The sequence below is a fragment of the Bombyx mandarina genome, chromosome 22 (assembly GCF_030267445.1).
Source record: "Bombyx mandarina strain Sakado chromosome 22, ASM3026744v2".
NCBI classification, from domain to species: Eukaryota; Metazoa; Arthropoda; class Insecta; order Lepidoptera; family Bombycidae; genus Bombyx; species Bombyx mandarina.
In genome coordinates, this window is record NC_143228.1 from 4,865,975 (window position 1) to 4,920,949 (window position 54,975).

A 54,975-nucleotide genomic window follows, 5' to 3' on the forward strand; every position below is an offset into this window, starting at 1 on the left:
ACAGTAATTAGATTTTAATAGTTTAATTTGCAGTAGTACGTGTTGCGCGTACACAAGCGGGAATTCGAATGGATCTAATATGAGTTCCAATTTTAAAATTTCTGTTCTTTAATTATATTATGTACAATTTTGAAAATTCTACGTCTTCAAGGAGGATTCATTCAAACCCAAAGAGGCTTCAAATGCGTGAAAACTCCGAATTAAAAACTTTGTTTAATGAAAACTCATTAAAATTGTGCGTTGCAAAAAAAAAAAATATGGTCATTTAAATATTTTTGAACTTTTTGAAAGTTTAGACTGTTCAACCTCAAAAAAATATTTATTAAAAGCAAGGTAAATGATGTACATATGTGTTATGTCTTCACGCCCAAACCACTTACTCTTACTTTGGCGAAATTCCGTATGAAAGTAAGTTGAAATCTCGGCGACCATATGAGCAGTTTTTCATGCGACTAATGAGCACAGGTCAACGCCCTCGTGACAGAAAGAGTAAAGCTAACCAAACAATAAATCTAAAAAGCATCAGTAGAAGTATTGTATATGTATATAATGGTTACTGTTTTGATTCTATTTTATAATATACGACCGCATTTTCTATCAATTAATTTTCGAGGCGATACGGCGCAGTGCACGGGGTCGCATTAAAATTCTATTTACAACTCTAAAAGAGGCACCATCAAATAACGCGACGAGACTGCGTGACGTTTTAATTAAACTTCCTTGGTAATTCAATTGTAATTTAACCCCTAACCGCTGAGCTTATTTTTACATATTTTCCAGAAATTGCTAAAGGATTTTTGAAAAAAGTACATGATAAAAAAAACTAACTTTAAAAAAAACGATGCTAAATTCACAGCAACATAATAATAAATTAGCGCGCACTAAGATACGTAGAGATACAATACTTAATACCTGTAATCTCAAACTGCGCAATAATCGGTATTCCGACGCCCCGCACTTTATACGCATCAATAGAGAGTCGATATATCGACGGTTCGCGTTCAAAGGGTTAACTTATAAATTTTGAGCATACGAAATAGAATAGTTGTAGGTATCACGAGCGTTCGTGCGGTGCATTTAAAGCCTGAAGTTAAGAGCACTTAATTTTTGGGAGGTAGCAATATAGGGAAGATCTTCCACCGAGCGGGTGTAATTGGTAGACCGACCCCGCTGCAGTCCGAATGTTATTTTTGATATAACGATTCGATATCCGATTGAACGATATAAATTTCTTTAATTACAGAAAATAGAAAAATCGATTATTATTAACAACTGGTGGTAGGACCTCTTGTGAGTCCGCACGGGTAGGTACCACCACCCCGCCTATTTCTGCCATGAAGCAGTAATGCGTTTCGATTTGAAGGATGGGGCATCCGTTGTAAGCATACTATTTAGGCGTCACCCTCGACAGAGGGATGACATTCCACCCCCACATAAAGACGGTACGCAACCGTGCCGCCTTCATACTAGGACGACTCTACCCGATGATATGCAGGCGAAGTAAATTGTCCCTTAGAAATAAGGTGACATTCTACAAAACTTGCATACGCCCCGTCATGACTTATGCAAGCGTAGTGTTCGCTCACGCGGTCCGCACTAACTTAAAATCATTCCAAGTTATTCAATCCCGTTTTTGCAGGATAGCCGTCGGAGCTCCGTGATTCGTCAGGAACGTCGATCTCCATGACGAATTGGACTTAGAGTCCATCAGTAGGTATCTTCAGTCGGCGTCGAAAGCGGCGCGACACGAGAACGCTCTCATCGTGGCCGCCGGTAACTACATTCCCGATCCTGCGGACAGAATGGAAAGCAGTCGACGTCGCGCCAAACACTTCATTTCGGATCCTCCCGATCCACCAACGGTGCTTTTAGGTACCTCAAGCACCGGTCATCGTTGTCGTCGAACCCGTCGCTCGAGGAGTAAGTTAACCCTCAGACACAGCCCACTGAGTTTCTCGCCGGATCTTCCTCAGCCAAACTGTCTGGCTGTACCTAATCTAGTACGCTGTCGGACACATTAATCTAATTCGAATCTCAGTATCGGAGCAAATGTACGGTGTAGTGAAATGGAATTCAAATACACGACTGAACGGCTCTTTATACTATCAGGATAATAGAATGAATTATGTTTTAAGCGCTTACGCTTACAAACTTAGCATACGTTGCAAAATTGAATTCTGGAAACGCATTACTTTTCAACGGGTAGGGAGCAACTAAACCAACTAACCAGCCGAGTGGTGCGTCGGAAAAAAGAAATGACGAGATAATTTGAAACATTTATTCAGGAGACATCCAATGGAATGTACGCTTTAAGTCACAAATATCACAAATAAAAACGAAATCACTTCACAAACAGATGGAACGCCGATTCTATTCTCTTACATTCTATTAAGACTAAAATATAATTTTGTTGTGTTAGGAGATATGGACATAGATAAGGGCATGTTCTACGTTGACATTTAATATTCGTATAGCTTGTTCTTTGTTTTTTACTGTACCTACATAGAAAAAAGCAAGTATTAGAAAAGGAATAATTTAAATGGTATTTAAAGAAGATCTCAACTCATCAGAGCAAATTGACTTTTCGATATCGAGTCGAGGGAACGCGCTCCTCCCCACGACCTCTCACAGCTGGAGTCCCGCAAGGCTCTGTTCTCTCACCCCTCCTATTTAGCTTATTCGTTAACGATATTCCCCGGTCGCCGCCGACCCATTTAGCTTTATTCGCCGACGACACGACTGTTTACTATTCCAGTAGAAACAAGTCCCTAATCGCGAAGAAGCTTCAGAGCGCAGCCCTAGCCCTAGGACAGTGGTTCCGAAAATGGCGCATAGACATCAACCCAGCGAAAAGTACTGCGGTGCTATTTCAGAGGGGAAGCTCCACACGGATTTCCTCCTGGATTAGGAGGAGGAATCTCACACCCCCGATTACTCTCTTTAGACAACCCATACCCTGGGCCAGGAAGGTCAAGTACCTGGGCGTTACCCTGGATGCATCGATGACATTCCGCCCGCATATAAAATCAGTCCGTGACCGTGCCGCGTTTATTATCGGTAGACTCTACCCTATGATCTGTAAGCGGAGTAAAATGTCCCTTCGGAACAAGGTGACACTTTACAAAACTTGCATAAGGCCCGTCATGACTTACGCGAGTGTGGTGTTCGCTCACGCGGCCCGCACACACATAGACACCCTCCAATCTCTACAATCCCGCTTTTGCAGGTTAGCCGTCGGAGCTCCGTGGTTCGTGAGGAACGTTGACCTACACGACGACCTGGGCCTCGAATCTATCCAGAAATACATGAAGTCAGCGTCGGAACGGTACTTCGATAAGGCTATGCGTCATGATAATCGCCTTATCGTTGCCGCCGCTGACTACTCCCCGAATCCTGATCACGCAGGAGCCAGTCACCGTCGACGCCCTAGACACGTCCTTACGGATCCATTAGATCCAATAACCTTTGCATTAGACCCCTTCAGCTCTAACACTAGGAGCAGGCTTAGGGACCTCGGTAGCCGTACTCGTCGAACTCGACAAAGAGTTCGCCGTGCAACCTAACCCATGAATCAGCTCGCTGAGTTTCTCGCCGGATCTTCTCAGCGGGTCGCAATTCCGATCCGGTAGTAGATTCATTCGCGAAGCAGCTACTCTTGAGCTGTTAGGTCTCCTTCGGAGGCGCTCGGGTAGCTGTTAGCAAATCCCACCCCTCCTGGCTGAGCCTTTGCTCGCCCACCTGTCTTGGTGTAACTGGAAAGGCCTCCGGGCCACCAGTAATCTTTCAATCATAAAAAAGAGCAAATCGCATTAAAGATATAGAAGGCAGAAAAGTGCACAACAAAATAAAATAAAAATAACATAGTACAATTAGTATACCTAGTATATAAGACCCATGAAATGTTAAAATGAATATACTACTAGTACAGGGTGGGCCAGAAAGGCGTGCGAATTTCAAAATCACATTACTCGCGACAGGAAAGCGGGAGCGGGGTGCGTGAATGTGGGGATAGGTTCCTTGGTTCTCGGAAATTCAGTTGCCATGGAGCGTTTTACCGGTGAGCAGCGTGCTTTTTGTGTGAAAGCGTATTACAAAAATGGCGATTCGGGCACTATTGCGCGGCGTTTATTTCGTTCTAAGTTTAATTTACATGATTTAAACCAATGTCCGAGTGAAAGTGTGATCAGATCGTGGGTCAGAAAGTTTGAGTCTTCGGGTTCGACATTAAATGAAAAACCTGCGGGGCGTCCAAGGTCTATAAGAACGGAGGAGAATGTAAGCGAAGTCGCGGTGTCTGTACGGCGCGATCCCCAGCAGTCGTCCCGAAAGAGATCAGCTGAGCTCGCCATATCAAGATCATCATTAAGGCGTATCATTAAGGCATCATTAAGGCGTAATTGACCAAAGATCTTAAATTACACCCATATAAACGCCAATTAGTACAGGAATTGAAACCAAAAGACCACCATTTACGTCGTGCATTTGCCGAAACAATGTTAGAGCGTTTTCAAAGTTTGAACAATATCCTCTTCTCGGATGAAGCTCATTTTCATTTAAGTGGATTTGTCAATAAGCAAAATTGTCGGTATTGGGCCGAAGAAAATCCCCAATTGAAACATCAAAGACCTTTGGATTCGCTTAAAGTTACGGTTTGGGCGGCCATGTCGGCTCATGGAATCATCGGACCCCATTTCTTCGAAAATGAGCGAGGTCAGGCAATAACAGTAAATTCTGATCGCTACACAGCAATGTTACGTAACTTTTTCTTTCCATAACTGCATAATTTTGAAGCCTATAACAGCAGGACCTGGTTTCAACAAGATGGCGTGACATCCCGTACATCCAATGAGTCTTTGGCAGTTGTTAACGAAATGTTTAATGGAAAACTGATATCGCATCGATGGGACATTCCATGGCCTCCCCGGAGCCCAGATCTCACGCCACTGGATTTTTTTCTGTTGGGGTACCTCAAGAGTCGCGTTTACGCCAATAAACCGACGACAATTGCCCAGCTCAAAGACAATATTCGCAAGGAAATGTCCGATATCCCACGAGCGATGTGCCAGCGAGTTTTCACGAATTTGAGGGCTAGATTGGAAGAGTGTGTACGTGTAGATGGCACACTTCTCAGCGATGTTATTTTAAAAAAATTAAATTCCCATTTGTAATCTTTATTATAATTATATTTTTTCTTTCCTGAGCTTTGTAGTTTTTTTGTATGACTTTTTATAATCCGCTCAACTTTATGGCCCACCCTGTATATACTTGCAGTAAATTTCATTAAACATACGCACGTATATAATGTGTAGACATACATTTCATTAAAGATTAAGTCTTAAGAATTAAATCTGTTAGCTGAGTGATAGGAAATCGGGATATTAAGCGTATAAAGTGTGAAGTGGGAAAAAGAGTTCTATAGTCGTACAATCTGAATGGTAGAAGACTCGTAATAATGTCTAGAAATATCAAAGTCTCTCATGGATGAAAAGAAGAGTAATTGGAAGGTGTATATTTTTGCTGATCACGATCAAATACTCAAAGCACCCCTGAAAGTCGATCTTTCCGATGAAATATTTAAAACGAAGTAAAAAAAACCAATCCCATTTTTTTTTATAAAGAGAAAGTAGTATCATGTAGCCAACTGATTCAATAATAAGTATTCATGGCTCTTATAAATTAAGCGTGCGAAAAATTAAATAAGTATTTCCAGCAATTGTTTAAGCAGTATATTGCATTATGATCACCAAGCAATGACTTCAAGATGTTACGAATTTTTTGGCAAACATCTGACCACTTCCTTTTTGACAATGTATTAGTCACACTTTTTTTTAATTGCTGTCGTAGGGAGACAAGCGTACATCACAGCTGGTAGTGAATGTTCACCGCTGTTTATGGGCATCATCAACACCAGGGGCACAGCTAAGAGGCTGAAAAAGGATATGTTATAGAGCTCATGAAACACCGTGGAGGGAAGTTCATCAAAGCCGGATACTAGAGGCCTGGTTCGGCCGGTCATCAGTTGTGTTAAATACCACTGTGGAGAACTTTAGACGCTCGACGAAGAGCTTCGGTTGTTGTGGGCTCCAACAGGCCCTGTTGTCTCACGGGCCTCGGAGAGTACCATTCGCCGATGTCTACACCGTGGTCGGAGGCGTTCGCATTGATGTCCTCAATCACAGTCTCATTTACTTAGTAGCACTTTAGACGGTCATTTAATTTTTCGCGCTCACCTCGCTGACCTGGTTTCCCAGCTGTGGGAAACATCGGCATAATAGACCTGCTTCTCCCTAGCATCGGGGGGATGGCCCAAGCGTCCATGGCTACATGGAGGTGGTACGGTAATATCAATACGGAAACACGGGATTCTCGTATGGTACTAGTCCCTAACAGTGAGAGTGGTTAAGCCATTGCGCCTGCCGCAGCGTGTCAGGGCTCTTCGACGCTACCAAGGCATTTTGTGACATGGGTGTTGTCGAAGTCGTCGCCTTGGATCCTAAATACTTAAGAACAATTGAAAGTAAAATCGCAGAATTTAGGGCATGATAATTATGAGTCTCCTACTAGGACACTGCAAGGTGACAGGACGTATTATAAGCCTGCGTGTAGGTATTACCATTCTGCCTATATTTGCCGCAATGTATTCATCCGATCCTGTTTGAAGGGTGGGATATTTGTTATACATATAATACAAATGACACTTCGACCTTATGTCACAAGATGGGTGGGGGAATTCACATTATGGTGTTTACGGACTGCGGTAACCGCACTAGACGGGTCCTAGCCTTACATACGCCATAAGATTCTGATCGTTATGTCCTTCTCTGAAGAATTATACGATGGAAGTCGGTATCGGCATGCACGTGTTTAATTTAAATAAGAAATTATGAAGTCCTAATTAAAAATTATATTTGCACAAGTGATAACTCTCCGGAGCGAATTTCAGTTCCTACCGGCTGGACAAACATACGATTTTTTTACTTTCATTATGATACATTTCCTCCTCCTCCTCGAATCGTGTTCCTCATTTCTGAGGGTCGTGACCACCATCACCCATGAGCTTCAATCTTAAGATGTTTTTCCACTTTCCCCTGTCCACGGCGTCATGCAGCGCGCTGTACACTGTACTGTCCAAAGCGGTGCGGATTTGATCGGACCAACGAGTCGGGCTGCGGCCTCTAGATCTGTTGCCTTCAACTTTCCCTGTGATCATAAGTTTTTCCAGGTTATCGCCGTCTTTCCTCGCAATGTGACCAAAATATTCGAGGATCCGCTTCAGACATACAGTAGACAGTCTGATTTTGATGCCCAGTTGCTTCAATATCGATACGTTAGTCCGGAAGGCTGTCCACGGAATTATTATTATATTATTATTGTCATCTTAGCATGCGTCTCCAACACCACATTTCGAAAGCATCGATGCGCATTCGGTCTGCTGCTTTCAACGTCCATGTTTCAGTTCCATACAAGAAGATAGAGAAAACAAGAGTCCGCACCAGTCTGGTTTTAGTTTTCAGACTTATCCCTCTATTCCTCCAGATCTTCTGTAGCTGAGACATCGCACTTTTAGCCATTCCGATACGTCGGTGCACGTCAGTTTCACATGAGCCTTTGTTGCTGATGCAGGACCCGAGATACACGAATTCGTCTACAACCTCTAATCCAAGCGCCCCCCTCAATCTTAGAACATTTGCACGATCCACCACCATTAATTTCGATTTTGATCTATTTATGTAGAGGCCTAGGCTGTTGCTGATACGTTCCATTTTGCTGAAGAAAAGAGACATTTCAGATTCGTCTGCAGCTAGCAGGGTCGTGTCATCGGCATATCGGAGATTTGTAATATGAGCTCCACCAATGCGCACACCTCCCGACCAATCTTCACAAGTCTGCCGCATGATGTACTCTCCATATGCATTAAAAAGTATAGGTGACAGTATGCAACCTTGCCGGACACCTTTTCCAAAACAGAACGGTTGGGACACAGCTTCATCGATTCTGACAACTCCCTGACTGTAGATATACAGGCTCTGTACCAGCACTATCAGATGATTGGGTACACCAAGAACATTCAATACCTTCCACAAGGAACTCCAGTTGATACATTTACGTGTAATAAAATGAATAAATCGAATGAAATCTGCGAAAATTGAACGTGAGGGCAACATTCTGTAGTATTTTTAACACGTTTTTATTAGCTTTATTTGTATCTGTTACATTTATGTACCTAATATATTACGGTATGTTTCTTTCAACATTATTTTCACGAAAATTTTGTTTGTTGGCTAAGCTGTTCAGTTTTTTGTATCATTTTTTAATGCAGTCTTGAATTGTTACTTATACTCTCGATTTTGAAGGATTTATTTTAACATTAACAGTAATCGTCACCCCCTCTAGATGTAGCTCTTTATATATACGTACTGGTATCGTATACAATATAAATTATGATAATACAAACAGTAGTTTCCCAATTGAAATTCGAACGGATCTTTTCTAGAGAAACGAGCACACATTTGGTCCCGCCTTCTCGCAGGTTATACTCGTAGTAGGTAATTGTAATAATAGTCTTTGAGAACTCCCGTGTTTTGCACTCCTCCCAATATTGTTTTGAGCTGAACTTTCAAATATCGACTAAATACTGTTAAATATACAAAGAAAACGTTTATTAATTTAAGCATTTTTAATAATATATTTTCAAGGTGCAAATATGTCACCCAGTTAATATTATGCTTATTTGTCTAAATCGTTATATTCGAATATCCAAAATGTAAAGTCATCCATCGTAGAAAAAAACAGAATGACACCTTAAATTTAATTATAAACAATCATTTTTATATTCTTTTGTTTCACGTACAAAAGGATTAAAAAATGATGCAATGTTTACTCAATTAAAATATATAAATTGAGAATATTATAGAGAAACCATTGTATTGCTTGTACAGGCCATTACGATGTCGTTCCTGCCAATAAGCATTCTCATTATATTAGTTGTTAATCTAGCAAAAGCAGTCTATTATGACTCATGGGAAGGTACGCCTCTAACAGACGAGCAAAGACAGGCCTATGAAAATGCTAATATTTTAAGGTGAGAATATCGATTATACCTTAGGTACACTAACTTAAACTAAATGAAATTTGAATAAAGTTAAATTTTGTGTTATATAACACTTTTTTGTTTTAATTCTAAAGCGAAATTAACTTTCCTTATCAACTTCTTTTTTTTTTTTTTTTCATTTCATCCTTAATTTTGTTTATATTCTTGAAGTATTAATTTCAAAACTACCTGTTTTCTAGCTTATAAGTAGCCTTTTGTCGCTATGTACCGTACATTTAATTTTAAATTTAAATATTTGAGTGACAGTGCATGATATTGAACGTTTTCTTAACTGTCAACTTTTAAGTGGCAAAATTGCCACTTAAAATTAAAGTTGACGAACGTTGACAAGTTGACGAAGATCCTTTGATCTTCGTCTATACAGCAAAATTACATGTATTAAGTTTAAAGCCACGTTTAATAAAGAAAACATCGCGATGAATTTAAGTATACTGTAAATCTTTTCACTGTTACTCATGCTTCTGATTTGTATTTCTTTCATTTTAGTTTTTTTTTTTTTTTTGCTTTGTATTTACTATTTAATGTTTTCATTTTCAAATAACATTATACTACCTAACTGCTACGTTCGATTTTATATAGGTATTCTATTTTGCTACTTTGATTTCCTTTTATTTTGTTATCTTTTTGCTTGTTTTGTCTCTATTATAGTTAAATTAATATTTCATAGACACCTTCCCAGTTGGTGGGTATTATTGATTTGTATAATTATATATTCATAATCGTATTGATATTTTGATTATATATATCTAATATATAAAATTCTCGTGTCACGGGATGCATGATTGAACTCCTCCGAAACGGCTCGACCGATTTTCGTGAATCTGAGCGTGCATATCGGTCAGGGTTGAGAATCAAACAACATCTATTTTTCATCCCTCTAAATGGTAAGGGTGGTCCACCCCTAACTTGATTTTTTTATTTTTTAGACAACATTTTTTGTTTTTATTTTTTTATGATACAGCATACAAAAATACATACAACCCTAAATTTTCACCCCTCTACGATCAACCCCAATTTTTTCATCCCGATTTTTTTTTTTTTTTAACTTTAATTTTTTTGGCAAGTTTTTATTTTTTATTTTGTCATGACTTAAAATAAAAAAAATGTATATATATATATTACTCTCAATTTTCACTCGTATACGATCAACCCCTATTTTTCCATCCCGATATATATTTTTTTATTCTATGCACAGATCCGCAATAAGGTTGCAAGATGGCAATCAAATATTATAATAATAATTGTAGTACGATAAATTCTTATTCTGAGTTTATAATTTCAAGTTCCTTTAATTATGATTTTTTTTAAAATTCGATTTGATCTCCCGCCCTCGCCGGTCGACTACTGATCAACTATCAATCGATCAGTTATCCCCGCCAGGTGTCACCACTCATCCAGCAAACATCACGTAGTAGGGATGAGGACGAAGCCGGTCTCCTGTCTTACTCACTATACATTTTTCAGCCATGTTTCTTTGGTTTTATTTGTGTATCAATAGTATGTTCAGTAGGTCTGAGAATCGGCTACTATCTATTTTTCATACCCCTAAGTGATAAGGGTTGTCCAACCTAAAAATTTTTTTTTTATACATTTTTTTGGTTATAATGAGGTATTATGTGGTTGAATGAGGTTTTTGAGAATTTTATATATTAGACTAGAATTTCCCTAGAAATCTTATTTAAGGCAGCACAATGTTTGCCGGGTCAGCTAGTATATATATATATATATACTTATATGCTTAACTCAACAGATACAAGTGAATCTGAAACTTTTTATTCAACAAACAGCGACGACAGCGATATTAGTGTGCCTTCTTTAGTAGAAACATTGTCTTCACGGTTCTCTGGCGTTCCTAGGAATTTTAATGTCGTTCATATCAATGCCCAGAGTATTCCGGCTCATTTCCTTGACATGCTTGCAAGTTTTGATTCTAAGAATATCCATGCTATACTTATGTCAGAATCTGGCTTAAGCCATGTCTTCCTTCAACATCTTATACCATTCCTGGTTTTCAACTTTTTAGGAAAGACCGTATTACTGGCAGCGGTGATGGCGTTGCCATTTATATCCGTTCATATTTTAATTGTGCAGTCGTTAATGGATCGGCAAAGCCTACACCGCCATGTGCGGGCGAGCATTTATTTCTTGAAATAGAACTTCAACACACGAAGATCTTACTTGGTGTTTATTATTGTCGTTCGTCAAGTATAGATTTTTTTACTTCTTTTGTAACTTTGCTAGAAAACATAATGCGTTCATATACTCATAGCATTATCATGGGTGACTTTAAGACATGCCTCCTTAAAAACAATTCTCGAACTACTTTATTTCGCTCGATGATCGAATCAGTAAATTTAACTATTCTATCGTTGAACACGACACATCATTTTACAAACTGTACTCCATCACTTCTTGATCTTATTTTCGTTTCTTCTCGTTACTACGTGGCTGACTATGGACAATGTTCAGCTGATGCTTTCTCATATCATGAGGGATCATGATATGAGAAAGCATCAGCTGAACGTCTTCATCGTCTAAGGAGGTCATACTTTGTATGAGACGAAGATTCCCATCTTCGTCTCATACAAAGTATGACCTCCTAAGACTAAGTCAAAAATTCTTCTGCTGTGCAGTTTTAACGGTATGAATCTTGAAAGACTTCGAGAAGATGCAGGCAGCATTGACTAGACTGCTTTGACGTGTTCTACCTCAATCAATGAGAAAGTTGATCAGTTCAATCCAAAATTAACTGATCTATATAACAAGCATGCACCATGTCGACCAGTGAGAATTAAAACATTTGCCAGCGCCGTGGCTTACTAATGAAATTAAAAGTCTCTTAACCAAGAAGGCGGCTGCTAAATTAAAATATCAGAAAAAACCTACCCTCGAACATAGCACAAATTATCATCGAATCCGCAATCAATGCAACAGGGTGTGTAGGGATGCACAACGCCAACATATCCATAGTGCTGCCGAAAATTTAATTTTTATTCAGCTAAAGTCTGGAAATTTCTTAGATCACTGGGGATTGGAAAATCACAACATAACACTCATTTATCACAGTCGAGTATTGATTTAATTAATCAACATTTCTGTGCGTCGTCGCATTTTGATGGGGCAAATAAATCAAAATCCTTAAATCATATTTCATCTCTTCCAGTCCCAAATTGCTCTCCATTTGTTTTTAATCACCTAACGGCTTGTGATGTTAAGCGGAGAATATTATCTATAACAATTATCCAATACAGTCGGAAGTGACTGTGTCGCCCGTAATATGATCCTTCCTGTCCTGGACCAAATCCTTCCCGTTATCTGTCATATCCTCAATCACTCATTATCTAGCGGCAACTTTCCAAAGGCTTGGAAAGAAGCACAAATTACAACACTGCCAAAAAAGCCGAATCCCATATCCTTTTCAGAATACCGTCCAATTTCCATTCTACCGTTTCTTTCAAAGGTTTTAGAGCGCTTGATTCACAACTAGCTCAGTGAGCTTCTTACAAGGAACCAGCTGTTAAGCCCTTACCAATCCGGCTTTCGTCCTGGTCATAGCACGGTCACAGCCCTGGTGACTATTACGGATGCCATCAGACTTGGCATGGAGAGTAGGAAACTGACGGTGTTGGCATTGCTGGATTTCAGTAATGCATTTGGTACCGTTGATTTCGACATACTTCTAGCCATCCTTAGCTCCATTAACATATCTCCGACCGTGGTTGGTTGGTTTCGAAGTTACCTGTCTGGTCGCCGACAGCGTATTCACTGTGAGAGCGTCTATTCTTCATGGTGTGAAACGCACGTAGGTGTACTGCAGGGTGGCGTTTTATCTCCTTTACTCTTTTCAATTTTTATAAATGCTATAATATTTCTATGCAACTTACTTCTTCTTACCACCTGTGCGCAGATGATCTACAGATCTATACTCAAACTTCTTTATCAGAACTGACCAACGCGATGAAGACGCTGAATAATGATTTATCAATATTATCCCGTTGGAGTAATTCGCATGGATTGAGGGTGAACGTGTCGAAGACACAGGTCATTGTTGTCGGTAGTTCAAGAATGTGCTCGAAAGTGAAATGGTCGCAGCTTCCTGCTATTTTATTCGATGGCGTACAAATTCCTATCAGTGATACTGTGTTACATTTAGGAACCTTAATTGATAAAAACCTTTCATGGAACGCACAGATAAAAGAGGTTAGCCGGAAGGTGTTTGCATCAGCTGGATCTTTGAGACGGTTACGAAATGTTCTTCCAACTGCCACTAAAACTGCGCTAGCACAATCTCTCCTTCTTCCAATTCTTGACTACGCCGATGCCAGTTGTACTGATTTAACTGAAACACAGCTTGATAAACTTGAGCGGCTACAAAATTTCTACATAAGATTCATATTTGGTTTACGGAAATATGATGATGTATCTGATTTTCGCACTAAACTCAAGTGGTTACCTATTCGCCTTCTCCGCAATATTCATGTCCTTTCATTAATATTGCACTCTCTTTAACCCCCATACCCATATCTCAAAGAACGTTTCGAGTTCCTAGGTGATACGCATAATTTTTCCCTGAGATCATCGGATAGCCTGAGACTAAAAATGCCGGCGCATTCATCATCATTCTTTGATAATTCATTCACCGTCCAGGCGGTTCGATTGTGGAATGCTCTGCCGGATGCAGTGAGAAGTGCTCCAACTTTAAACTGCTTTAAAAGAATGCTGAAGGAACACTACTTATCTGCTTAAGTTTATTTGTTTCCCGAGAGGGCTGGTGGTCGTGGCGCCGACGACCGCCGGTCCGGTGTCCCGAGGGGAAGGGTGATGGAAGAGATGTGCTCCGCACTAAACGCTTCACTTTCCCTCCTTTGCCTTTTCATGAGTTCTGTCTCATGCGAGGTTTGGATGCTGGTTGTTGAGCGACAGGAGGTTTTAGTCGGTTCAACTCCGACATGCCCCGCCCTCCATACCCAGTGGGGGCGGAAGTCCGGTGATTTCCTCCTGACAAAAAAAGGGCTGTTTGTTTTATTTCCATACTGTTGATTTATTATGTGTATGTAAGTATACTAGAGGTCCCGCAGTACTCGAAATTCGACTATAATTAATTGTAATTGTAAGTTTGTACACTATTGTATTTTATACGTATTGTATTTTATATGTATGATTGTATTTTATACTTCTATAATCACAAATTTCGCCAAGACTACACTATAACATTGTGCACTTCTTCTCAATATTCTCTATAAATGTGGAAAATTTCATACTCCTCCGTCCGCGCAATTTTCGTAAAAAGGGATACAAAGTTTTTGCTTCATATATTAATATATAGATTATTAGTATGTATTTTATGTAAGTATGTATATTGGTGATAATTCAGTTAGCTATATATTTCATATTATATGTAAACGGTATATCTGTTCTTGTATGTATATATTTTCTATAATAATGTATTGTCTTTAGTACGCCGCAACATACCTGCTATATTTTTATATTTTCCAGAATTTCTGTAAATTAAACGGTTGTCTGGAAGAGATCGTTTTTAGCGATAAGACCGCCTATTGTACAAATGTGTCTGCTTTTTGACTGTTTTTTGAATGTAAATCGTGTTTTGGTGTGCCATAAAGTGTCTTCTCTCTTTCTCTCTCTCTCTAAAAACTGTTTTTTTTTAAATAATTTCTAATTTTAAGAAAGCGACTGTCACAGCAAATCTCTGTGTATATAGCAACTCGCCCTAGATTCGTTTGGTTATCACGTTCAGGCAAACGTTCAGTTGTGTCCTTAGACTTTTTTTTAATTACAAAATATGCTTACAAAATATACCTTCAAATCGCGACAGAACAGCTGTTGGGCTAAAAGAGAGAGAGAGAAGGAGAGCGTATGCTTTATTATATTAAAAAAAATTAAATTGCGACATTAAATAAAAAAAAAGGACAATCGGCGGTTTTATCGCTAATAGGCTTATTACACTTGGCTGAATTCAGACGACTGAATTCAGTCGCTGCTGAATTCAGTCAAGTGTAATAGCATTAAGTAAGTTAGTCTACTGAATTCAGTAGCAAGGATGTTTTCTGACTGACTGAATCATTTAGAAGCCTAATTAGAAACGCATTTAGGAAGGTGTAATCGCATTTAGTTACTGAATAGTTTCATTCAGTCGTCCCATAGCTCTCCGTGTGTAAGAACGTTTTACTTTGTTTTTTGCTTCCGAATAAAAAGTATTAATTTCGGTCGCCTTTATTTAATGTGCCAGATATTTATAAATAGCCCGACATGTTTCAGGGATAGTTTTTGTCATCAGGGGTTGGGATATTGAAGAACTAAATTTTAAATCTTGATAAGAATTTCCTATTGCAAGTAATCTTAATGTTACAACCAATCTTTCTTTTGGACTTATACTATCGTAGGATTAGATATGTAATAGTTATATAATAGATATATAATGGACTGTCGTAGGATAGTATCCTGCTTTTGAATAAACAGTGTAACAAGGTTTAATATTAGGTCAAACGAGATCGAATCCATTTATAGATAACTTTTGAAGTCTACTGGTTCTAAATCACTCATAATGTTCATACAGTCAAAACCGTTTACTGCGACATCGTTTAGAACAACATGCCGGTTATAATAACCTAGAACCAAGGTCCCGGCTGAATGCTATATGACCGCCTTATTAAAAACATTGCTTTATACGACATTGCTACTAACGACATAGCTCATAAAACGACCACATTTAACTAATATTTCGGAGAATTAGATCTGTTGGAACGACCGGCTAAGCTGTATTGTAATCAATTTGAATAGGTATCCACATTTGTCTTCAATGGCTATTAAAATCAGGAAAGAAAACAATAGGATTTAGTTTAGTGTAGGGTCTTTTCTAATTCTTAGAAACAAAACACTTGCATGCAGTAGAGTCAAAGCCCGCTTCTTTATATCTCTTCAGTAAGTTTGTTACTTATCTATACACAAGACGCACCAAAATTTTGTGGAGTTATTCGTGAAACTTTCAAAATGTCGCAAAGAAAAAGAAAACAAATTAATATTGAAGAAAAATCGCGTATTGTATCTAAGCTAGAGAGCGAAATTTCAAACAAAGACTTAGCAAAGGAATATGGTGTATCACACTCGACAATTTCAACCATTTGGAAAGAGCGATGACGATACGTTAATTAAAATCCAACGTGAATTACAAAATACATATCTATGCACAACAGAAGTGTCCCAAACAGACCAAAATTACAGATTTTATGCTCACAGAAAAATAATATGCCTCGTACTTATGTGTAACTAGCGACCCGCCCTCGCTTCGCTTCGGAAACATTAAAACACACATGAAACCAAAAAAATTAAAAAAAGTAGCCTATGTTCATCAGGGACAATGTCGGCTTCTAATGGAAAAAGAATTTTTCAAATCGGTCCAGTACTTTCGGAGCCTATTCGAAACAAACAAACAAACAAATCTTTCCTCTTTATAATATTAGTATAGATAAACAAAATATACATAGTTGAATAAATATATTTTTCCAATCCTATCGATTTGTTTGTACTTGCACGATACACATTAAACATCACCGGTTGTTACGACTATCGGTTTTTACGACTGAATATGAGCAGTCCCTTCGATGTCGTTATAACAGATTTTGACTGTATTTGCTAACATTCCGCACAGCAATAAATATTTCTTCACCGATATTCTTGTTTTTTTTTTGAGAAATTTAAACAAAAAACAACGAAATAACAAAAATTTTGTTGTTGTCTAGACAATACTGGGGCCATCTTCTTACGTACACGACACGTCTTACTTCGTCGCGTTTAACCTGACAATTGATTCAGTAACTGAATTTAGAACAGTGTAATCAGAAGTTTCTAAAGGACAATGCCCAAAAGTGGGCCAACTTTATGTCAAAACTATTTGTACTTGAAAAACTATGCCCTGAATTCAGTCGACTAAATTCAGGCAAATGTAATAAGCCTTTAAGAGCAATCTCTAAGACCATCAAACACAAAACATTATTGTTTTCAAAATATGTTAAAAACTGAATTGTTAGAGGTTAAGTTTGTTTTTCAGTACATGTGCGAATAATATTCAGCCTTGTGACGAGACCGAATGGAGGCGTACAGACGGTAGCTGCAATAACCTTTATTATCCTACCCGGGGAGCATACCATACACCAACTTTCAGAATCCTGCCCGCCGATTTTCGTGAAGGTATAAATTTCGTATTCAATTCAATATTAAAAATTTTCAGGACTACTGATGTATTAAGAATGTAAACAACACTGAAAATTTTTCTTCCAGATTTTGAGCCCAGGCTGACCAGTTCAGGGAAGGAGTATCCTCTAGCCAGACATATCAAGAACAATCTATTGACAGTAGGATTGGCTACAGATGCAAAATTAACGCAGTTGTCTGCGTATTACATTGAGTTTATGGCCATTGATGTTGTCTCCGCACATGACATCTGTAAGATCCACATATCACTAAATTAAGAGTGGTGCAGCGATGGCGATTTATTGGTTGTATTGTGTAGAATAGTACCATACTGTCTCTTCTCGTAAATGTTATAAAAGGCGACTAATCATAACAACGGAGAATAAATAGGCTGCAGTCTATACTGCCACAGACTGGCATATCTGGATTTCGAATAGGTACCATCATCCTGCCTAGGTCTGCCACAAACTACCACTTGGGTGGACTCAGAGAGACCTTACACCAATACAAAAATTCATAAGTTATGATTTTAAGATTTTAGTAAACTCAAAATAAGTAATTGAAGTATTATCATGATAGATGTAATTTTTTTAACGTAAAAGTTTTTCTGTGAATACAATATTGAGTACGTATTTACCTCCTAGATGTAGTAGTGTCGAACATTGGCACAGTTGAATATTCGTCATAAGATTACGAAAACTTCGTAAATTATGTTTTCTACCTAGTTACACCCAGAATTAAAGTTTGATCAAATCTAATTGGTACAATATCTTTCTTACTCTTCAAGCCGGAATGCATTGAATCCAATTGCAGGTATTGCATGAATGCACCATTATGTTTCACACCGGAAGTGGTCAGGTTGATGGTACCTAAATGAGAGCTCTTACTTCAAGAACAATCATTCTAAATTTAACACGATAAAGAAATTTATTCCAAAATCGTAATAGCAGTAATTATCGTAAAGCCAATTTCAGTGAATTACATCGTGGATAGGCCTTACTGCTGTAAAGAAGAGGGAAAATCTGATCCTATGTGTGCTCCTAACTTCATACCAGAATTCGACCCGGTTCACCGATTTTCGGGGCACAAGTGCTTTAACATGACAATACCTATGACGTTCCAAAATCTGGGATGCATTGAGAATGGCACGACTCCTAGTCGAGTAAGTAAATATGTAACCGTCAAGGAAAACATCAGTTATCATTAGGTACTAGTCTACCATGGTTGCTAATAAAGAAAACATTATTCTAAAGGCGGAAGGGGTGACACTGGGCTTCCAAAAACTTTTTTTTTTCTCCACAATGTTTTAGTACATGATAATGTTATATTTGGAGCTTTGAACACGGAATTTAACACCAAACCGAATATAGCACGTAGATTTTAAATATTAAAATAAAAAAGTACGAAAAGTACTGTGCTATTTCAAAGGCGAAGCTCCACACGGATGTCCTCCTGGATTAGGAGGAAGAATCTCACACCCCCGATTACTCTCTATAGACAACTCATACCCTGGGCCAGGAAGGTCAAGTACTGGGGCGTCACCCTGGATGCATCGATGACATTCCGCCCGCATATAAAATCAGTCGGCGACCGTGCCGCGTTTATTCACGGCATACTCTACCCCGTGATCTGTAAGCGGAGTAAAATGTCCCTTCGGAACAAGGTGACACTTTACAAAACCTGCATAAGGCCCGTCATGACTTACGCGAGTGTGGTGTTCGCTCACGCGTCCCGCACGCATATAGACACCCTCCAATTCCTACAGTTCCGTTTTTGCAGGTTAGCTGTCGGAGCTCCGTGGTTCGTGAGGAACGTTGACCTACACGACGACCTGGGCCTCGAATCAATCCGGAAATACATAAATTCAGCGTCGGAACGGTACTTCGATAAGGCTATGCGTCATGTTAATCGCCTTATCGTTGCCGCCGCTGACTACTCCCTGAATCATGCAGGAGCTAGTCACCGTCGACGCCCTAGACACATCCTTACGGATCCATCAGATTCAATAATAACCTTTGCATTAGACGCCTTCAGCTCTTAGATACCTCGGTAACCGTACTCGTCGAACTCAACAAAGAGTTCGAGAGACGTGCAGCCTAATCCATGCATCAGCGCGCTGAGTTTCTCGCCGGATTTTCTCAGCGGGCTGCGATTCCGATCTGGTAGTAGATTAATTCCCGAAGCAGTTGCTCTAGAGTTGTTAGGTCTCCTTCGAAGGCGCTCCGGCAGCTGTTAGCAAATCCTACCCCTCCTGGCTGAGCCTTTGCTCGTCCACCTGTCCTGGTGAAACTGAAAGGCCTCCGGGCCACCACCAATCCTTCACTCATAAAAAAAAGGATGGGGATCCGGCGATTTTCTCCTGTGGAAAAAAAAACGTAACATATAACAGCGTTTAATATTTAATTATTTACTTCATTTAATTTCATTTATTCACTAGACTATGTAATTTTAGTTACATAGGTATTTTTTATTTCAGATCGATTTCACTACGACATTCTTTGATTTATCTAATATTTACGAGTTTTCTGCTGGTTCTTTAAATCAAGTTAGGTCTTATGAAGGTGGACAGTTGAAATACGAAGTGGTTAATGGCAGACAGTTCCCTAGCGACGCCAGCGATAATACCACTTGTTTTATCAAGCAAGCTATTAGTACAGGGTGCAGTAGAAATGGTAATGAATTTTTGATTCTTCATTTAATGGCTTGAATAAGAAAGATAATATATTTTATTTTATTCTTCAGTACCAAATGGAGTATTGGGCAGTAATCTGTTTACAACATGGTTCTGGCGCTTCCATAACTATGTGGCTCAACAACTAGCAAATCTCAATCCTAGCTGGGATGACGAACGACTCTTTTATACTGCGAGAGATATTGTTGTCGCTTTTCATCTGCAAATGTTCTATTACGAATTTCTGCCCGAAATTTTGGGTAAGTTCTATTAAATTTATACAAACTTTTTTTATTTACTCACTTTCAGATTTTTTACTTGTTTTATTAGGTTATAGATTTATGTCTGTTTGTATGTAACTCAATCTTTAAACGTCATTATCACCGCTTCAAAACGCCCGATTAACTAGAAATGTTGTCCAACTATTATTGACCAATGACAACACAATAGTTTTATCACTTAGCTCTCATATCTTGACCAGCATCAACAGGATAAAAAAAGATCTATAAATATTAATAGGAAGAAGATAATAGGAAGAAATGAATAGGAAGTCTCTATAGGGGGGAAATACACGAATACACATTTCGATTTTTATAAATACAGATTAAAGATGATTCCGTGATATGAATTTTTCAATTGATAATAATACTACTAATATAGTATAAGGCAATTAGCCCTATACAGGGTGTCACACAAAGGGTATATCAAGCTGAAAACTGTAGGTGATGTTGTATGAGATTAATCGATACGACGAAAACATAAGTTCTTAAGTGAATAGTTTCGGAATAAAAAGCACTTAAACATAACGAACAAACTATTCTTCTGCCAACCCTTGAATTATGTTTTTGAATGAAGGTAACCGTAATATGATTCGCAGTAAAAAATAAGGACTGCCAGATATCAAAAGTTTTGAATTTGTATCGGAAGTGGAAGCAAATTATGAACACTTGTCGTACGAATTAAATCCGCACACTGCATACGTTTTTCCTTTGAGGGATTTCGCCGTCGCCGCTAGTCGTTGTTTGTATTTAGGGTTGTCATCGTGAACAGCTGATAAAATATATTTTTTTTGTAAGAATTTACTAATTACGACTAAGATTTTTTTAAACATCATAAAGTGATATACGTTATTGTTACTATTGCCACGTTTCGGCTTGATTTACTCTTGGTGAGACATCCCGTATAAAGAACAATAATTGTAAATCAAATTTAATTTGTAGGTAAAGATAACATGATTGAAGATGAAATAATATTAGGTAACTCAACGGGCTTCAGGGACATATACGATGAAACGGTTGTACCTCAAATTGCTCTAGAATACGCATACGCGAGCAGGTGGTTTCATACAATACAATACGGCGCTCAAAAGTAAGCTTTAATAACTACAAAATATATTCGAAACAAAAAATAACGAATAATAGTTTTTGCACCCTTTAGTGCAAATATCTTATACTAAAAAATATTATCATATACCTTTGTATATGATTAGAAATCAAGTAGTTGCAGTAACGTCAAAGTCAACGGCTTCGAAGGAGCGTGGGAGATATATAAAACATATAATTATATTGTGTTTATCTTCTAAAATCAATAATATTCTGTTTGGTTCAATTTTTTTTAAATAAATTGAATATTTACTAAAAATTAACTAGTTAATTAATAATTAATATATCTTAATATATATAATGTGTCACGTTATTTGTCCGCGATGGACACCTATACTACTGAACCGATATTAACTATTTTTTAAATATGTGTTTTGTTCCAACTTAGGCCATAGGATGGTTTTTATTTCGAATAATGGTCGCCATATTTATTAATTAGCAATAAAATGATTTCTTATGTTGATTATTGTTATTAACAATTTTATATATAACTAGCAGACCCGGCCACACGTTGCTGTGACTAAGGTTTTTGTTTCTAAATAACACGTTCCCGGCTATGCTAATACCAAAAATTAACAAAGTAAGAACAATTGGATTTCACTGTATTGCGTTTACTACGAAATAAATTTCACTTATACTTTAGCCTCAGCAACACGTGGTGTTTATGCCATTAAATTGTAGCTTATGTGAAACGTTGGTATTCTTAACACAGCACCATCTATGAGATATTAATGTCAGACAGTATTACAATTGTCTGTAAAAACTGTTTTAAGGCGCCATCTGTTTTAGACTTATGAATCCTACAATTAATGACAATAATTAACAAAAGAAATTATTTTATTGTTAGTTAATAAACATTACGACCATTATTGGAAATAAAAACCATTCTATGGCCTAAGTTGGAACAAATAACATACTTAAAAAAAAAGTTAAAATCGGTTCAGTAGTTTAGATGTCCATCGCGGACAAACAACGTGACATGTAATTTATATATATTAAGATATATTTTAAGTATAACTTGATAAAGCAGTAAAAATTAGTTAACAAACATGTAATTGTGATTTTTACTCTTGTCTTTTTGTTTTGGTCAGTGCTTAGAAAATTTAGACCTGCTCTAGTTTTAGTTCTACTCATTTTATTTGATACAATTTAATATTGTTTTTTGTGTGGTGATGTGAGAGCACGTACACACCTATTTGATAAAAAAGCAAGCTTTGTGATTCTTGCAGATTCTTCTTAGTAGTGAATCTGTGTCTCGTATTGGTGATAAAATTACCGAGATTGGATTTCCCATTAAATTTAGTTTGTTGTTGGCATAAAAGTTTCAGCCATCAATAAAAAATATTGTGTAATTACAAATACAATTAAATTTTCTATACTAATATTATAAAGAGGAAAAATTTGTTTGTTTGTTTGTTTCGAATAGGCTCCGAAACTACTGGACCGATTTGAAAAATTCTTTTTCCATTAGAAGCCGACATTGTCCCTGATGAACATAGGCTACTTTTTTAAAAATTTTTAAATTTTTTTTTTTTGTTTCATTTGTGTTTTAATGTTTCCGAAGCGAAGCGAGGGCGGGTCGCTAGTAAGAAATAAATTTCGAATATCTTTTCATTTCAGACTTTTTGATAAAAACTTTAATTTCATTAAAGAGGTACCGATGGTGAACTTCTCTCTGAGCGTCCAGTCTTTAGCTATAGGTGACATAATGTCGACCGTAACACGAGGATCGTATTATCAAGCCACTGGCAAAGCTGATTCCACCGTAGATCCTGATGTTAGTATCGTAATGAGTTATTCAAGTCGTCGTAGCCTAAATAATAAGACGTCCGGTGCATTCGTGTCAAGTGATGCAACTGTACCGGTGTTAAAATTTTAACTTGCGTTATTACTAGTGGTGGGATGTATTGGGAGCTTGTGCGGGTAGGTATTACAACCCTGTCTATTTCGGTCGTGAAGCAGTAATGCGTTTCCATTTGAAGGATGATGCAGTTGTTGTACTGTAAAAACTGAGGGCTTAGAACTTATGTTTCAAGGTGGATGGCGGCGTTTACGTTGTTGATGTTTAAGGGCTCTGGTACCCACTTAATACACGGAGGGCCGTGAGCTCGTCCACCCACCTAAGCCATAAAGAGTGCTCTGAGAAATTTTTCGAGATGATCCCATTATCTCGTTTTTTCCATCACACGGCCTCCACTTGAGTAGAGTTCATCCCATCCATATTACCTGGAGCCACTGCGTTCATTCACAGTGCATTTCCAGAGATCTTTTTACCACCTACCATCCAGCTTTGGAATGAGCTCCCCTCCATGATGTTTTCCGAGCGCTATGACATGTCCTTCCTTCAAACGAAGCTTGTGGAAAGTACTTATCTAAATCTAAAAAGCCTAATGAAATTATCGTTAATTCTTTCATGGAAATATTAAAATTTGTTTACAGATATCAGATATCGGCTTAGGACCCGTGCAAGAAATTTTCGATATACCGACAACAGATTTAGCTAAGGGCAGATATTTTGGACTACCTTCTTACACAAAATACAGAGACTTCTGCTCGGGCTATTCAAAAAAACATGTTGATTTCGACGATTTAACGGACCACATTAGTGATGAGGTAAGAAAGTACTATGAGTTTTTTAGTTGAATAGGTGAGCAATCGCTATCGCGACTAATATACTCCAATATTAATGCTGGTTACGCTATGTTAGAGATCTAATGCCTAGTTCTAATTTTAGTTCCAAGGGTAAGCAAGCTATACACAGTACAGCAACACGGACTTTGATTCCCTGCCTATTTCTGCCATGAAGCAGTATTGCGTTTCGGTTTGAAGGATGGGGCAGCCGTTGTAAGGACCTCTTGGGAGTCCACACGGGTAGGTACCACCACCCCGCCTATTTCCGCCGTGAAGTAGTAATGCGTTTCGGTTCGAAGGGTGGGGCCGTTGTAACTATACTGTGACCTTAGAACTAATATCTCGAGGTGGGTGGCGCTTATACGTTGTAGATGTCTATGGGTTCCAATAACTACTTAACACCAGGTGGGCTGTGAGCTCGTCCAACCATCGAATCAATATTTTTTTTTAAAAAAAACAGCAACTTAATAATTAATTATTGATTGAAAAATGGCTGGTTCCATTATTTTAAAAAAACTAGAAGGAGATTTCAGCACATAATAATTTTAAGGCTTTGCAGTTTTTAACTACATTATTAGAGTTTGCATAGATACCGGTGAATTAATAAATTGCTTGAACAATTAACAGTGTTCGTAGAGAAATTAGAACATTTTTTAAACTCCTGTTAGAACTATCCAAGCAGAATATGTCAAAATCAAGTAGCTTTTCGTGAGACAGTAACACGTATTAGTATAGTAATATCTGAAAATGGATGACATCACATGTTTTAATTTCGTAACATTTTTGATGTGTAATATTTTATCATATAAATTTCAATGAATGTGAATAAAAGTAGCATATGCATGCTTTCAGTAATTTAGAGATGTATTAATTCATTTCCTTGGCCTATTGTATTTCAATGACACATGAAAAATAATTCATATTTATTGTAAATGCTTAACCAGAAAATACGACAGCTCAAACAAGTTTATGAGACGGCCGAAGACATAGAACTTATGGCAGGTATTTGGGTAGAGAACGTGATAGAAGGAGCTCAAGTTCCACCAACTGTACACTGTTTGTTATCAAACCAACTTAAAAGAAGTATTATCATTGACAGACATTGGTATGAAAGGCCTAATCGCCCACATGCCTTTAATTATGGTGAGTTTCCTTTTCTTTTCTTTTGGGGTGAGTGCCACATGTCTTCATTATTCACTATCTTATCATGTTGTATAAGCATCGTCATATCAGCATGAATTTTATTATTTTTTTTCGATCCTAAAAATACTCATCACACTTTCTTTAGATAGGTATAATATTTAAAAAGGGGATTTTGAACGTAGATTACAACAAGTAGCTATAAAGGTATTTAGAAATATATTTAACATAAAAATAATTGCAGAACAACTTCAAGAAATTAGGAAAGCTTCTTTAGCGCTTCTGCTATGCTATGTGGGAGATGACGTTGAAAAAATCCAACCCAAGGCTTTCACTATCGTTGGAAAAGGGTAAGACATTTTCTGTTCTTTTTTTGTTTTTAGATGCACAATCGAACTCATGCCCATATCCAAACCAGGCGACGGGATAAAGTCGCCGCCGCGCCGTCGCTTGATATATGCCTTGTCGGATCCACCGGATTCACTCTTGCTGCTTTTAAGCTTTTTAAGTCACTGTTCTCGTCAAATTCGTCGATCACGGCGTTTCGAGTTCGACGAGTGAACTAACGCATAGACATAGCCCATTGAGTTTCTTGCAGGATTTTCTGAGTGGGTCGAGATTCCAATCCGGTGGTAGATTCTGCGAAGCACTGCACTTGCTAGGGTCAGTGCTTACAAATTCTCTCAGGTTGAGCCCGAGAGCTCACCTACCTGTGCATGCGTAGCGAATAGGTAGAAAAAAAAGATTTGACCGTGAACGAGTTCCGTGGTTAGCGGACCGCACCGACATCAGAGTGAAAGCCATCACACAAACCAAAGTTTTGTGGTAGAGAAATGGTCAGGTTGGTTGTAACCTATCCGGGCTGGCTTTCGATACTCACTGTTAAATTGGACATAAAAATAAATTTCGAGAAATACGATAAAGGTTGAAGGTAGTTCAGGAGAGGTCGCTACTACCTTAAGCGAGATAAGGGAATACAGGCAGATTGACAAATAGTTGCTGAACAAAATACACAACAGTTTCTTTATTGTTATCTTTACATCAATTGATATTTATTAGGTTAAAAGTTACCGCTATTCTGTATATTTTACATCATCATCATCTTTTCGGCCCACTGAAAGCCCATAGACACGACAATGTGAACGGAAAGAAACACTATAGGACATCAAGTCAAAACCGTTTTTGCTTTGCACAACGGATCCCATTTTATTTCTGCCTTCGAATTGCGGCAGGCTTCGCAGTAGGTAATGAAAAAAGGCATGAAATTGGTAACCAGCCCGTGATGACAATACCAAGGAAGCTAGGTATAAAAATTTGATAAAGTGTTGATGGAAAAATAAAATCAATTTTGCGGACGATCAACCTCTAAGACTTTCTCTCTTGAACCATTTATCCTTATTCGGAGAGTGACTAGTTGAAAGCGGTGGTCGTCACAAGATCTCACGATGCTAATTCCCTATCTACTGCTAAGAGAACGAACTGAATTTCGTTAATTTATACGTCATTTTGTGGTTTCAGGAACAATTTGGTCAGCTGTGATGAAATTCCGGCTATAGACTTTACACACTGGAAAGAAGAATCGTAAACTTAAAATATCTTTTAATGTAAATGGCGGACAGCGAGTTCATGACTTAACTCATTTTATGTAGTAATTTTGAAACGACTACGTGAATGCGTGTGGAAATATGAGGTCTAAGACTGCACCATCTAATATAAAATTAATGTTACCATTATACTATCAGTTTGATTTTATACGATTCATTTACGGAAAATAAAGCGTGGTTAATTCATTAGTAGTTATCAATTCATTTATTGGTGATAATGGGCACTGGTAATCAAATCTGGTCGGTCATGGGATCGTCGTCTGCCTATACATATAATAAACATTTTTGACTTTCTTTCCATTCAAAAATCAAGACTATTGATGTTAAATAATATAAATTTGAATAAATAAAAAAATTAAAAATGATGAATGCTTTGTAATAACAGCAACAATTCAATTGTATTGAGAAAGAGTCAGAGTGCCTCATGATTAGGCGTCAGCTTAATCTGTATACTCATCATGGCGTTAAGAAGAATTAAGCAACAGCACGACACACAAGGCACATTTGTTTCAACCTCCAGTATTCGTTCCAATTTCAGTTGACGGCGATGCAGGGAGGCTCGTTGTTGCCTTGTAGCTGTCTTATGTTATGTAATAAATCATGTTCATTCCCTCGTAACTTAAAATAAAAAATACAGAATGATTAAAAGAAAGAAATGTTGAATTTGATGGTTTTATGAAACATACTTGTATATATCAATAAATATTTGAATACACTATGTTTTTCTTTTTCTACCTATTCTAGTAACCTTGAGGGGTTATTCTAGATTCGCCGAATTAGTAGGTGAGCTCACGGGGCTTAAACCTGATGACGTTGCTAACACTAACCTTAGCAAGAGCAGTGCTTCGCAGAATCTACCACTGGATCGGAATCGTAACCCACTGAGAAGATTCGGCGAGAAACTCAGTGAGCTGTGTCTGTGGGTTAGTTTACTCGCCGAGCCCTTCGTCGCAAGCGACAGTCCGCCAAGAACGATGACCGGAACTATGATTCCTTGTAATCTTTGTATATATGATATAGTTAATAGCTGTAGATAAAATGAGTTGTAAATCCAAATTATTCTGTTTTAGTTAATTTTTTTAGATTCGGAATTGAAGCCCACTATTTTAAATTAGGTTGAACGAAATCAAATGAATCCCAGTGAATTACATTTTTTTTTGGCTTTTACCATAAAAGTTCTTGTTACAATGGACATTTTGTAATTATTATACATAATAAGGTCAAAAATAAAGGTGTCGTAAATACTTGGCCTGTACATACTTTGAAATAAGTTTCATGCGATGTATCACAATAAAGAAGTTCCCGCTTCTTAGAATGTAATTTATGACCTCCACAGTTTGCGGTTTTATACTTATAAATCACCTGCTTCTTGTTTCAGAGCCGTTTCGGAATATTATTCAACACTTGCGTTATACGGATTTTCCTGTGGGGATTATGTAAATTGAGATAAAAGGGTTAGTATTTGAACAAAAACGTTGTGGTCTTGTAGCTGCGGTGCGACAGTATATATTTTGAATTATGAGTGATTCCTGAAAACGTCTAGCTATGTGACAATTCAATATAATAATTTTATTAAAAATGTATAGGGTTGAACTTTGTGAACGGAAAAAGAAATAAAAAAACGAGTTCATATTATATCCGGTTAATTTAATTCATAATTTATTGCAACATCGACTAGATAGTCCCTGTTTATCGTTGGCTTATAAAATGTGTTTACGACAATTTTCCATGACCGGTATTAAAACTATACATATAGACAGAATTAATTATTTACAGAAAATGTCGTGTAGCCAAAGAATCTTTCGAAAAGCATCTCTTTTGAAGAAGAATTCAACATGAATCAGAATAAGTTGAAGGGATGATAAATTCATACAAGACATTGTTTAAGTTCTATGAATAATAAGAAGGCCAGTACTTTGTGGATTTTCCGGTTCAGCCGGGATATTTCGAAGTTTTCTTATTTTGGCCCGTAATCCTAACTTCACCGAGAGGTATTTTATTTTTGGAATGTTTTTTATTTTCCCGTGACTTCAATTTTATTGTGGATATATCTAAAGAGTTTCATTATTTCTGACTTGTTACAGTTTTTCGATGTATTTTCTATCTTGTTCACAATAATCTATTTATTACAAATGGTATATGTTCATCGTTATTTTTAATAATAGGGATTACTTTCTATGATATATTATGCTCGTTGTAATTAGTGAGTAATGTTATTTCAAATATTAAATAAAATATTTAATAATCTTCAAAACAGATAAGTATGTAAGGTGTGAATTTCTATTGTAAATGAACTCGACTTACCCCCAATTTTGAGCTTGAAATTATTAACTAGGCGAACATAAACTAGATGGTTGCATAATGAACCGGAGCAATATGCATCTAAGTTTGGTTTGTATACATATTGATGAAGTTCCCGCCCGATATTGTGGAGAAACCACAGCGTTCCCAATTCAATTAACTCTGGATCACAAATATTTGGTACGACACTATATTGTTGTATTCCAATAACCTAGTTTCACCTTTTCATTAATTAAAAAGATTCAATACAGCTAAAATCTGTACTTAATATTATAAAGAGGAGATTTTTTGGTTTGTTTGTATTGAATAGACTCCGAAACTACTGAACCGATTTGAAAAATTATTTCATTTTTCTGAAGCTACACTATTCCCAAGTAACATGGGCTATAATCTTTATTGAAAAAAAATTAGGGTTCTTTAATAAAAGTCCAATAATGTAATCCAAGGTGAAAAAATCATCTAAAATATTCTTTACATCGCGTGCCCTGCGAAAACTATTGATGATAGAATAAAATAATGTGCTAAGACTTTATAGAACACATTATTATTTACAAAAAGTGTCGCGACAGAATATGTCTAACTATTATAGTTATGCCGCAATAAGCGTTCTTTTATTTTTAAAAATAAAACAATGTCGAATATCGTTGAAATTTTTGGTAAAGACCCGAGCGGAGCCGGAGCGGCCGCTAGTTATGTATAAAATTAGAGGTAATACATTTATATAAAATTATAGAAATAATAATATTTATTTACTTTTTAATTTAGAGACGGTTTTTCCAAAATTGTTTGTTAAATCAGTTTTTTTTTAACTTACCTAGCCTTACCCTTACCTTACTTTACCTTACTTATCGCACATCTGCGACATCGTCGATGTCAAATTAAGTTAATTAATTTCAAGAACGACAGCCTATTTCAGTCGTTTTACTTTAATTCGAACGATAAACTGCAACGTCAGGGTAGAATTAGCAATCAGCTTTAAATGGGTAATTAATTCTGTTAATAGCTTTACTTTTCCAGTTTCTAGTTTTTCGGTTCATAAATATAAATGAATTTAACGTAAAGGGTCAATAAACTCCCCTTTCAATTTATCGATATTCGAATTAATCGAAATGGAATTTCAAACATGAATAGAAGGATAGGGAATATTAGCGGTACGTAAGCTGCAAATGTCATAAAAAGTTCGTCTTCCGTCATCTGCTTTTTTTCTACCTATGCTGATGATAGCCTTGAGAGGCTATTGCAGCTTCGCCCTAAAATAGGTTAGCTCACGGGGTTCAAACCTTTTTTTTTTTTTTTTTTTTTTTTTTTTTTTTTTTTTTTTTTTTTTTTTTTTTTTTTTTTTTTTTTTTTTTTTTTTTTTTTTTTACGCTGGGGAATCCATTTACGGATACCCGGTCGAGGGGGGTAACGGACCGGGTTATGTCGGACTCCGGCGCCTCCTGAGAGGAAGAAGGGGAGAAGAGAAGAGCCGAGGTCCTTCACCTCCCCCAATTTCTCACAGGAGACTACGCCTTGAAAAAGGCGCGCGAAGCACTTGCCCCGCAGAACGACTACCGACTAAACCCCATCGAGCCCCACCACTCCGACTCCACGAAACCCACGGTACCGCACAGTGCGCGCCGAAGGCTCGCCGTCGCCGGTACCCATCCTGTTAGTAGGACGGCACTCCATCCCCGGGAAAATCCCGCAGGACGTCGTCTCGGAGACACACCGTGAGCGGTGCACAGGAGCCACCTTGCGCCGCCTCACCACCGGACCAACAGCCGAGTACCGGGCACCCCCGCACCCGGCACCCGACAGCCCCTACGGGAGATGAACGGGAGCTTCGCGCCCGTGCCGCCCACTCCGCCTTCTTCGCTGTGAAGCCGAAGAGGGATCCCACTCCCTTTCGCGCTCCTCAGCCTCACGGAACGCCATGACCAGGTCGCAAAACCTGGTCATGGCCTCCCAAGAATTCTGGTCCTCTAGCATGCGGGCGATGACAGCCCGCAAGGAGAGGTCTCTCCCCAGCACCGCGATGAGGTCTCGCCGCGAGCGCTCCCAACGCGGGCACGCTTCGAGTGCGTGCTGAGCGTCATCGTCCGGATGCCCGCACTGGTGGCAACCCGGATGTGGCTCTCTCCTGCAGACCTTCCACAGGTACCTCCCGAAGCAACCATGCCCCGAGAGGACCTGCGTTAAGTGGAAGGAGAGCACGCCGTGTCGTCTATCTGACCATGCCTCCAGCACGGGCACCAGGGCCTCGAGGGTGCGTCGGCGAGTGACTGAAGTTTGGCCAAGCTCCTCCAGCAACCGCTCTCTCCACTTGGCGTACGCCAGATGACGCGCAGCACGCCTCCACCGACCGACAGCCGACGGGCCGGGCGTCCGTCCCCGACTCAGGGACTGTGTTCTGCGCCGGTATACCGCAGCTGCTACCTCAGCCTCGAGATCCCAAGGAAGGGAACCGGCGAGGGCGCAGGCGACCTCCCGGGAGATCGTACGGTACCCCCTGATGACTCTCACTGCGAGCACCCGCTGCGCTCGTAGCAGCAAAGCTGCATTGCGCGCAGAGAGTGCGGGCGACCACACGGGAGCGCCGTACAAAGCCATACTGCGCACGACCCCCAGGTACAGACGCCGGACGCCGGCGCTGCAACCACCGACGTTGGGGAGAAGACGGGCTAGTGCGCCCGCCATCCCCAGCAGCTTCGGGACTAACTCACCAAAGTGGTGGTCGAAGCGCCATCGACTGTCCAGCACAAGGCCCAAATATTTGAGCTTCGGCTGGACAGCGATCGATACTCCGCCGACTATGAGATTCGCTCCCGGAGGAGGTCCCCTCCGGACTGGGTGAAAGCACACCGCTTCGGACTTGCGGAGGGCCACCTCAAGACCTAATCTCCGAATGCGACTAACGACGGTGGAGACCGCCGCCGTCGCAAGGATCGCTGCGGCTCTGTAGTCAGCTCCGCGGGCCGTCACCAGCGTGTCGTCGGCATAGCACACTACGTCGACGCCACGCAGGCTAGCACCGCGCAGGACCCAATCGAAACCGATGTCCCACAGGAGTGGTCCCAGTACCGACCCCTGCGGGACCCCGCACGACGCCGCTTTCCGTCCCCACCCCCTCCTCTCGGGGAAGACTACATTTCGCCCTGAGAGGTAATCCTCTATCAGGGTGCAGAGACTAGGGGGGACGCGGTGAAACCGGAACGGGGTTCAAACCTGATGACGTTGCTAACACGAACCCTAGCAAGAGCCGTGCTTCGCAGAATCTACCACCGGATGGGAAACGCGACCCACTGAGAAGATCCGGCGAGAAACTCAGTGGGCTGTGTCTGTGGGTTAATTCGCTCGTCGAGCCCTTCATAGCAAGCGACGGGTTCGACGAGGTGACCGGTGCTTGTGGTACCTAAAAGCACTGTTAATGCATCGGGAGGATCTGTAATGACGTGTTTTGGGCGACGTCGACTACCATTCGGTCTACAGGATCGGGTATGTAATTTCCAGCAGCCACGACAAGAGGGTTCTCATGTCGTTCCACCTTCTCAAAGTGCGTCTGCTTGTTGGTTATTGTGTCCTATGCTTTTGTTAATGAAGTTGCATCGCAAATTTTTAGTGGCAGCGTTGAATGTCTTGATGAGCATGAAGATTACAAGTGTCGAAGCTGTGGAGTTATACTTTAGAGTTGAACAAAACATTCCTCCAGAATAGCTTTTCCATCTGAATGTCCGTTCTCTGTACCGAAACCGAATCAGGAAAGACCAGTAATGGTGGGTAGTGTTAGCGCAAACAAGCCATCAGCCCTCTCTGTCGGCGGGTTGTCCAGAGTCAAGGTGTGTGGCGCATTTACGTTGTAAATGTCTATGGGCTCCAGTAACCACTTAACATCAGGTGGGCTGTGAGCTCGTCCACACATCTAAGCAATAAAAAATAAAATAAAAGTCTTCCAAGACGATACTATAACTCTTCTAAATTGTACCACGTGCTTTCTCACTGGATCAGAACCATGTAGATGTGGATTGGGAAATGGCTGCGCCCTGTGGATTTTGAAACAAAACCCTTAAAAGTGGTATTAATTAGCACCAAATAAATTGGTCAATCTAATTTTCCCGGATGGAAGATCCAGTCCTCGTTTCGGCTATCTTTTATCACTAACCGCAACAGTGTTTCCCTTGTAATCTAAAGGTCAGTCGGGAAAATACTACCGTGCATTTCCGGAGCGCTGATGATAAAATTTTTTAGTCGACTTGTTCCCAAATGACTTATCTACTCAAATATCTATTAAAATTCACAGTTAGATCAACCGAATGAAAAAATATTTAAATAAATACGAATCTTTGGAGAGTACGGCATGTTGTTGTACGGCAAGTTCTTAACAAAGTTTGGAAATGAACAGACCTCGAAGGAAACTTCTGGATTGAATTTTTAATTCAGTTTGAAAACATTCGATCGTTTAAGTAAGTATTGTTTTGTAGAAGATAAGTATTTTTGTGTGTAATCCGACTTAATATGATCGGATTGTTATGGTGTATTTACCGTAGTAATATACTGTGATTTCTAATTAATAATTTGGTGTAACGCTTTTTGACTTGTCGCTGGTAAGCTATCTTAAAATTGACGAAACTTACCTCTTTTACCTTACCCTAAGTACACTTAAGGGCATTTTTCAAGACGGAATAGGTATTGCGAACTTGCTTATTTTTATCTCGAAGCAAACACGCGTTCTAGTTTGATAAGTATGTATGAGCAAGTATAAGCAATATGAGCAAGCATATGTATAAGCAAGTATGAGTAAGTATAAGTGTAAGTAAGCTTTTGTGCTTGCCATTATCGAATTCTAGGAACACATAGCCGGTCAGGCCAATCATTTGACTAAATAACATATTATTAAATTCAACTATTTTATTAATTTCAGTTGACCCCGTGCGTCAACTGTATGGCAATCGAACGAATCTTTTTTAAAGGAAACAACGCGTCAAATAAGGGAAATTTTAAAACAACTTAAAATATACAATTAAAAACAATAGATAGATGACATTTGCTGGTGAGTAGGGAGTCCTTACGGTAGGCAGCGACTTGGCTCTGCCCCTGGCATTGCTGTAGTCCAGGGGCGACGGTAACCATTCACCATCAGGTGGGCCGTATGCTCGTCAACCTACAAGGGCAATAAAAAAAAGAGTCCTTTGGGTCGGCACTGGTAGGTACCACGATCCTGCCTATTTATGTCGCAAAGCAGTACTGCCTTCCGGGGACTTAAAACGTATGTATGTCTTAAGATCTGTGGCGGCATGAAGATTGTTGATGTCTATAAGCTCGTTCAGCCGACTCAACAATTAAAATAAACTATTATAGTAATCGAACTTCAAAACATTATGTTGGAAATAATTACAGTTATTTAAAATAAAATAAAAAAAAAAAAGTGTGTGTGTCCGCTCCGACGCACGACTGGAGTTTACTGGATATAAAAAATTAAACGAAACAATACGAGAAATAGTTCTATATTACGACAACACGATACACTACAGATTATTAACAAATTAACGAGACACAAAACAAACGACTAACAAATATATGAAAATACAATAATGAGAGAAACGCGCGATCAGTACGAGGCTTTGTGGCGGACTGCCGGCGCAGCAGCCCGGCGTCACCTGCGATAACGCGGCCGCGCGTTGGCTCCTGATTGGCGCGCGCACGCATCACGCAATCAGGAGCCAATCAGGCGCATAACGCATTTCGTGTGACATGCTAGTACGATTTTGATTGGCGCGCGCACGCATCACGCAATCAGGAGCCAATCAGGCGCATAACGCATTTCGTGTGACATGCTAGTACGATTTTGATTGGCGCGCGCACGCATCACGCAATCAGGAGCCAATCAGGCGCATAACGCATTTCGTGTGACATTCTAGTACGATTTTGGTCCCCATAATTTTCATACCCCGGGCCTATATATGTAAATCGATTCTAAAGGAGTAAACTCCAAAAATATTACAGTTATTTATGTTGGAAATAATTACATTTTGTACTGGTGGTAGGACCTCTTGTGAGTCTGCACGGGTAGGTACCACCGCCCCGCCTATTTCTGCCGTGAAGCAGTAATGTGTTTCGGTTTGAAGGTTGGGGCAGCCGTTGTAACTATACTGAGACCTTAGAACTTATATCTCAAGGTGGGTGGCGCATTTACGTTATAGATGTCTATGGGCTCCAGTAACCACTTAAAACCAAGTGAGCTGTGAGATCGACCACTCATCTAAGCAAAAAAATGTATATTTAATTGTCTCTTCTAAATAATTACAATTATTAACTAAACGGTTTATATTTAAGCAGGTTTCCATAGTTATGAAGTTTTAGGGGTAATATGAGATAGGGTAGCTGAATTAGGACCGATTGATTGAGGTTAAAGTTGAGCCGAACTATCACTACTCATGGAGTTACTGGGACGATTCTGATTAACGGAAGCGAATGGAGTATGTGTTCAATAAACAACATGTACTTGGATAACTTTTGTGGTGCATATAATCGTTTTTAGTGCTTGTACATTGGTTTAAGCGTGCCAATATCGTTAGAAATTTACTAAAGACTTCTATTAGAGTAAAAGGAGCAGTTACTATTCGGGAAATTATCTGTTCATCGACAGTAAAACTCTTCAAACGGAAACGCGTTAGTACTGCACGGCAGAAATAGGCTGGGTGGTGGTATCAACCCGTGCGGGCTCATAAAACACCTTACCTTCAGTATAATTGTTCATTTTTTTATTTTTATTTATTGGGTACTAACATGTTATACATCAGCACAGAACATTACAGGTATCGACTGCATGCATTGAAAAAAAGCGGTTCATTATATAAAAAAAAACAAAAAAAAAACTATATATAACATTACATGAAGACCTTACATTATTACACATTTACTATCAAATACGCTATTACTTAATTGAAAAAAAACTCATTGAGCAAGGCTGTAGACTTCTCGTCTAAAACTGTCAACAGTGCCAGCAAAAACGTCCAGAGAATACTTGTTATGCAAATTATTTAATCCCACAATTAGTCTGTTGAGAGGCGCGTTCTTACCAAGGTTGGTGTAGTATCTGGGAACCCTGAACACCATCAACTTCGAAGCCCTTGTCGACGTCAGCAGCACGTTAAAGTTCAGAAGAGATAAGAGATCAGGGTCATCGTATTCTTCGTTAACAAGTTTATGCAGGAACAATAGATCGAGAGTGCGTCTCCGCTCCGAAAGAGAGCTCATGTGGAAATATTTCAACCTCGCCGGGTAACTCTGAATGGTTCCAGCAACATTGCAGGAGATAAAACAAGCAATTAATAGTTCGTTTAAGCTTCACTCAAAATTTGCTGAACTATTTTGTTGAAGCATTTTGTATTTAAAATTTGCTACATACTAATCGTTGCTAATAGATGTACCTTTTATCTACAGGGTATGATTAATCTATTCAACTGTAAGGTCAATTCCCATTTAAAATTAAATAGTTTATTTAAGGTATCTTTGTATATATCGACGGGTAAAAGGCCTTTTGATTTAAGTGATATTTTTGCAACTTTACAAGAGAGCCATTTCAAGTTTAAATTTGGAAAAAATAGTATGCCAAAAGTTACTATTGTTGATCGAAGGCCAAAAGCTTCTTTAAGAATTTGAATATGGTAAACATAATTCAAGTTCGATTGAAAACATCGAATCGGTGATACTATAAATAAATCTGTTCTTTAATTACAAAGATAAATGTCGTGTATTAAGCGAAATGTCGCTTATTCCAAACAGCATTTCATCCCTCGAAGTATTTGAAACTGAAGAAGAGTAATATTTTTAGTATATTTGCGTATTAAAGTGTTTCGCATTGAGTTTATACTGATCGATGTATATAGTAACTGATAAGCATTTTCATGCCGCCGTTAATCCATTTTTTCCAGGCACATACAAATGGATAGGATGAGTTAACCTAAATTTCTGTAGTAAAAATCTAACAACGGATTTATTGATTCTTAGTTACAGTTATACCGGTTGTTTTTGTTACGAAGCATTCATGTGTTTCGGTTTGAACTTTTTGTCGTTTTATAATAACTAAAATTGAGACTACGACCTCATGACTCAAAGTGGGTGACGACCGTTTTTAATTTATACGGCCGTCTGTATAAATTAAAAACAGCCCGTGCTGCTGTCTATTTAAAAAAAAAAAACAGTTATGCTTTCTAACCGATAAATATTTCCTTCCTCATACTCAAAATCACTTTATATATTATTCTCACGAGAGAGATTCATCGTAAGAAATATGTATGTATATCGTCAAAAGATAATACGACATCCCAGAGATTACGCATCTGACAAAAGCCAATTTCACCTTACGGAATATATTGGTTTCTATGAGCAGGTAAACAGAAAAAAATGAGCGCTTTCGATCATAAAATCTGAATACAGTACAGTAGATAAGTTTTATTTGTTTCTGTATTGCTTAGTGCGAGCTTACCAAAAATTACTTGTGTCCACCGGGTTAGCCTAACCTTTCCGTGGTTATCGCACCATCTCCTTTGAGGCGGCGTGTGTACTGGCTGGGACGCCGCCTTGGGTTCTGGAAGCGGAGGCGCTCGCCGCTGACTATAAGTGGCGGGCTGAACTTCGTGCCCGGGGCGTGGTGCGTCCCAGCCCCAGTGTGGTCAGAGCGCGGAGGGCCCAATCTCGGCGGTCCGTGCTGGAGTCATGGTCCAGACGGCTGGCTGATCCTTCGGCTGTTCGTAGGACCGTCGAGGCGATTCGCCCGGTCCTTGTGGATTGGGTGAATCGTGACAGAGGACGCCTCACTTTCCGACTCACGCAGGTGCTCACTGGGCATGGTTGTTTCGGTGAGTTCCTGCACCGGATCACAGCCGAGCCGACGGCAGAGTGCCACCATTGTGGTTGCGACTTGGACACGGCAGAGCATACGCTCGTCGCCTGCCCCGCATGGGAGGGGTGGCGCCGTGTCCTCGTCGCAAAAATAGGAACCGACTTGTCGTTGCCGAGTGTTGTGGCATCGATGCTCGGCGACGACGAGTCGTGGAAGGCGATGCTCGACTTCTGCGAGTGCACCATCTCGCAGAAGGAGGCGGCGGGGCGCGTGAGAGACGCACAATCCCGCCGCCGTCGAGCGGGGGCCAGGGAGGCGGATCTCGCCCAAGCCCTGGCCCTCTAAGTGTTTCGGGTCCCCCTCACATGTCGGTCTGGGGACCGGCGAGGGGGGCCTAAGAAGACGACGTGCAAGCTGCTCTGCACGCGTTTTACGCAAGAGCATCCGGGTGATGGAAGGCCGGCTATCCTCGACCCACGCTGGTTCTGGCCCAGCGGGGTATTCCGTAGGGTAACCCACTCTAACCGGCGCCATCTAGGCGGGCTTCGGACAGTCTGCCGACCGAGAGGGCTGGTGGTCGTGGCGCCGACGACCGCCAGTCCGGCGTCCCGAGGGGGAGGGTGATGGGAGAGATGTGCTCTGCACTAAACGCTTCACTTTCCCCCCTTTGCCTTGTCATGAGTTCTGTCTCATGCGAGGTTTGGACGTTGGTTGTTGAGCGACAGGAGGTTTTAGTCAGTTCGACTAGCCTAACCTTAGCTATTAAGTGGTATAGTAAGTTTGGGTTTCAATGTTAAAAAGAGTTTTTTCCGTGTGAGGTTTATTGGTGTTGAGGGTTTATTATGCGTTCTCCTCAGGAAACCTCATCAGAGTGGTCAATAAAACACTGAGTATAAATTATATGTTTATTCGCGCAGTGACCGCGGTGGATCGCTGCACTTTAACCACTGACTGACTCGTATGCTGCTCATTACTGTATGCACAATAACTGCATAGTAAGCGAAGCGGGGCGGGGTATCATTCCCCTACATCCGTATCGGCAGACTTAATACCTAACGAATATTGTATGTACTAGCAACAAAGCGTGATGCAGAAAAGACCATATTACGTGCCAACTGAAAGAAAAAGAGATGTTATAAAAATATCACTGTTTAATGTACGAGTGAATAAGTACGTAAAATATATATTTATTTCAGGATAAATACTGATAAAAAATCCGCTTTAGGATATACATAAATAAATAATTGGTAGAGAAAGTGGAAAAGTCAGAAATAGCCACCAAGAATTCTCATTAAAAATAGATGATAAATTGGTAACTAGTCATGAAGATGTGGTTAATGCTTTTGAAAAGTTTTTCTCTGACATTCCAGTTTCAACTACCACTTCTCTAAATTCATCCCCCACAGCAGCTGAAATATTATTGCATAACCATGTCAACAAAAGTAATGAAATTTTTAAATTTAAGAAAATTAATTCAAGCAATATAATAAAAAGTTTTAATAGCCTTAATGTAAAAAATACAGCTGACTTGTGGAGAATATCAGTAAAGGTTTTGAAGTCTGTAATAGACATTATTGCTCCGCATCTTTTTAGTATTTTTAATTATTGTATTAGGTGTGGTGTATTTCCTGACTTAATGAAACATAGTAAAGTGATTCCTCTTTTTAAATCTGGTAGTACTGATGACCCCTCTAACTATAGACCTATTTCAGTACTCCCTACGTTGAGTAAAATCTTTGAAAAAAATATTTTGATACAACTTTTAGAACATTTTGATTCAAATAACCTGCTTCATAATAAACAATTCGGGTTTACCAGGGGTCACTTTACAACTGATGCAGGTGCTTATCTAATCAAAAATATCTTTCAGTCTTGGGAGGAATCGTATGATTGTCTTGGAATTTTCTGTGACTTATCCAAAGCATTTGACTGTGTTGAACATGAAACATTGGTGAGGAAACTACATCACTATGGTATTAGGGATGGTGCATTGGAACTTATTACTTCCTATTTATCAGGAAGGATACAAATAGTAGATGTGAAAGGTAATAAGATCTTTAGGCACCTTGTTGAAAATGGGTGTACCTCAGGGTTCCATTTTGGGTCCTTTTTATTTCTAATATATATAAACGATTTACTTAGTTTTATTGAGTCCCGACACGAGGTCGTATTATTCGCAGATGATACATTTTTATTATTTAAAATTAAACGACAATTGCAAGTCTATGGCGAAGTGAATGATGCGATTTCGTGTGTGGTTCCTTGGTCCCGTATCAATAATCTATTATTGAATAGTAAGAAAACTAAATGTATTAAATTTACTTTAAAATGTATTAAATCATCTTTAAATGTGAGACAAGTAGATAGTAATGTAATTGTTTCTGAGGAATTATTGGAGCTTGTTGAGTCAACCGTATTTATTGGTATAACAGTGGACTCCAAACTGCAGTGGGGACCTCATATTCATAAATTGGCGAGTAAGCTCAGCTCTGCAGCATACGCAGTAAAAAAAATCAGAATGTTAACAAACGCGGACACGGCTCGTTTAGTTTATTTTAGTTACTTCCACAGTGTCATGTCCTATGGCATTTTGCTATGGGGCAATGCGGCCGATGTAGAAATGATATTTATTCTGCCGAAAAGAGCTATACGTGCTATTTATAACATGCACTCAAGGGAATTCCTGAGGGAAAAATTTAAAGAAATTAAAGTTCTCACTATGCCATCCCAGTACAGTTTTGAAAATTTGATGTATGTTCGTAAATATATTGAGGAGTTTCCTAAAAAGTCGGACATACATAATTGAAATACTAGGAACAAACACAAGCTTGTTGTGCCGATGAGTAGGTTACATAAGATACGAAATTCATTCGGGTGTTTGTCTGTGCGCCTGTACAACAAAATCCCACAAGATGTTCAGAACCTACATATACATAGGTTTAAGAAAACTATTAAAGAACATCTGTGCAATAAAGCTTACTATAAAGTCAATGATTATCTAGAAGATTGCACAAAGTGGGAATGAGTTGCTCGCACCGGGCATTTCAATATTGTTATAATTGTAATATTAAAAAAAAAACTAACATTTAAAAAAAAAAAGACATGCCCGCTGAGTTTCTTGCCAATTCTTCTCAGGACGGAGGCTAGTTTTTGTGAATTGGCTGTAGTTCTTTTGATGTTCAACAAGTACTTATGTACTTTCATTAATGTTGAATAAAAAAATTTTGATTTTTTTTTTTTGTCTAATTAGATAATATAAATAAGAATGCAATATGCGAAAGTAATGGCATATCGCGTAATAAAGAGTACATAATGGTTACTCAAAGTAAATATTACATGTGTTCATAGCACGCCGGACTACAGAGTAAAAATGCGGCCTTAATTCTACCTAAAACTTGCCTTAGTCTTGTAATTTACTTCGGAGGTATGAAACTAATTAAAAACTTTTTTAATTACCTAGACGCACGTTTCGAGGGATTAACTGCCATGAGCGAAATATTACCCTCATTTAGTTCTTTGAGAATCGTCATCTAGCGGTGGTTAAACGATTAAAAGTTTATATATAAGGTTGGGGAAAAGTCATTTCGCATTTTTTAAGAAAATTCACAACATTTTTTACTATCGTTTATTTACATCTAACTAAAGTATGTAGGTACCATTTTGTTCGATAACTTTTTGCCACTTTGTTGGTAGGGACATGATCCCATTGCTATAGAAATTTTGGGGCTTCTGATCAAAATACCGCGACAATTGTTTTTGGCAGTCCTCTCGTGATGTTATCCTGACACTGCCTAAAGAAATCTGAAGAGACCGAAACAGGTGGAAATCTGAAGGTGCAAGGTCAGAATTATACGGCGGATTATTAACACCTCCCAGCCAAGCTCTCTTAATTTTTGCTGAGTGGTTAAAGATGTGTGAGGTCTAGCGTTATCATGATGAAAAACCACACCCCTTCTGTTGATTAATTCCGGCCGCTTTCTTTCAACTTCTTGTTTTAATCTCATCAGTTGTTCGCAGTAGAGTTCAGAATCGATGGTCCTGCCTGGTGGTAACAGCTCATAATGAATAATGCCCTTCCAATCCGACCACACACACAGCATCACCTTGTTGCGAGCTAGCCCGGGTTTCGCCACAGTCTGTGAAGCCTGACCAGCCTTTGACCACGACGTTTTTCGCACGTTCTTGACGTACGTGATCGACTTTTCATCACCAGTTATCAGCTTCTTCAAAAATGGTTCGGTTTCATTACGTTGTAATAAAGAATCACAATTGAGTACACGGTTCATTAGGTGTCTTTCAAAAAAAGCTCGTGAGATACTCAAATATCGAGTTTTTTCGTACCCAGTACCCAGTTTTTTTCAAATGCGCCAAAACTGTTTTGTGGTCGATTCCCAGCTCTTCAGCTACGTCGTAACTACTGATATGCCGATCTTGCTCCACTTTTTCAAAAATGTCCATTTTATCCGTAATAGGGCGACCAGAGCGACGTGCATCTTTGACATCAAAATTTCCGGATTGAAAACACTTAAACCGAATTCGTGCTATTCTCTCAAAGACACTGCACTAGGTCCATAAACATCGCATTGCATTTTCCCTCAATTATTCCGGTAAAACTTCTGTCAATAGTTTGTGTCTCATTATAGTAAGGTTTAATAAATTCTAGAACACTATCCATGTTGTTATTTAAATACGACAAAGTGGGTGAACAAGCATAACCAGTAAAACTATGTGCGATAGATTAAGATGATATGGTGGAATGGTGGGAGGGGTATCTTTAGTAGAAATAGTCAATTTAATTTTTTCGACGTGAGTATACTAGAAAAAAATTGCTAAAATTTTATACGAGCACTCCAAACGTCTAATCATCAGACAAAGGACCGCTAAAACTATAGATGTTAGTGATGTGCATTTACAATTAATTGTAATAAATCAATTTAAAAAAGCCATATTTATCTATATAAAAAAATAAAACCATTATGAAAAATAATCGTTACATAAACCAAAATTAGTTACTAGTTCCGAGTTCGAGGGAAATATAGTAGGAAGCGAATTTTTGATTGGGTTTCATTATAATGAAAAGAAGACAAATGTTGTTATCATCTGATGTCAGGCACGTTTGATTGATTTGAATTCCATTATGTTCGACGCCTCCAACGAGTAAAATGGAAAGCAGAAATTTTCGATTTTAGCCAAAAATAGCCGGGTAGTTTGTCATGTTCATACGTTTTATTTATTTTTATTGCCCTTGTAGGCAGACGAGCGCACGGCCCTCCTGATGATGAGTGGTTACCGTTGCCCATAGACATCAGCAATGCCAGAGACAGAGTCAACCTGCTGCCTACCATTATATGATTAATCAACAATTTATATCAACCCTAGGTGATTTTTACATTTTGCTAATCTATTTATTTTGTTTATCCGTTTGAGATTGGAACGTAATATTTTCCTATTCTGAATAAAAATGCAAAGGACATTAGCTCCAGTGTATATAATGTAAATCTGTGCTTAGTTGTTTATGATTCTATATAAAAATTAGTGTTCGTTAATTCTTTCAATTCATATAATTTAATGCGCAAGTTTTCTTACTCAGAAATGCTATTTTTCTTTTTTCAAAAAAAGCTTTTTGAATAAAAATTTAAAACCACTCTGTTCGTTTCTCTACCTTTTCTACTCTCCCTTTTCCTCGCATCGCTTTCCTCATTGCCGAGGTTCGCGACTCCCCCACTGCATCATTCTCTCATTTACAATTTCCCGCCAACTGCTGCGATCCTTGGCATCGTGGAACTTGATGTTCAGAGAAGATCGAATTTGGTGTGTCCGCTGGAACGTTTGCCCTCTATCTCGATATGTCGAAAGAACTCCAGTACTCTGCGAACCACGAAACCACGGTAAAAGTGAAACTTTTTTTCACATTTTAGACATTTAACTAAAAATTTTTGGAATAATATTCCATTAAGGGTATAAAAATTGCTTAATCAATCTTAATTTCGATGCCTCCAATGAACACTACTCTAACTCAAAATTTTGAAATTTTCGTTTTTCACGCAAGTCGCTTCACTATCTTAAAAGTATTACAATTAATCATTACTGATGGCGTTCGATACAACAGTAAATCAGCTAGTTACACAAAAAATCATAAATATATCTGCTATAATAAAGATTTTATCAACTTTTTTCGTTTAAACGCTCCTCCTGTAAATCTACGAATTTGGAGTTAGCGTAGTGTTCATTGGAGGCATCGATTTTACACTTGGAAAAATGGAATGATAATGGGAAATGATAAAAGTAGTAAGTCTCCAACTAGTATTTTTATTGAGCTCTGTGTCTTAGAGTACGACATACATAATACTTAACAAATATTTAGATCATATACCTTCGATCAATAATAGTACTAGATTAAGGATCAGGAACAAAAATAAGACGCTCCAGTGGCCACGTTTGCAGACACGAAAACATCTTCATTTCTTAGAAAAAAGTTTAATAATGTTAACGACTTCAGTTTATTATAAACCTTAAAACTTAAACATAAAGTTTAATTACCATTGCAAAATATATGTATTTAGGTCCTTTCGTCAGAAAAAGAATATTATGGAATAAATTTAACATGTCACTTGAACATAAAAAGTCATCAGTACAAAAATATTTATTCTAAAATGATACTTAAAGCCTAATTTATAAGGTTAAAAATATTTGTTTAAAATTTCGTGCTTATTGTATTGTGGAACTAGATGTAGTTCTTGGTATTACATTTCAATGCTCAGAACACAGTAAGTATTGAAAGACATAGAGTTGCAGAATATACATATTTGTTTTAGGTTTGTTTTGTATGGTCGCAACTATTTTTGACCGATTGAAAAAAGTAGTAGATAATATTTTACATTGCCGCTATTACAACAAATAGGTGATAAAAAATAAAATTGAATAAAGTAAAAAAAATATGAAAGGAAACACGAAACATGTTTTCCACGTATTCTTTATACAGAAGTAATTAAAACAATAATGTAGGTTTAATTACCTTTAAACAGATTCAGTTTGTTATAAAGCTGTCTTTTAGAAGTCATTTTTATATGAGCGGTTTCTTTTTTACAAATATAATGTAATCTTATATCAATGAATTTTTCTATAATCAGTTTAATTTAGGCTTATTTTATGGCTGTGTTCGTTTCCCCCAGAAAACAAATCCTTTTCAGCATATACGCTTAAAATATTTACACATACATATAAAGTTTTTTTAATACTTTTTTGCATTGATTTGCCACCACCATTGAACAATTCTAGAATTTTTATAAGGGTTCTATATTTCTTCTCTTTCTTTCGCGACAATATATATCCATTGTGCACAGCGACAAGGGGCTACTAGGTAATCTACAAACAAAAATAACATTATAAAATAACAAAACTACTCTATGCATTCCCTGTCCAAGAATAGGTGATGTTTGTTACAATAGTTGGTGCCTTGTTGCAAACATTGGCCAAACAATTACAATATTCGTAAATTCTGTTTTATTTACAATATAATTGTATTTATTATTTTATGAAAAACACTTAATAATATAAATTTACCAAAAAAAGATATTCCTTCCAAAACCTTGGTGTTACGGTGGTTTTTTACTCAGTTTTTGAACGCGCATTGCAGCGTTTTGACGTCTTAGTGTTGGCTATGATTGGACCATACTAATTTGAAATAAGACCACAAATTTATTTGTGGTCTTATTTTTCGGGCCGTTTTTGAAGCGCTAATCGCGAATCTAGTAGTATTATTGATCGAAGTCATATACACATACTAACAAAACAAACAAAATAGCGTGGAGCACTGGCACAATGAGTAATAGTCTATACACTACACGGTCAGCTGCTGAGAGCCACCATATTGGCCTTGGCTGCTCCGACGAGCGCCTTTCACTTTATCCCTACTCCGCGGCCGACCGTCACGCAACATGCAACACACAGACGAAAAAGTTTGAGACGATGTAATAAAAGTTTCACTTTGTTCATCAGTGTTATTAAATAACATTACTGACGCCGACAGTGTTATGAGTCGACCTCATGAAAAAAACTGACACTTGATGCCAAATTGTCTCGGCAATGTCATAAATCAATTGAGTTTTCGATCGTTTCCGATTTTAGAACACCTGGTAACACTAAATAAGTTAGATTTTGTCAGTAGGCATTAGTTACTTACGTTTGTCTTCTGTCGTTGTTTCTTGTGGCTGTTTATGATATCAAACAAACTGTTTACCCTCGTCTTACATAATTTATGAGGGGCCAGATTCGAACAAGGTTCGTGGTTAGCAGACGGATTTGAAGCAGGTGTGCACATTTCATTAAATGGAAACAATGTGTACCATCCTTCGGATATACGTTCTGTTTGTAGGTAACCTGTCTCTTTTTTTTACGAATTTGTTATCTTATTGCAACAATTAAATTTCAAAATTATTATTACTATCACATGTACTCTGTCCTTTTTTAAAAATCCATCGATGGCTTAATTATCTCACGGTCGCAGTTTGAGTGATTATAAGAGCCCTTAGATATATCTGCGTGAATACTGCCACACGCCTATAGACATGCAGTTCTAGACTCAATTAAACACTATGACGACTGTGGCACCTTTCAGACTGGAACGCATGCTGCCTCACGGTAGAAATATACATAACTATAGCCATCTACCCACTCGAGTTCACTATACGTCATACCTGCAGTAATTATATAAATTATAATATATATATTTTTTAAGCTATTGCATAGCTTTTATCGCGGGCCTTGAGCGCGGTTTACTGTAATCATGAAATTCCGTAACAAAAAAACCTTACACCCCTCACTCCGCCTACCATGTAGCTCGCGTTCAACACATTCACACGTTGCGCTTTTTTTTTATTGCTTAGATGGGTGGACGACCTCACCAATACCGTCTTTACCATAACGGCACACGGGGCCCGTGCCCAGGGCCCCCATTCTCAGGGGGCCCCGAAAGACAGACAATTTCTCTCACATGTTTATTCTCAAAACATTTTTGTCGGGCACATTACACTTTTTTCAAAAATCAGTAATCAGAAGGCATATACTATGCCTATAATAGAAGATTTTACTCAACAGAAATCCCGAAAGAAACCGTTATCGAAATCGTAACCAATAAACCAGCAGCATTCTAATATCATTAATGACATATTATATCATACTGTATTTGATTACCTATAATGAATGGTCTCAAACTCAGTAAAAAAATGTTATTATAATTCGCTTTTTTTACTTTCCAAAAGGGCCTCAAATTCTTGTGTGCCCAAGGGCCCCATCCTAGTTAAAGACGTCCCTGGACCTCACAGCCCACCTGGTGTTAAGTGGTTACTGGAGCCCATAGACATTTACAACGTAAATGCGCCACCCACCTCGAGATATAAGTTCTACGGTCTCAGTATAGTTACAACGGCTACCCTACTATTCAAACCGAAACGCATTACTGCTTCACGGCGAAAATAGGCGGGGTGGTGGTACCTACCCGTGCGGACTCCCAAGAGGTCCTACCACCAGTGATTACGCAAATTATAATTTTGCGAGTTTGATTTTTATTACACGATGTTATTCCTTCACCGTGGAAGTCAATCGTGAACATTTGTTGAGTACGTATTTCATTAGAAAAATTGGTACCTGCCTGCGGGGTTCGAACACCGGTGGATCGCTACATACGAATACACCGGACGTCTTATCCTTTAGTCCATCTACGACGAATGTGTAGTGTTTGTGAATAATCGCGTGGCGTGACGTCACACTGCATGCGCATCATGAAAGTCTGCCCATCTCTCTCTCGCGCGGTGTAGCTTATGAGTGTGAAGGGGACAGTTAAGGTTTTGCTTTTATTAATGTTTAATATAGCGTGGTCTTGTTTTATTATTGTTTTAATATTAAATTATCATTGTCAAATTATAATTGCATAAGTTGATAAAAAATGCTATGCAATAGCTTTACCGCGGCAGTTCCCGAGTGCCACACGTTTTTTTTAATGCAAATGTATGCAATTTAGTTACAACGGCTTAGTTAAACCGAAACGCATTACTGCTTCACGGCAGAAATAGGCGGGGTGGTGGTACCTACCCGTGCGGACTCACAAGAGGTCCTACCACCAGTAATTTACGAGTTTGGTTTCTATTACAAAATGTTGTTTTTCCTTATTTATCACGTCTTCATGTATTAAGTACATATGTATTCCACTTTAAATTATTTAAAATTATTTTAAAAACCGGCACAGTTGCATTGTTTCGATACTAGTAAACAGAGTGCCTTATTCAATAGACCGCGACGATGTCAGACAGATTTTATCACGACCATATTTTGGTTCTGGTTCTAATAAGAGTCCTACGAAATTTTTTCATTAATTTGGTTTCGTTGTTTATAGTTTAATAAATACGCCTGGATTGTTTTTAATATCTTGAATGGTTTCTTAGTTCCAAGTTTGCTTGAAGGTAGCTATAGCTTTACAGCCCCTTTACCATTTACATTTTAATTACAATCGATTGTTCTAAAACTGTTCCGGTTACTATTCTGAGCTATTAAGAATCTCGCAGCCATTGAACTAGTTCGAAGGAAGTTTCGATTAAAATAATGATAGTAACTACTCTGAATGGGTTTACGTTAGACACCTGGTACTGAGCGATTGTGTTTGGAAACAATTTCATTAAACGGAGCAACTGTTGCTTAAGGTTTTATTGAAGGTTATTATTGAATATGGGAATGAGGCGCTCGCTCCTGGCCTTTTCATTTTTCATTATTATTATAATTTTTTTAATTGTAATTTGTTTTTTCTTTTATTGTAAATATTTTTATTTATTTAAAAAAAAGAAAATATTTGAATTGAAAAGCCCGCTGAGTTTGTTTCGCCGGTTCTTCTCAGGACTGTGGCTTTTTTTGGAACCGGTGGTAAAGTTAACATTGTTATTTGTATTTTGACATTCAACAAGTGTGTCATACTGACATCTAAGTTGAAATAAATGATTTTGAATTTGAATAGCGTTTTGGCGAGAAGAGTCCCATTCATGTAAATACTTGCATATTTTCGTTTAATCAAAACGTTTATCTACTAAGTACATATTTACTAAGTTTGCTTAAAAAATTTAAAATCCATTAAGCCAATTGGAACAAATTTGTTTGTTGTATTTGCACCAGAAGGTTGACTTGTCATATCGTTCTGGAAATGTGTAAGCTTACTTTAAGATAGGCAGAAGTTTGACTCTGTCCATTGTAAGTATTGATGCACCCTATACTTATGTTCATATATTTTAACATTATCTACCACCATTTGCATGTTTTTTCGTTCTTCTTTTATTTTTAACAATTCAAATGATACCATTTCGGTAGTTACTAATGTAAAATATTTCATTACTACATTGTCATTGTACACTGTTTCTATTACTAAGTATTGGTATCTATAACGACACTTTTAAGAAGTGTTGTCTTCATTGAATGAAAGAACAAACCAATCTCACTAAATCATTTAGTTATTACTAATATGAAAGCACGTGAACTAGGTTTAACTAGATAATAAATCTAGGTTTTTATTAAGTTCAGCAACCGAACCTTTATTTAGGCTTCATTTTCTTTTATATTTTGAGCAATTAAATGGTATAATAGAAGTCGGGCGGTCCCTAGAGGAATATTAATTGGAGGGTATATTAATTGTACACCCTCTTATAACAGGGCATTGGAATTATTCAATGTCTCAGCCTGTTATTCTTGTACATTTTTTTAATCCCTCATAAACGGTAGGAAACTTAATTAAGAATTTAAAGAATTTATTTACCAACTCGAAACAATTAGTAAAATATATTTTATGCTGCGAGTAAAACAATTTACAATGATTTTAATCTAAATCTAGCTTTATTAACCAGCCAGCTTTCCAGAGTTACATATCACAAAATACCGATCAATTTTCGAGATTAAATAAGCACAATACCCCACTATTCACTAAATACTACTTTTTAGAACTTTTATTTCACTTCCGACCGTACCGGTTATAAGTCCATGGGTAGGTTATAAGCGCATGGGTAGGTACCATCACCCAGTCGATTTCTGCCGTGAAGCAGTAATGCGTTTTGGTTTGAAGGGTGGTGCAGCCGTTGTACCTACTGTAAAAACTGAGACCTTAGAACTCGTGTCTCGAGGTGGGTGGTGGAATTTATGTTGTAGATGTGTATGGACTCCAGCTATCGTGATGAATAAATAGGTTAACTCTGTAGCTGATACTGTCTTTGCTATATTGCATTATAACTGCTTTTTCTTATTTCTTCCAATTCATACCTCTATACTTACCGATTCTAAGTCTATCCTTTTCAAGGAGGGTTGATGTTACGAGTCGATTGATAATTAATAAACCTTGTGTCTAGCGTAAATAATGGGAAAACGGAGAGGAAAACAAAAGAATATTGGTTGTCGGACTGAACTACATGCCACATCACCGGCATAATCGGTTGGACGAAAACCGGAGTAAGTTAGGTTACTCGGCTTTCATTATCGACCATCTCTAGCTGAACCATGATGCGTAGACTGCAAAGTAGTTCTTATGAAAAATCTGGAAGCCCACATCGATAAAAAAGTGCACTGAAATACTGAGCGTTCAATCTGTATCCCTCACTTTCAAATCTAATTTTGCGAAAAGTAAAAATCAGCAATTGAAATGGTCATTTCGAATTATATCTAATCTTAACCGCAACACAGATTAGGAGCTGACCTGTTTCTGCACGATAGAATGCGGTGTGCGGGCAAACTGTCATTTCCGCTGAGCTTGTTTCGTTATATGAGATAAGTTTCAGCATAAAGGAAATATTTTATTTTATGAAATATAAGGCCGTTCAAACTGTTATTCATTAGATGAGGTGAAAGTTCGAAAGTGAAATAATACCTGTGAAAATAGTTTGAACGGATTTTTTTACTATTTTCATCATCATATCTCTCTCACCAGTTGTTTCACCAGCTGATAAGTGAGTGCAAGAGTTGATAGAGAGAAACGTGTTTTACAATATTAATTGAGTGCCCAATGTTTAATGCAGAAAGACATACCGCTGCCTTGTCTATGTGTTTGTTTGACTGTTAAAATAATAATGTAAAATGTACTTTAAAATTCCTGAAAATTACAGATTACCATAGATTAATTTAATTATAAGGTTACAGTGGTCGTTAATGACCGTTGCTGTTAAGAAGCGACCTTAAATAAATAATTAAAAAATTCTACGTTTAAACACCTAACACACAAATAGCGATAGAAACCGAGAGAATGATGGTATCTGAATAACTAGGTTTGGGAGGCAGACGAGTGAAAAGACGGGAGGAAGATTTTGGGAATGAAAAGATAACTGAGGTGAGGATACAGTTAATACGGGTTAGTTAGGGAATGTAATAACAGTAGCTAGCGTTAGCCGGGATCGTACAGCTTGACCTCATAAATATATAATAAATAAAAATAATTGGAGACACATATTCTCAATCTATACTATTGCTGTCCACGTTAATATCACACCAATTTTAAAACGAACTAAAAAACTGTTTGATACTTTTCAAATTCTTGTAAAAATGTATGTAATTATATTTCAAATCGGAAATCAAAGGACGCTTCTAATGTCATGTGTCAGTGACAGCTGCGGGATGTCAACTCCAGCACCGGACGAGACTAGCTCGGGAAATGGCCTAGCTAATTTCGGTTGAATTCGAACGTACTTAATCTGTGCGAGTCGTGAAATTGACAGTATCGCTGATATCACGTCTCGATCAATAACTAATTTTAATTTAGATAAAACAATCAAAGACAACGATATAACGCGATGTGATTGCTATAAAATTGTCGAGTTATAAGATTTTATTTAGTGCTATAAATATTAGCCTACGCCAATGGTGAAATTTGAGGATAGTCACTTGCATCCTCGTCTCGTCATTCGTTCTCGTCGATCCCGTCGCTCGCGACGTAGGGTTCGGCGAGTAAACTAACCCATAGACACAGCCCACTGAGTTTCTCACCGGATCTTCTCAGTGGGTCGCGTTTTCGATCCGGTGGTAGATTCTGCGAAGCACAGCTCTTACTACGGCCAGTGTTAGCAACACTTCCGGTTTTTGCCCCGTGAGCTCACCTAGACGTTAGGGTGAAGCTGAAATAGCCTCTTCAGGCTATCAGCATAGGTAGAAAATAACTTAGATATTTTTTTTTAAACTATATTTGGATTTTTTATTGGCAACACTAAAAAATTTCTTTCCATACCTTAAATAAAGAAAAAAAGTCGGTTGAAAAACAGAAAATAAAATAGTACCTAACAGTCTTATCTTTGGCTATTTATTTATAGGTAATGAAATCTAAATTAATATTAATATTACACGAAGAGAGTAAATTTATTGGCTATTTCAATTTAAGTAACATCCTTTATAATTAATAGTTAGAATGTTTTGTTAATGGTGTCCGATTTCTATTGTTTCAACGGTAAAGGACAGACGTTTCAATCATTGTAAACATAACACTGAGATTAATCAGTTTTAAATTAATTAACGATAAACATAAACATACTTCGATTTAATTAATTTAAAAAAAGGTTTTGTTACGTTTTACAAAGGGTATATTTTATTAAAGCAGAAAGAAAAATAAATTACAGATTCACGTGCTTCTTTGTAAATCATTTGTAACCTCAATTTCGGGAACGAATTGTAATAAAATCTTTGTTAGTAAAAAAACTCTTGTTTTAAAATTTATTGTAAAATGAATTATTAAGTTTATTTTGAAATGTCAATGCAATTTATTCCTTGCGATTCATTTTATTTTATCATTAGTTGTAAAAAAATAATGAAAATGTTTATATGTATGTAACCTCTATACGATTAATCCTTAAAGAGGTTAATATGTTATTTATATCATTCTTCTATAGATGACATAAATAGAATTTCGATTATTAAAACATTAGAACATTAGACATATCAAGAGCATTTTTGCAATATTAAAATATAAAAAGATATAAAAATAATGGTGAAGCAATAGCTTTAAATGTTGTTTCTCTTTATAAGAGCAACTCAATTGGTATAGTTTTACAAAGCTAAACTGTATTTTGATTTAAATAAATAAATACATTATATGTATTTACTATTTCAGGAATGATGTATTTACTATTTCAAGGAAAGAAATACACGAAATGATTTAAAGTCTTTCATTCATCGAATACTAGTTACGGTTCAACGTAGAATACCGTAAATTATCCGAAAAGTCGAAAATAATAAAATCAAAACAATAAATACGCTGTAAAATTGGTCTCGACTTGCAAAAGCTGTCGGCAATAAATAAATACAACATGAATACATTTCAAAATTTCATTTTAGTTAATTTCATTCTCCAGTCAATCGTTTTTATGACGTAATCAAAACAGTGTGAGTTCCTGATGATATTTATGATTAATACGGTTTTATTAGCTTCAGATCTATGTATGTATGTTTGTAACGGAATCTTTGAACATAATTTTGACCCTCTTCAAAACGTCGGATTAACTCGAAATTTGGTATACTTATTAAAGACCGATGGCAATTCAATATTCAAAAAAGATTAAAAAAATTGAAATTCAACTAAAAAATTAAAAATAAATAATAGTTTAAAAAAACTAACGCTTTTATAGAAAATCCAACTAAAAAATAGAAAATAAATTTTGTTAAAATTTATTTTACAAACGCAATTAAGCCCCTAAAAGCATAATATGGCATTATTTGTCATAAAGTAAAGTTTTCAGAGAGCCCGCCCAACTCAAAATACTGAAAAGACATTCAATATTATCGTATTCGAATGTTGTAGACTTGAAAGCAATCCTGGCCTTAACGACCCGTTACAGTTTTCCAGTCCGTTTGTTTCGCAAAGTACACACTTTCTCACAGTCCACTGTCCACATCCACATCATAAAAACGGAGCTACGTGAAGAAAAAAATATCCACAAATCGTATTTATCGCTAACGTCTCAGACTTTATGAACCATCATAATTTTATGCGTCATAATCTCTGCGAACTTTGATTAAAAGAACTATATCCATAAAGCGGGTTTTATTTCGATTGATTTGCATTTTATGACTATTTTGTTTTATACCTTGATGACACATAAGATGATCCCAATTTCGAAGAATCACTATGTTCAGATATCAATACGAACCCTAGATATGAATAAAGAAATTTTATAAGAGCTATTTATTATGTAGAATCCTCTGGCGATGATCGAGCCTAGATATTTTTTAGTACTCAATACTCTGGACTAATAATTATTTAAGTCTTATGACTATTTTTATCGAAGTTTGTATTACGATAATAAGTTACCAAACACAGGGAAAACTTATGAAGTTGCAAGTGCTAGTTTGTAGCACGGTGTTATTATATACATCAACGTGGAAGTCTTCGTTGAAAAAAATGAACCAAAATTCATAATAAAAAAAACATTACTTTAATTCACAACGCTACCTTTCAATTCAGTTTGTGGCGGTAACTTAAGATACTAGCCGTACTCGTCCGCTTCGCTGGGCATTTAAAATTAACATTATTATTTATTGTCATTATTATTAGGGAGTCCAACACTCATATAAATATTAGCCTATCCATTAAGTACATGTATTTTCTACATGGATACCAAGTTTCAAGTTAATTGGATGCACGGTTCAGTAGTTGTAATGGAACATCCGTAAAAACCACTGTAGATTTATGTATTAGTATAGATTTGACAGACAACTACATTTTCAAGATAAGTTTAAATATATACGAGTTCTGAAGTTCTGAATAGCATTCAGACCGTTCGTCGGTCTACTGAGTAAATTCAGGTGCTCGGTGGAAGATTTTCCCTTTGTCTATCTCCAGAAGTTTAAGTACACAAAAACCAAGTATTTACCTGTTCCAGGCAGTAATTTATCTCTAATTACGAACCAATTTAGTTGCTCGTTAAGCATTCCAGCTCAATTAGTAACTTCAGCATCAGATTACACACTCATCGTATCGCAACTTTATTTTTAGCTGTTAGATATAACGTAGTTTCGAATTTTATGGAAGTTGCTGATTTATTTAGCGGTTTGTGTAAATAGTGTGAGCGTAAATAGACTTAAGAATTTTTTAACTAATTACT

At 37.9% G+C, this 54,975-nt stretch overlaps 1 protein-coding gene across 1 annotated transcript; it reads left to right on the forward strand.

Annotated features, from left to right (window-relative positions):
- The first annotated feature begins 8,914 nt into the window (after nucleotides 1–8,914).
- Nucleotides 8,915–27,460, forward strand: LOC114240786 (peroxidase-like). The gene is made up of 12 exons (XM_028171468.2): nucleotides 8,915–9,082; nucleotides 17,178–17,317; nucleotides 17,408–17,572; nucleotides 18,295–18,482; nucleotides 19,797–19,992; nucleotides 20,063–20,251; nucleotides 21,212–21,359; nucleotides 22,994–23,150; nucleotides 23,813–23,986; nucleotides 24,949–25,147; nucleotides 25,389–25,494; nucleotides 26,663–27,460. Exons 1-12 carry the CDS (start codon nucleotides 8,949–8,951, stop codon nucleotides 26,727–26,729), a joined length of 1,863 nt encoding a protein of 620 aa, XP_028027269.2. The 5' UTR covers nucleotides 8,915–8,948; the 3' UTR covers nucleotides 26,730–27,460.
- Nucleotides 27,461–54,975: the final 27,515 nt, after the last annotated feature.

What these genes read in the sequence shown, in the direction of transcription:
- LOC114240786 (XM_028171468.2), top strand. Translation starts at nt 8,949, where the DNA reads ATGTCGTTCCTGCCAATAAGCATTCTCATTATATTAGTTGTTAATCTA. An exon ending in GCCCGCCGATTTTCGTGAAG is followed by an intron (nt 17,318 to 17,407) that starts GTATAAATTTCG and finishes TTTTTCTTCCAG; the next exon opens with ATTTTGAGCCCAGGCTGACC. An exon ending in CGGACCACATTAGTGATGAG is followed by an intron (nt 23,987 to 24,948) that starts GTAAGAAAGTAC and finishes ATGCTTAACCAG; the next exon opens with AAAATACGACAGCTCAAACA.